At 34.0% G+C, this 72,089-nt stretch overlaps 2 protein-coding genes across 7 annotated transcripts in view; one reads left to right on the forward strand and one right to left on the reverse strand.

Annotated features, from left to right (window-relative positions):
- Positions 1-14,211: 14,211 nt before the first annotated feature.
- Positions 14,212-41,912, reverse strand: LOC117922910 (serine/threonine-protein kinase 38-like). Of its 5 annotated transcripts, XM_034841126.1 has the most exons (15): positions 41,827-41,912; positions 40,566-40,835; positions 38,723-38,897; positions 35,628-35,711; positions 34,752-34,993; positions 34,031-34,268; positions 22,275-22,354; positions 22,115-22,199; positions 20,290-20,421; positions 20,085-20,198; positions 17,155-17,202; positions 15,133-15,217; positions 14,850-14,906; positions 14,600-14,750; positions 14,212-14,431 (listed from the first exon to the last, which is right to left on the reverse strand). In XM_034841126.1, exons 2-14 carry the CDS (start codon positions 40,775-40,777, stop codon positions 14,608-14,610), a joined length of 1,695 nt encoding a protein of 564 aa, XP_034697017.1. In that variant the 5' UTR covers positions 40,778-40,835; positions 41,827-41,912; the 3' UTR covers positions 14,212-14,431; positions 14,600-14,607. The 5 variants fall into 5 exon arrangements, with proteins under 5 accessions (XP_034697017.1, XP_034697016.1, XP_034697020.1 ...); XM_034841125.1 differs by having other exon boundaries at positions 14,212-14,750; XM_034841128.1 differs by lacking the exons at positions 14,212-14,431; positions 14,600-14,750 and having other exon boundaries at positions 14,850-14,940.
- A 27,212-nt stretch (positions 41,913-69,124) lies between these two features.
- Positions 69,125-72,089, forward strand: part of LOC117923015 (pentatricopeptide repeat-containing protein At4g21300) — a 5,593-nt gene continuing 2,628 nt past the window's right edge. Inside the window, exons 1-2 of one of the 2 annotated variants that reach the window (XM_034841278.1) lie at positions 69,125-71,893; positions 71,980-72,089. The exon at positions 71,980-72,089 is cut by the window's right edge and continues 98 nt beyond it. In XM_034841278.1, the coding sequence (XP_034697169.1) occupies positions 69,208-71,769 (2,562 nt within the window). In that variant the 5' untranslated portion in view covers positions 69,125-69,207 and the 3' untranslated portion in view covers positions 71,770-71,893; positions 71,980-72,089. The remainder of the gene's footprint in view (positions 71,894-71,979) is intronic. The other variant, XM_034841277.1, reaches the window with a different exon arrangement.

Consider the following 72,089-nt stretch of genomic DNA (forward strand, 5'->3'; position numbering starts at 1 on the left):
ATACTTTACAAGAAAAATAATATCAAGGTCAAAAGATATAAGGATCAATTTTAAAAACAAGTAAACAACCCTTTGGTTAGAAATCAGGATAGTGCAATGGGTGTAAAAGGGGATGTTAGCTTTTTTCCTATAATGTGTGGCCATATATAATTATATTTGTGTAAATATTATTTAAGGGTATCAATTGATAGGTAGGTGAATTAATTAATTGGGCATCCAAGAGTCTTATGAATGGAAGACTCAAATTATAAATGGGGAGTTAGAAAATTTAATTTATATGAATGTGGTGTTACAACTTTTGTAACCCCATCATTATGAAATTTATTTTGTACATTATGTTTATGAGTAATGGAGGAAAATGGAAAAGTATAACCTATGCAATTATAGAGATTCATTCAAGTTAATAACGCACCATTACCCATTAATTTGTACATAATGGGTGTAAATAATGAGTATAACTCCCATATAGTCTTTGATGAGAAGACTAAGAGATGTACAACTTTTTATAGGTTAAGGTCCCAAGCCACACTCTCATTCTTATGTCCTTTTTTTGTTTTATTTTTAACAACATACACCACACAAGTGACCCATCCACTATATGAGAGTAGTGAGTTGAAGACCTTGACAATCCAATTCACAAGGTGACTCAATCTCACTTCAAAAGTGTTATTGGTATCATGGATCAAGGTAAGAATATGATCACAAATCAGGTGGCCAATTGTCTCAATGCTCTCTTATCCTTGGTCGTGGCGACCTCAGGATATGCGCCAAGTCTCAGAAACTGGTATATGTCATGGCACCAAGGTAAGCCATCATCAAAATCTGCCTCATCAATCAAACAACAATAAACAAGAACCGATCTCGACTCAATCTGTAAAAGGCGAACAACGGTATCAGTGAGATATCAATCATGGAAGCTAGAGTAGCTAAGGCATCAACGAACTGGTTCTGCGCTCTAGGCAGATGTGTGTATCTCAAATCATCAAATCTCCCAACCAGTAGCTCCAAGTATGCATGGTAAGGCCTAAGCTTAACATCTCTAGTCTTCCACTCACCCTGAATCTGTCTCAATACCAAATTAGAGTCACCAAACACTTCCATATGTCTGATCCTCAGCTCAAGAGTTGTCTCTAATCCCAAGATGCAAGCCTCATACTAAACAATATTGTTCGTGGTAGGATGTCGATCCGAGAATGTCAAACAAACAAATCTAGGAATGTGGTCACCATGAGGGGATATCAACAAGACACCTATCCCATATCCAGAATGGTTGGCCACACCATCAAAGTACATGCGCCAACCTAACAGACTATTCACAGTAGCAACATCCTTATCTGGGAAATCATCATCAATAGTTCTACCATCTGAAACCGGTAGTGAGGCTAAGTGATCTACAACAATGCTCCCTCTAATAGACTTCTGAGTGACAAAATAAATGTTAAACTCAATCAGAAGTACCAACCATCTCATGAGGTGATGGACCAAAGCAAGCCTATCAAACAAATATCTCAGGGAATCTAGACAGGATATCAAGTGCACTGGATACTCGGTCATGTAATGTCTCAGTCGGCGAGTGGCCCAAACCAATGCCAAACAGTAGCGCTCAATCATGACATATCTCGTCTCATAATCTAGCATCCTCTTACTCAGATAATAAATGGTTCGGTCCTTGCCAAAATCATTGAACTGAGCTAACATGCATCTCAATGCTACGTCTCAGACTGACAAGTATAGGAGTAAGGGATGACCTAGCATAGGAGGCACCAAGACTGGAGGTGACAACAAGTACTCTCTAATCCTCTCAAATGCGCGTTGGCACTGATCATCCCAAACAGTAGGTCGACTCTTCCTCAAGAGTCGACAAATGGGCTCGCAAATATCCGTTAATCTAGTAATGAATCTACTGATGTACTGAAGTCTACCCAAAAAGCCTCTAATCTCTCTCTCGGTCCTCGGTGCAGGCATGTCAAGGATGGCTCTGATCTTATCCGGATCTGCCTCTATGCCTCTTTCACTGACCATGTACCCTAATAGCTTCCCAGAAGTCACTCCAAAAGTGCACTTCTTGGGATTCAGTCTCAATCTAAACTGCCTGATCCTCTTAAAAAATCTCTCCAAAGTCACTAAGTGATCAGCTCTATATCGGGATTTCACTTTCATGTCTTCTACATAAACCTCGACATCCCGATGCATCATGTCATGGAAAATGGTGGTCGCTGATCTCTGATAGGTAGTTCCTGCATTCTTCAATCTAAACGACATCACTCTGTAGTAGTAAGTACCCCACTCAATAATGAATGACGTGGATCTCTGATAGGTAGTTCCTGCATTCTTCAATCTAAACGACATCACTCTGTAGTAGTAAGTACCCCACTCAATAATGAATGACGTCTTCTCCATGTCCTCTAGAGCCATCAGAATCTGACTGTTCTCGAAAAATTCGTCCATAAAGGACAACATCGAATGACTTGTCGTACTGTCAACTAACATGTCAATGTTTGGGAGAGGAAAATCATCCTTAGGACTAGCCTTGTTGAGATCTTAGAAATCAACACAAACTATCACCTTGTCGTCCTTCTTGGGAACAGGGACGACATTGGCCAACCACTCAGGATACTCGACCACTGATAAAAATCTCACACTAAGCTACTTCTGAATCTCCACTTTCACCTGCAAAATCCAGTGATGATGCAATCACCTCAACTTCTGCATAACCGGTCTGACATGAAGTAGAAGTGGCAAGTGATGCTAAACTATGGATGGATCAAAGCCCAGCATGTCTTCGTAGGACCATGCAAAAACATCCAAATACTATCTGAGCAAAGGGGCGAGGCCATTCCTCTCATCTGTAGACAAATCCAATCCAATCATCAACTCCCTCGGCTGGTCTGTTGTACCAAAATCAACAATCTCAGCGTCTTCTATGGCAGGTGAAACTCTCTAATCAATAGGATCCGAATCAGAAGCAGAAGATGAGTTATTAGTTGAATCGTGCTGTATAATCTCATCATCTATATCAAATATCTGTGATGTGGGTGAAGAGGGTGCAGATAAAGTGATATCACAAGAGATAGGCAGATACTCGAAAATGCTCAAATCCCTAAATGAAGAGTCATGAACATCGTCAGAACGGGAGACAAATCCTGATAAAACATCAAATAAAAGAGGTGGGTCTACAAAGTCAGACGCTCTCTCAATTGGGCCAATAGGGCCATCAAACAAATCATCAACAGCTAAAACATACTTTGTAGACTCCGGAGCAGAAGCAATCAGGATCTCCTTAGCAATCTCGATGATGGACACCCCAAATAGATCAAATGGTGAAGCGAGTTCAGACTGAACTATCTCCTCAATCTGACTCATACTCATAACAAGCATATCGTCAACGTATTCGTCACGTGGCACAACTCTGTCCACTATGTCTCCGATCTCGATAAATGTCCTATGCTCGTCGATCTCATCCACGAAATAGAGCGTCATAAGGCTCATATGATCTGGAGAGGATGGGGCGATCAACGTAGATGTCGAAGTGTCTTGAGCTCCATCACTCAACTGTAGCTGATGGACGAGGTGTTGTAGCTCGGCCTCTTGAGTGGTGCTGAGTCTTCCAATGATCCCGTCCAAATGAGTCTGTGGCTCTGACGCTCTCACAAAGTAGTCCGTCAAACTCATGGTGTATAGACAAACAGGATAATCAAACAGTGTATGAGTCAATCGAACCCTCACCCGCTCCTTGCGCAATCGCGCCATATATCTATAATCGGCCTTAGTGGGGATGAACCCGAGTTCAAACAGTACATCATAATCTAGGATAGTTATGAACTCACTATGCCAGTGTTGACGTCGCCCCAATCCCATGTCAGGAAGATAAGACATACTCCTCATCATATCGAGCACCACCATGCTATCGTGTTGGTCAAACGACACAACCATAAAGTCTCGGCAAAAATCCTTCATCTCCAAGGTCTGCACCTCATTGAATGTGAATCCAGTCAGAAGTAAGTCATCATCACTATGACTAATCTGAAGCACTGGCTCAACAGAAATGAACATATCTCCCACAGACTGCATTGTGACAATCTGGCCATCGTGAATAAACTTCACCTTCTGATGAAGGGAAGAAGGAATGGCCCCAGCACTATGGATCCAAGGTTGGCCCAAAAGCAGGTTAAAGGATGTAAGAATCCTCAAAACCTGGAACATAGTGACAAATGTGGTCGGACCTATCAGCAGCTCGATCTCCAGAGTGCCCATAACCTTCCTCTGAGTGCTATCATAAGCTCGAACTGTCTGAGTGGAGTGACCGATGGCAGTGGCCAGGGGACAGACGTTCAGGGTCAAGCCATTGTCCAAAATGACAGATGGGACTCGGTGGCCTGAATATCCAATGGAGATATACAGTGGAAGTGTGTGGTCTGAACCCTCCGGTGGCAAATCGTCGTCAGAGAATACTATGCATGTGGCTCTGCCAGTCGTCACCATATGGATCAACCCCTCATGAGTGGTGGTAGTCTCGACTCTGATCTAGCTCAGGACTCAAATCAATGCATCTCGGTGAGTATTAGAAGATGTCAGCAAGCTCCAAATAGAAATACGAACCTGTGTGCTCTGTAACTGTCTCAGGATCTCATCATCCTTTCTTCTGATCTCCTCATGGATGAATGTCCCCTCTAAGGGTCTAGCGGCTGCAGTGGGCTGTTGTCGTACCACCTGACCCCCGTGGATGACATACTGTACATCGGAAGTGTGAATATCATCAACATATGGAGTCTGAACCTCAACAACATCCGAAATCAAAACATACGGAGTTTGAACATTGTAATGTGGGAAGGTCAATGGCTCAATAGTGGTCGTCTATACTGATGCTGCCTCAGGGACCAATATGAATGGTGTGGACATCCGAGAGCCCAAAGTCACTCTGCCTATCTCGTGAACCCCATCTGATACTATGGGCTCTGGCTCTGACTCATCCCAGCTCAACATGTGGATGTGATAGTCAAGCTCAACGAAGTCAATGGAGTATGTGCCATCGACTGGAGGAGGAACCGCGTGTGTAGTGTGGGCTGATAATGGGTTTATGGTTACACTCGGCTGACCCAAGTGAACTAAACCCTGATCAATCAGATCCTGAATGGCATGTCTCAAAGCAGTGCAGCGATTTGTCTCATGTCTCGGCCCCTAATGATACGCACAGTGTAGATCCATCTTGAACTAAGGCGAAATAGGCTAAGGTGGTAGTCTAGGAGTGAGAGCCATCAATAATCCGACCTCTGAGAGTTTCCAAAGAGCCTGGCTCAATGGCATACCCAACTATGAAAACTGCCTCTAAGTCCTCAAAGCAAAAAAAACAGAGGTCTACTAAGATCTAGGTATAGGATAGGATGTTGTAGGTTTCGCGGCAAACTGTGTTGCATAGCATGGCGGCCCTGTGGTAGAATATGAAATAGGAGGCCTCTCTTAGCCCTGTGCAGCGTGATAAGGCAGTGCTAACATAGAAGGCGTGTAGGCTTGATCATATGACTGATGAGGTGCTCGTGGCCTATATTGCACACGAGGTGATGGTGGGTAGTAGAGTCCAAGAGTCTACCCAACTGTCTTATATCGTCTAGGAGGTCTCAAACCTACCGAGCTGATAGCACTCACATCTCCTGGTCTCTATCCTCGTAAGGGCTTCTTCCCATTCGTATCAGAAGGAGAAGACTCATACCATAATCCTCTAGGTATGCCCTCATCTATACCATATAAGGCCTGTACCAAATATCTAAAATCCGTATGAGGAAATCCCATCAAGTGCCTAGCAAATCGAGGTTACAAGCTCCTCATAATCATGCTGATCTGATCCCTCTTAAATGGTCTATCAATAACCTGGAAAATCTTCTCCCTCCAACGGGAGATAAATGAGGTGACCGACTCCTCTAGCCTCTAACTCTCTCCTCGAGACGTCAATGACAGTATTAAATGCGAACTGTCTCAAAAACTCCTGGGTCAAATCATCTCAAGCCCGACGACATGATACGTCCAATGAAGCAAACCATCGTTGTGCCACACCACTCAGGGACATAGGGAAAAGCATAATCATCTGGGCCTCATCCAGTCCATGGGCCCTCATGATCATATTATAAAGCCTCAAGAGGATGCGAGGACAACCAATGTCTGTGTATCTCTCAATATCAGGCATCCTAAACTTGGCTGGTAAACTAGCCACTGGTACTCCATCAAAATCCTCCCAAGTAACAGCTCTATCTAAAGTCCTCAACCGCCTCAACCTCTACTCAAGCCTATCCATATGAGCATGTGGGTCCTCTAAGGTCGGGGTAGGCACGGTGATAGGAGGCGGGGCAACCTCGGTCTAACTAGGCAGAGTGAAAGGTATGGCCTGTGGTACTAACTGACTGAGTGGAAGGGGTGGTGGCGCTGTAAGGTCGTACTGGGCGCCCTTCTAAGGCGAGACCTACTACCCATCTATCCTCTGGCCAAAGCTAGCTATAGCCTCTTGAATCGAAGCCATTGCCGCAACAAACTCCCAACGGTAACTATCTGTGGGTCCATATATCTCTTATCTGATCTTTGGACTAACTAGTTTGATGCTCTGATCAATTTGCCCCCAACTCTGATCCAAGAAGCCGAACCCAGATCAAAGGTATCAATACTCCTACAATAGTGGAAATACCAGATAAGATATGGGGTAAGGGAATCTTCATAAGGAATGTCTATCAAATATGCCGAAAGGTAACCCGGAAGCAATCAAACCGATATCCAATCCTGAGCATATGTATAAGAGACCACTACGAAGGTAACTAAACCTATCACTACCGAATTGGCTCTGAAGGCCCACAGATGCACCCATGTGTTAGGAAAGGAAATCCTGATTGAAAGATCTAAGGTTCAACCTACAGGGTCAAGGTGGCTCTAAAGAGAAAATGGGTGGACTTTAAAGGATCCCTAGCAGAAGCGATCATACCCTCCGGTGGTACACAACCCTCTGCACGACTCCGAAGAGACGGGACGCTTCTATGCAAGGTGGTCATCGCTTCCACACATGCACTACCTCAACATCCCAAGGGGTTTCCTATGGTGAAATCTCTCAAAACTCTCAACACTCAATGGTCAACTAGAGTGCACAGTGAGTAGTGTGGGTGCATCCGAAAACCCTATGGAGCTAAAACAAAAGAGGAACCACACTGGTCACATAAATATCCATGAAACCTAGCTCTGGGCTATACAAGTCTTTAACGATCGGACTCCAATCAGCATCAATGTGTCGGTTTCTTCCAGAATGCTCCCAAACATCGATATAGCTCATCGCCAGACCCTACTTCTAAACTTTAGCTCAGTCAGAGAAACAAGCACACATGAGGCCTCACACTTGCAAAAATGAGAGCCGAGATGAAATAAATGACCGAAAACCAGAGGATTGGAGGTAGGGGGATAGATGTGCGGCCCACACAGACAAACGACATGCAATCATGCAAGAGAAGGGCGATCATGCAACAGGCAATCAAGCGAAGCGTAGATATATCACACATGTCCACCCGCAAGCTAAGCGAGAATATGACAATCAAGGCGAATAGTGATAAAGACAACATGCTCAAAGATGATCAAGATAATATACAAGCAAAATAATTAACACATCAAGTCAAAAGATATACAACAATGAGTTTATACATGTGAGGTGAGTAGAACAATCATGGCAAGATCGAAGTCACTATGCTAAGACAGGTAAGATAATCAATCAATACAATTAGCATGTCAATGTCCCAAACAAATATAGCAATGAAGCACAGAAGAAATTGCTACATCAGAATCCTCAATCAAGATAATCAATCATCATAATCAGCATGTCAACATCTCAAATGAATACAATAATCAAGTATGCATCCAATGATATCGAGAGTTCTCAATGTGCAATCAAGAGATAAGTACCCATTGATAGACCAATCAAATGCCACATTTGCTCCATTTTAAGTTCGAGTTTGACCCTCTAGAGATCCCCAACAGAGTCACCATTTTGTGGACCTAGTATTTCGCTCAATGCGTTCCCACTCGATAGCGTAACTCGTTTTTTTTTTTTTTTTTTTTTGGTGAAAATTTGATTTTCAGAAAAAGACTTGGTGTCACCACTTATTTTTGTTTTATTTTTAAAGGGTAAACAAAATAAGAAAGAAAACCCTAAATGTGACTCCTTATTTGGAAAAGATGGTTTAAGAAAAACCAAATTGGGGTTTGAGGGTCAGGTTACTTATTGGGAAGGTACGATAAAGACCATATCACTCCTCTAAGTCCCTAATCTACTAATGAGATGAAGCAAGCATGACAATTGGTAAGGAAATAAGTGGATACCAAAATGAAATAATCAAATAATAAAGCGAATCATGCATCAAAATGAGCAAAGTGTGGGTGAGATCATACCTTAGCAACAAATAATAGTGCGCTATCATGAAAACAATGTTAGCTCAAGTATAAAATTATCGCATACATGTCAAAGATCAGAACAAAAATCAAACAATATTCATTAGGCATAGCAATTAACAATCAGAAGAGAAATCTTATATTTAGGGCCCCAACCAAAGCCCAATTGATCTTGCATGAATTAATCTCACAAATTCCATTATTTTGAAATTATGAAAATTGTCTTCATGCTTATTAAAAATAGTGAAAAATGAGAAAAATATTAAAAATCGAAGAAAATCACAAGATGCATGCCTGAATGAAAAAAAAAATGGCAACACGTTTGTTAAAAATTAGGTTTTGGTGAATCAGGATCTTAATGAAGAAAAGAAAGAGAAAGAAAGAAGAAAATAATAATAATAATAATAATAATAATGGCAAATAAATAAATAAACAAATAAAATAAAGTCGAATAATAAAATAAATAAATATATGAAAGATGAATAAATAAAATAATTAAATTAGGTGAATAAACAAATTAAATGAATAAATTTAAAAGATTTAAAACCATCTGAAAGACAAATTTTTGGAAATGAAGTTTTGAAACTAATTTGAAAATTGAAGTCTTAAGAATTAAATTAGAAAATTGGAATTCTAGAAAAATAATTTGAAACTGGAAGTCAAGAAAATTGGAACTTAGAAAAATTATTTGGGAATGAGATCTCTTGAAATAAAATCTGAAAATTGGAATTTTGGAAAATTATTTGAGAATGGAAATTTCTAAAAGAATATATTTGAAAATTGAAGTTTTGGAAAATTATTTGAAAATTAAAGTTTGGCAAATTAAATTATGAAAATTGGAATCTTGGAAATTATTTGAAGATGAAAATTTTAAAATAAAATAATAATAATAATAATAATAAACAAATGTGAAAATTGGAATTTTAGAAATTGACAATTAAATTAGGAAATTGGAATTTTGAAGAATTATTTAAAGATGGAATTTTAAAAATAAATAAATAAATAGAATAATAATAATGAAAATAATAATGATTAAATAAATAAATGTGAAAATTGGAATTTTGAAAATTGGAAATTAAATTTGGAAATCGGGATTTTGAAGAATTATTTAAAGATAAAATTTTAAAATAAATAAATAGAATAAATAGAATAATAATAATAACGAAAATAACAATGATTAAATAAATAAATGTGAAAATTGGAATTTTGAAAATTGAGAATTAAATTTGGAAATCGGAATTTTGAAGAATTATTTAAAGATGAATTTTTTTTTTAAAATAAATAAATAAATAGAATAATAATAATAATAACGAAAATAATAATGATTAAATAAATAAATGTGAAAATTGGAATTTTGGAAATTGGGAATCAAATTTGGAAATCGGAATTTTGAAGAATTATTTAAAGATGGAATTTTAAAAATAAATAAATAAATAGAATAGAATAGAATAGAATAATAATAACAAAAATAATAATGATTAAATAAATAAATGTGAAAATTGGAATTTTGGAAATTGGAAATTAAATTAGGAAATTGGAATTTTGAAGAATTATTTAAAGATGAAATTTTAAAAATAAATGAATAAAACAATAATAATGAAAATAATAATCATTAAATAAATAAATATGAAAATTGGAATTTTGAAAATTGGAAATTAAATTTGGAAATCGGAATTTTAAAGAATTATTTATAGATATAATTTTAAAATAAATAAATAAATAAATATAATAATAATAATGAAGATAACAATGATTAAATAAATAAACATGGAAATTGGAATTTTGGAAATTGAGAATTAAATTTGGAAGTCAAAATTTTGAATAATTATTTAAAGATGGAAGCTTTTTAAAAAAAAAAAAACAAATTAAATTTGAGAATTGGGATTTCAAAAAATTATTTGAAAATTAAATTTAAGGTAAGGGAATTTTGAAGTATTGTTTGAGAATGGAATTTTTGAAAATTAGATTTGAAAGGAATTGGAGTTTTGAAAACTTATTTGAAGGTGACATTTAAAAAAATTAAATTTGGAATATTGGGATTTTCGGAAAATTAAATTCAAAAATTTGAATCTTGGAAAATTAAATTTAAAATTAGAACCTTAGAAAATTATTTCGAAAACTAAAGTTTGGTAAACTAAATTTAAAATCAGATTTTAGAATATTATTTCGAAAGTGGAATTTAAATAAATGAATAAATAAATAAATTTGGAACTTTGCAAAATTATTGAAAAATGAAATTTGGGACCAAAAAAAACCTAAAAGATGAAAAAATTGTGGAGTCAAAACAAGATTTCTTTGAAAACCAATTTTTTAAAAGCAGGCATGGAGATGGATGGGGAAAAAGGCACATGAACTTTATGAGTGGCCCACCATCAATTCGTTACCACCAACATAAGCCAACTGCCACCAATTTTCTACCACCTCCACTAGAATCACTATCACCATCAAATGCAAACCCTATGAATTAGTCTCCACTAGTGACCACCAAACATCTAACTTCCATCAATGCCCATTTTAGTTTCTTCGAGAATTGGCTACACGTTTCCAAATTCAACAATTACAATTGATTAAAGTCAAAAGAGAAATCAAATGCAGCCTCATTAAGTTCAATTTAGGACTGAATCATTAGAAACCAACTCCATCTTTATTGGCAAGGCTGACTCTGACTACTAGGTAGCCAAGATGCAATCCTAATGTACGTCCAACCCAGAAGGTTATTCTCAGGAAGCGAAAGCCACTGATCAAAAAGCTCCTCGGAGAACCTAGGGTTCGACTTGAGAGCAAAAGGCGACACCTCCGGCGGCTGCAACAATTCGGCGTCCAAAGATACCACATCGCCAACTATCTCCATATTCATCGTAGCCAAATTGAATCTCTCATCCACATAACAAAATCAAAATAATCCTAGATCACAAAAAAGACAACAAACAAGCGTCAATCACCCAAAGCAACCTAGATGAACCACAATGCTATTGCTCAATGCATTGAATCAAGAACATCGAAAATAAGAAATTTGAGGAGAAAAGGTTCAGATTTGAAGCTGACAAAGTGGAAGAAACCCCAAATCTTCATGGAAACAGGGGATGGTTTATCGCTTGTTGGTACAGAGAATCAAAAAAAAAAAAAGAATGAAAAGAAAATAAAAGAAAGATGGATGAGATTTAATCGGGAATTCGGCAAAAAAAAATTGTAGAAATTTGAGAGAGAGATGTACATCTGAATCAGATTGAAGCCGAAAGACATAGGAGAACAAAACAATTTGGAATTTACAATCAATCCCAAATCAGCAAGGAGTCATAGAATTTCTTGTAATCGTATCCAAACAACAAATAATGCTGAGAGAATTGACTAAAAATGAGAGTAAAACAGTTTAAAAGAAATTAAGGATATGGAGAGTACAGAAACCTCACCTGGAGAGCCTCCTCCCAATCCATGCTACCTTTGCTTCGAGTGAGCTGTCTTTTTTTTCTATTAAAAAAAAAAAAAATCCCCACAGAGTTCCCTGGTTCTCCCCTCTCAACCTCTCTTGCTCATCTTTTTCCTTTTCATTCAGCTGCCATAAAAACCCTGCACCCACTCTCCATATTTTCCTCCCAAAAAAATCTCACTCTACTGTTGTCTCCCTGTTTCTTTTCAAGCTATCACCCAAAACCGGCTCCTAGCAAACATCCGACTCCCTCTCTGGTTATCTTTCTCTCTGGTTTGCCCCTCAAGCTCCCCTTCTCTCGATGTTCCCCTCACGTCCCTTCCTTCCAAACCCAAAATCTCCTTACTAGTTTTCCTTTCAAGTCATCCTGTCTGGCCGCCACAACCAGCTCATCCAATCCCATCTCATGGCCGCCCAAAGCAACCCACTTCCAAGGTGGTTAGAAGAAGAAGAAAAAGAAAAATCCTTTTTTCTTTTTTTTTGTCTCCCCGGGGTCTACAATAATATTTATAATTTATATTATTCTATATAATAATATTTATTTCCTTTTTATATTTTTGACAAAAAAAAATTAAATTATATTATATCATTTACTTTTTCATTTTTTTTTAGAAATATATATATATATATATATATATATATATTTGGCTATCTTAAAATTTTGTCTTATTTAATATTTAAATTTTCATATAAATAGATAGAAAAAAATATATTGGAAATGAATTTAAAATTATCAAACATGCTCAACCTGACTAACTCAAATTCAAATTAATAAATTTAAATTTAATATGATCAATCCGAGACTAACCTAAATAACCAAACTTAAAGAAATGAAGTTAGATTGGGTTTAAATTAAATATCTCGGATTTGGAAACCCCCATCAAAGTAGAATTCCCATCCAGAACGTCCTGTTTGTTATTGGAGTGGAGCCCCAGTCTGGGAAAGGGGAAGGCCCATCTATTTCAGAAGGTCTGCATATTCATTTCAAAAAATAATGTCATAGTAGTAGCCTGCTTAACAACCAACCTCCTTCATGCTCTTTCCAAATGCCCCTTTAATAGCTTCTTTGACGGAATTAGACAAAACAGAAAGCGGTAGGCAAAGTCCACGTTGTTAAAAAAAATAAAAAAATAAAAAGATTCCTGCGACTACATAGCTGGATCTACTGGTTCACTAGGTTTGGCTATGGTACGAGAATGGGACAAAAAATTGACAGGACCCCTTGAAAGACCCAGAATCCGGTGTAAGGCTCGTGCTTCTATTTCTATGGAAAGCATAAAGGCCATTACAGGTCAATCAAGTTACGCAAGAAATTGTGACGAAAGCAAGGCTACTCCCATAGCTTCACGCAAATGCTATTGAAAGTCAAGTTCAGTAACCTAAGTATCTTAAAATCTTCTTTTGTTAGGGAAGATCTTGACCAGATGAGCCAACATATACAGCGAAGCACCTTTTAAGAAAAGTCCAAATTCAAGCAGAGGGACAGAAACAACTTCTTGGATCGTTCATAGGTCAACGGTACACATGTTTTTAGCTTTGTTGAGCTTCAAAGCATATTTCTTCTCCCTCTGAATTCAATCCCAAAACTGTGGCTCCTGACTCCAAAGGGTCGTGCGGTATATATCGACTATCGGGTTTGAAAGTCTCTCTTCCTCCTACTACCATTGGAATTGTGCTCATGTCTGCCCATTCAAAGAGCAACAATCAAAGGTCTCAAAGGATCCTATGAATGATTTTTTGCTCTTGCTTTATTGAGGACTTCCACTGGACAGTGTTGTCACTTCAACTTGGTGCCTAGTGTGCTCTTCCGTGGAAAGGTGAAAAAAGCAAGGAGAGAGAGTTAACCCTAATGCCCGTGATAATAGGAACGAAAGAGATAGAGAATCACATTTACTTGACTCGTTCACACAAGCAAGATACAAATGGGGTCCATTGAAAGCAAGTCAGGAAGAGGACTAAACGGGAAAAACGGGTTGTGGAGCTTAGTTCAGCTTCCTAGTCTTCATGGCATGAAGAGCTCAGATTCACCAAAAGAATAAAAAAACCATAGCTCCGAGGCTTCGCAAACAAAGAAAATGGGATCCCACTGCTCACTTCGCTGGTCTTCTTGGTAGAGTAAGTGATCCAGGCCTTTGAACCTAAAGAACATTTTAGCCTTATTTCATCCACAAAGACTAGAAATATTCTCTATCATTAACAACCAAAATCACAAGATGAGCCTTGGACCTAATTGCGGACACTACCATCCCACAGGCTACGTTCCTGCATCAACCCCTACTCACCATGAGATAAGATAATTGTGCAAGTCTAACCATGAACACCTCGGGTGTGTCGATATTTACTCCAACCATAAATGTAAGACAGAATGATCTCCATTGGAGCAACCAATATTGCAACAAGATGCATGTTTTATCTTATATTTTATGAGGACCAACTACACAATCACTTTAAATGAGATGTTATCAACCACAAGTGTGTTACATCAACTGCATAACAAGAAAACAAACAATAAATTACATGTAGAAAACTAAGCTGCAATACTTCTTCACTTACCTTCTAAAATCAAGGTGATTATACGGGGGATCATCATTTGTGCTATTGACACAACAACAAAGAAGAGACTATGAGACAGTGAGTTCTTATATTGCAGAACATAAAGAATATAGAAACCCAAAAACCCATTTTACTGCCTGGCTTTACATTTGAAAAAATTGCTTTCCTATTGTTTGCTTTGACTATGGACAATTTACTTGTGAAGCCCACCTTGTCTTTCATCTTTGCATAGGTCTTTGTGGGTATTTCGGCGGTCTGTTAGATTGAGGTGATTGCTCAGGGCTTTCAGAGACCTCCACTTGAGTAGGCAAAAGGTTAATAAAGCTTCCCTGAACAGGCTGATCAGGAGGATCAGGGGTATCTATGGAAATAGGTAGAAACAAGTAGAGGTGTCAGTGAATGAGAATTCATATGCTGAAAATAAATCGAAAGAAAATGAAAACAACAATCAGAAAAATACCAAACAGTGTCTTGATAGATGGCCTCCTCGGTTTATTCGTCTTTTTCTTTAACTCAGCTGCACTCATACATATTCAACAGTCGGTAAATCTCTAAGAAAAAATTTCAAACATCTGGTGCATATAAGGGTAGAGATAATCCCAGAGTCACAAATGTGCATGACATGGCCATGTAAAAGGGAAACTTCGTAATAAAATATAGAATTATGGGTCTATCATAGAAAAGTTTGGGTTTTTGAATCATAACAAGCTACTGATTACAAATTTTTATAGGTCAATACTAACCAATGCCAGGCACATGATGCTCGTTGACAATTTCAAAATTCTTGTATGTATAACCAACGAAATTTACATCCTTGGATGGAAGCATCTGCAATGAAATAAGGAATCAAAGAATTCTCAAATTCTAGATACAGACTACTAGAAATAAAAGATGAGCTAAGTAGCAAAAACTCACCAAAAGGCTGTATGTCAAGAAAATTTTCAAAACACAAACACAAGGAAACAAACACTCATGGGATGAAAAGATGGTGCAATTTTAAACACAGGAAAGACAAGGGCAAACATGCCTAGACAAGGCAAGACACCTATTACTAATCAAAATCGATTAGAACAAGGATGAAACAAAGATCAAATTTAAAAAATCTGGGCTTTTATTGACAGTTATACCAACAACAAATCAAATTTAAAATACTCAACTTTGGAAATATGTTTCATTTCAGAAAAGACTATAGAGAGGGAACTCAAAAATTCAACATAACCATTTGCATATTTGTAAAACTATATAATCATGCTCTTTGAAATCTTCTATTTTAGCAAAACTCAAATTTCTGTCAATCCATCTTACTTGTCCATGCAACATTGCACTTAGAGATACAAAAAAATAGGAACCCAATATATATAAACATATATATATATTAAACAGCGAAGTCATGGCTAAATGTTCACAATTTACATATCCTAAAAAAAAAAAAGGATTTATAAATTTTATAAATCTTAACAGGAAAGCTTGGAACCAGCGTTGAACTTCTCAGATTTTATATAAGTCCAGCCATCCTGTTAAAATATTTGCATGTTTTAAACAATTTCATTGTTCCAATATCTTGACTCTTGAAAAAGAAACTTAGTGTAGCTTTAAGCTATAAAAAATGTCGATGCCTAATTTGAATCAAATAAGCACAAAGTTAATTACCAGGAAATAAAAAAGATCGCCATGATGTACAAAGACCACTGATCAACAACGATGGACGATATCCAATACATATATCAGATATAAAATTAAATGGATCCTGTACTTTGCATACTTCCCACATTTATACAAAACTAAACAGGCATCTATTATGCCACACCTACTGCTTGTTACTAAACCTTCAATGCATCTATAAAATCATACAAATGGACTGTTGAACTTTGAAGACAATGAGTGAACTATCAATTGACCCTGCCACAATCATGCAGTATTTTCTAAAACAGCCATAAGTAAAAGTGTATCAAGATACGATCCCCATAAAATTATGATTAGAGGAACACACCATATGTCGAGTAGTAAAACAGCATTCTAGGTTTTTCATGTGGAAAACTCTTACCTTATGAGAAATCAGAATTTTTTGGCCTTTTTCCTTCACCTCTTCTATAAAAAAGCCAGTGATTTCACATCATAGTTTATGATCTTTCAATTTATATATTTTTTTAATAGATAATTAATTTCTGAATATTCAGGACTTAAATTCCTAATGTATCAGGACTTTCTTATCTTCTATCCTCTTCCATAATACACTACGTTTCCACAACCCACCAGGATTTTATCTCCATGATGTCTTGTGGTTCAAGTCATCCCTTATTGAGCCTGCCACAAAACATAGTAGTAATTCCCTGTCCATAGAAAGGGATATACACAAGCAAATCCCAAAACCCTGAAATTAAAACCAACAAAGATTTCTGAGCTTCCATTCACTCAACACTCTTACAGTCATGTACCCTTTTTGTACAAACTTACTGTTTAGCATACAGAATTTTGTATCTGTTCTCTTCTCCCTCTTTTTTATTTTGTTTGCACTTTCAATTTCCTTTTACAGGATTTTATTTTTCCTTTCCCATCTTGTTTGATAATGGCTTAATATTTTTGTCCTACAAAGATAAGTACACACATTCCATGTGACATCCTTTATTTTTGAACAAAAACAAAGTGTTCATTTCAACATATTGCAATTAAATGGCAATGTCTAAAATCCCCAGCCACCAATGATGAGAAACAAGATTGAAACCAATTCATAAATGCAAAAGATTAATACAAGGTCTGAAACTTACCTTCTTCCAGGGACCTGACCTTGATGACGATTGAGCTGTAGTCCCCAACTGTGCACACAGTAGCAAAAGGTATATCATCATAATTCATAAATGCAAAAATGATAACAACAAAAGATGTCAAAGAGAATTGAAACATGCATTCTGCCAATACCCAAGTGTTGAAGAAGTTAGGAAAGTAAAATATATACAGACAAGGCATATCTTTATGTATAAACTTCAAGTGAGAGCATCTTTTCACAGCCTTTTGAACTAGATGCATACTATCTAACCCCATAAACTACAGGGAAAATGCCAGCTAACTCTTCGCAACAATCAGACTTTTTATAAAATACAAAGGAATTCAACCAGACATTAGAAAAGGTGGGGGAGTAATACCAAGAAGATAAATCATTTAATTTCTGTGGTCAGATAACCTTCAGTATGATAGTTCAAGAAATCATATCACAAAAAATAGACTGCATGCACACATAGAGATATGCACTTTTGGTGGACCTGTGGAATATATACTTTAAAGCTCAGAGGCAAGAAAGAGCCATTGATGAAATCAACTTATCAACAATGAACCCATACCCAACATCCTTAACTTTTGTTGAATGAAAATATAACTGTTCAGAAGTAGAATCAGTTTTGGACAGCTCCAAGAAGAATTATACATCTCATTTAATACACATTCAAGCCGCAACTTTGGACATCAAAATAGATACAGACTTTATGAATTACTTTTGATACAAACACTGATAAAGAAAAATAAGTAAAAATGAAAGACTGCAAAAGAATAGTAAAACTAACTGCACAACTGAAAGAGGTAACAAAACAATGTATAGACAAAAAATCTCTACAAAACTCAGTGTGGTAGAAAACAAAAACAAAAAAAAAGAAAAAAAAAAAAACAAAGACAAAACATGCAAATGTATAAATAAAATTAAAAAAACAGACAATAAAATAAAATAACCCTACAAAGGAAACCGGGTATTCTCCTTGTTTTGCTGAAACATCTGGAGCATGATTAGCTAAGCATGGATCCAAGAAAAAGAGCATCTTTAGTCTATAGAAGCATTAATAATTTGGAGGAGTCATATCTTCATGGACCTCTTTCCCTTTTAGACACTCAAAAGATAACAATATCAGAATCCCCCTTGAACAAGAGGTTAGAAAACCCAGAGCCTTAGCTGGATCAAAAGCTCTCGAGCACATTTAGGTAATTTCATTAAAGGATCTTATGGCTTAAAAAAGTGCTCAAAACCAAGGGAATGTTACTTCACATTTAAGCCCTTTTTTAAGCTGAATGAGGTTTCTATCATCTCATATTGAATGAAACTTTCACAATACTAGTATTGCCATTTTTATTTTTATTTTTTTGATCAGAAACAAAAAAATGTATTAATAGAAAAACAAAAGAAGGATGAGAGGTCCTCCTCATGAAAAACAAACCTGATCAAAAGTAACTAAGCAAACCTCCACAAAACAAAGAAGGTTATACAAAAAGAACAAAAAGGCCTATACAAGTAAACCAACAGCAGCCCCTATAACCCAACCTTAACGTCTACAAATCGAGAGCCAACTAAGCTGAATTACACTCAAAGGGTAGGGTTTAAAAAAGTCTGTACAGTAAGCCCAAAAAGAAACAAAAAAATAAAGTGAATCCCACAATGTAGCTTCAACTTGAGCTTCTAGGTAAAGTAGTATATATGTAAATATAAAGTGCTATACCATTGTGAGGCCAAAAAGTGAGAATTTGTCTTAATGGTCAATCCCTCTCTAGCAAGTTCAAAGAAAGCTCTCAACACTATGCCATTATGATTTCTAATCACTCCAACTCTTAGCAGCCCTACATTACCCAATGAACACCCATAATGCAAAGAGGCATTAAACCTCAAGGCTTACAACACCAAGCATTCACAAATCCTAACACCTAGTCTTCTGCTTTTGAACACTGGCTACAACCTGGTCATTTTCTTCATTGATGAAACTGCCAACTTAGAACTTAGTCCAAATAGTGCAGTTGTTTAAAATAATGGATTCCAAATTGTGCAGTTGTTTAAAATAATGCATCACATGAATGCTAGCAACAATCTCAACAAGACCGCAAATTTTCTGATGAATAGCATCATCCAATGAAATTGACTGCAGCATATCTAGTCCAGAAACAAATATTTGGAGGTCCCAAGAGCTGTCTACATGACAATCTATCCTTACATATTTCAATTGACACATGAACAAGTTAAAAAATAATTACTATATTGAACAAGATATACACAAATCAAGCGACGTAAATGTCAACACACAGTCTACTGAACAATGAAGAAGTCAAACAACCACAAACATGACTGGATATCCAAGAATTCAAAATGCGAGTCACTTTCTAAAGAACCAGAAAAAAAATGGTTAACAGCTAGACTTATTGAGTAAATCGTGCAACCTATCTAACACACAATCTTCAACAAAAGGTTGTGAAAATAGGAAACAAGTATATGAACACTTGTTCCATTCATAAACTCAAAGGATTCACTAACTCAAATACTTTATTTTGTGTGCTATGGATGTAAAATTGATGTAAAATCACAAACATACACAACTTTCATAGTTAAATTGGAATAGATAATCAACGCATATGGTGAAGCACACTGTCACTTAAAATATATCAGGGGGAAAAGAATGCACATAGGGAACCATCAGCAAGCATGTTGGAAAGAACAAAGCCACGTTACAACAATGCTTCTGAGTTTTCTCATCTAAACTGCTAACAACATAACCTGTGACATGTCATAGGGTTGAATATTTCTCTAAATTTTAAAAAGAACAAAAACAAATATTCAAACTAACAGACATGGGTTCTGATATTCACCTTTATGTGATTAAAAACATCAAATAGGCACCAGACAATACCTCTTAGATATATTAATAAATTATAGAAAACCCACCATTCTTACCTCTTCAAATTTCTCAAAGTTCTGTGTGTCTAACTCATCATTAACCTCTGGTACAAAAGCAGCTTCCATCTGATATAAGCTTTCCCATTGGATACCTTTAAACCATGGGTGTGCCTGATATAAAAACCAGCCACTAAATTTTAACAAAGATGCATTACCAATATAATGGATCAATAGAAACTTGAGAAAGTTGAAGTATGCTGACTTTGATTTCATGTGCTCCTTTAGTCCCTAGCCTGTGTGCCACATTGCACAGGAGTCTGCTTATGAGATCTTTAGCCTCTGCAGAAAGCTTCGCCTCTTCAGGGAATTTCAAGTGTGTTCTCCAATTTACTATCTGCACAGCATTAGCTGAACAATTGTTTGATCAGGATATACAAACACAATGCCATCATCAATAACTTTATGAACCATACCAAAAGGAAAAATGCATGCTAACACTATATTAAGTACTTAACTATGATCATAACCAATAGCACAGATGGGGTGGTTTCAAGGTTAAAACATATGACTAAAGAAAGCAACACTTGAAATGCACATGCACACAAACACACGTATGAAAGATCTTGGTCTCAAGAACAAGGGTCAGGTATTTAACAGGGAAAAATTAATATGATTAATGCAGAATAGGTTCCCAAAAAGAGAAATTGGTACACCTAGTTTCACATTCTAAGCATGCAGGCTTAACTGGTTCCTAGGTGCTGACTTTGATAGCTTCCTGTTGGAACTTCAGAATTCCTCCACACAGATTCCCCTTCAAAGAGGGACAGGAATACCAAAGCAAGTTTAGCCTCAACTTTGGATGGTAGCAGGTGAACATCACCAACCCTCCACAAGATATGCATCACCCCCTCGTTACCAATTAGCAAAATACATCCTGCTTACATACCTTTTCCCATACTGCCTATTTAGAACCACAAAGTCTTATTAGTCATTGCTACCAACTTTCACATTTTCTTTCAGTGTCAGTAGTAAAAAACTTCTTGATTGCACAAACCCAATCAAGAAATTTTTCAAATTCTAGAATATCAAGCCTGATGGAACCCAAAATAAGATAAGAACATTTCCAACCACAGCTCCTCTTGGGAAATTCAATCGACAAAAGGGCTATCATCAAAAGACTTATGGCTTTATCTATGCTCACTACAAGCATATTAGCATTCAAGCATCACACTTAGAAGGCAAACCATCTATTTGGTGGTGGATGCTTTTTTATTCATTATAAGAGGATGTAACTTTACTTTTTAAAAATGTTTTTATCTGAATCATAATAAATACTTTCAATATTTTCAATGGATTAATCAATTGGTAGGATGCCTATTGAATTTGTGATCTTTCCACTTTTTTATCCTACATTACGAGCTTTTTCAGTTTTCCAATAAGAAAAGCAAACTAGGTTTGATTATGAAGTTTTAGCAGGCCAGGCACATACAAAAATGAAGTACAATCTTGTTGGAGCACCATTTGGTTTGTATCAGATTTTATCCTTTTCATTAATCAGAGTATGCCCTAATCAATTGCTTCATTATCATGAAACTTTAGAGTAAACGTTCCCTCTCATTGGACACTGTTTTTTAGATTCTCTAGATAGATAACTTTTAATCCTGTCAGTATGCAATAGGAGTAAAAGTTTTCTTCCTAAGCTAATTCTTTTTCTATTTACCAATTAACCTATATTCTGGATGGTTTTTATTGCACAATCACCCCTCTGAGAAACATGCATCATGCTCAAGTTGCTCCCACATTTATTTGCAACCTCATCTCAAGTCTGAGTCCAAGGAGCACCCTTGTTATGCAGATTAAAAGATATGGTTATGCTTTTATACAATTTAAAAATTCTTACTAAGCAGTTAATCAATAGATAAAGAAAAAATAATGGTTGATTTTAAACAAAGACACCCCTCACATATTTCATACTATTTTGTTTCAGTCATAGTGATAAACCTCTCGTGTGATATTTTTCCCAGATTTTCAAAAATAAAATAAAATAAAATGATAAAAAATTGGAATAACAAAGTCAACACATATACCTTTCTGCATGTTGACATTGGTTCCTCAGAATAAAAAGGTGGATATCCCACAAGCATCTCATACATAATTGCCCCAAGAGACCACCTGTAAGCAATGTCTAGTTGCAAATTTAAAATGATTACAAGATTTAAAGCATCTAATAAGGTCAAATTAACTAACCAATCACACTCCATTCCATATCCTTTCTTCAGCAGTACTTCTGGGGCAATGTAGTCGGGAGTCCCAACTGTTGAATAAGCCTAGATAGCATATGACAGAACTATAAATACAAAACAGACTCAAAATATATCCAATACCTGAGATTTTTTATTCAAATAAAAGAAGTGTAGTCCAGAGTGGCAAAAAGCATGCACCTAAACCATTTTCTGCTGAATCATAGTCATTACACAGCAATCACCGAAACACAGTCATTGAAACAAGTAAACTCAACTTGAGCTTAAGTTTGTAATATAAAATGTTCACAAAAGATCACATACATACATGCATCAGAGCAAAAGCACGGAATGATCACCAAAATAAACCAAAACTGATTTTGGGAAAAGGTAATAGGGAAAGTAAAACCCAGTGACATTCACCTCTACTATCATCATGTTTATATCAGGTAATAGGGGAAAAAAAAAAAGGTAGGGAAAATTATATGTTGGGGCCTTTTTTGAAAATATTGAATAAATGAAGCTCCCACTTTTCACTTTTACCTATCACGTACCTTATTTTAAAACTAATCTCTCCCACATGCCCTTGAACAATAACTTTGCTTTTATAATAAAAGAATCTTTCTCACCTACTTTACAAACCCATCCACCTTGCTACATGCACTCATTTTCTTTTTCTTTCTTTTTTCTTTTCACCTTCTATAAAAAAATTTCTCCAGTTATCAATTTTTTAAAGAAATATTAATATTGTATTTTTTTTCCACTAAAAATAACTAATAACATTTTTAAAATTTTTAAAATTTTAACAATGAATTCTAATATTTATAAATTCATGGAAATGTTTATTTATTTTAAATAAATCTTAAATATAAGAAATAAATACAAAACAAATTCATAATAATTTTTTAAATAAATAATATATTGATAAATTTTATAAATAATAACATTAATAATAAAAACACAAATTATGTTTTTTTGGTTAAAAATAATAATATTTGAATAGAAATTATAAAATATAAATAATGATATTTTAATAAATCGATAAATTACTTTTTCTTAAAAATAAATAATAATCTTTTAAAACATGATAATAGTTAATAATATTTTATTTCAAATGAATTATAAAACAAATACAATTTACTTATTTCTATATATGTGAATAAACTAAATTTTTTCATCACTCGTATACATTTACTTGCCAATTACTGTCAAGAAATCTAAACAAAATTGCTTAGAATTCTTATAATAATTAACAAAATTTCCGAGTTCCAAATTATTTTCAAAAATTACTAACTAGTGAAGGAATCTAACACATTAAGCCTCATTCAATTCTAGGTCCATTTGTGTAATAAGAAAATTCAAAAAAGTATAGTTATATGCAAAGGAAAATTTGATAGAATTATTTTAGACTAGTTATTTGACTTAATTTTTTAGCTTCAAATTATTTTTCAAAATTAATTCGATAATGAATTCAACGCATCAAGTTTCATATTATTTGGAGTTCTTTTACTTAGTGAGAAAATTTGAAGAAGTTAGCAAACTCATTGAGGGGGCTTGAAGTCTTTGCTCAATAGCCAAAGTAGTACATGTCTACACATAGGGTAGTACATGCATAAACAAATAGTACACACTTCTTTGCCCAACTTCCACTGTATTTCCCATAACCTCCTCAAATTTGTTTACTAAGCAAACGAACTCCAAATCAAATAGGACTTAATGTGTTAAATTCGTTAACAAGTCGATGAATTTTTAAAAATAATTTGGAACTCAAAAATTAGGTGAATTAACACTAGAATTTCCTTGGCCAAAATTGGACCAAAATGACTATCAGTTCATATATATATATATAGGTAAATTTTTTGTCCTCATTGGGACTTGAACCTAGAACCTTCCACAAACCCTTCCCAACCCTTTAACACTTGAGTCAAGCCTCAAGGGCAGGACCAAAATGACTATTGGTTTCTCTTCTACACATAACCATACTTCTTTAACTTTTTCATTAGGCAAACAAACTCCAAATCAAACAAGATTTAATGTATTGAATTTGTTAACAAACCTAAAAAATTTTAGAAATAATTTGGAATTAAAAATTTAAGCCAATAATTCCAAAATTTCCTACAATAAAACTAGTAAAAAATGATTATGCTAGTTTCTCCTCTACACATAACCATAACTTTAGGAATTTTATTTATAGGCAAACATATTCCTAATCAAACGAGACTTGTGCATGGATAATTTAACAAGCCTAATAATTTTTAGAATGATTTAAAACCCAAAAATTATTATTATGAGAATTTTTCAAACCAAACTAGTTTTTTTTTTTTTTTTTGATAAGTAAGCACAGAATATATTGATAAGAGGCCAAAAAGCCACACGTATACAGGGGGTATACAAATTAGCTAAGCCTCACCACCAAAAAACAACAAAAAACCCACCATCCCTTAATTGGAGGCTATCCACTCCAACGAGCCTATAAGAGACATCGACCTCTCTCCACTATACATTCTCGCCCAACACCATAAATTACAGACAAAAGAATTTTTAAGTTTCTGAATATCTATCATCCCTCCCCTAAAAGCAAGCCTATTTCTTTCCTTCCAAAGGGTCCAAAAAATGTACAACGGTATAGACTTCCATATCTTTTTCCTTTTTTTCCCTACAAAAGGGCCCCTCCAGCTTAACAAGACCTCCTTTACAGTTTCTGGAAAGACCCACTGAACACCAACCAAAGCACATATCATATCCCATAGGACTTTTGCCACTATACAATGTATGAGGATGTGATTTACAGTCTCCTCTTCGCAACCACACAAGAAGCACCGATTAGGGAGGTGCCACCCTCTTTTCTGAAGCCTATCAAGCGTAAGCACCTTACCCCAAGTAGCCTCCCAAGCAAAAAACAGAATTTTTGTTGGGACTTTATCCACCCAAATGTTGTTCTTCGGGAAATTATTAGCCACGGTATTTACCACCAAGTTGTATGCTTCTTTTACTTTAAACTGTCCGTTTCTCCCCCCTTTCCAAAAAACAGCATCCTCTTCTAAAGTAGGCTTGAACCCCCTCAAAAAATGGAGCATATTACCTACCATTTCCAGCTCCCAATCATTGAAACCCCTCACAAATCTTAAATCCCAATCACCATGGCCCACATTCTGATCCCACAATTCTTCTACTGTGCCATTCCTATTAGCAGCCATCTCATAAAGGTGAGGAAACCTTTGGGACAGCACTGTACAACCGCACCAAGAGTCATTCCAAAAGCTGATTTTGGAACCATTCCCCATATTAAACGCCATGTTTTCCCAACACCAATCTTTTTCCTTCATAATTTCCTTCCAAACCCCTACTCCAAACGCCCCATTAGCCTTTTTGGTCACCCAACCAAGACCCTCTTGCCCGTATTTCGCCAAAAGCACTTGCTTCCACAGATTTTCCTTTTCACAAGCAAACCTCCAAATCCATTTTCCCAACAAAGCCTTGTTTAGCGGGGTTAGCTTCCTTAGACCAAGCCCCCCCTTTTCCTTCTCCGTACACACAACCTCCCACTTAACAAGGTGCACTTTCCTTTCCAAGTTTCCTCCTCCCCAAAGAAAATCCCTTTGCACTTTTTCAAGCCTTCTCGCAACCGACTTTGGCATACGGAAAAGAGACATTTGATACAATGGTATACTAGCCATTGTGCTCTTAATAAGAATGAGTCTCCCGCCTTTGGAGATATATTGACGCTTCCAATGCGCAAGTCTTCTTCTCATCTTCTCTTCCACCCCATCCCACACGGCAACGCTCTTGTTAGGAGCCCCCAAAGGCAACCCTAGATACACCGAAGGCAAAGAGCCCACCTTGCAGCCCAATTCCGCAGCCATCTCCTCCATCTCTTCCACCTCTCCAACCGGGAATATTTCACTTTTATCCAGATTTATCCTTAATCCTGAGGCGGCTTCAAACCAAAATAGAATCCAACCCAAATAAGTTAGGAACTCCTTCTTGGCTTCACAAAAAACTATAGTATCATCCGCAAAAAGTAGATGGGAAACATGCACAGGCTGCCCTCCTCCTCCTTGGATCCTACATCCCGACAAAAACCCCCCTTCAACAGCCCTCCTAATCAGATTGCTCAACACCTCCATCCCCATCACAAAAAGGTAAGGGGAAAGGGGATCTCCTTGCCTCAACCCCTTAGAACTAGGAAAGAACCCAGCCGACACACCATTCACCAACACCGAAAACTTGGCTGTGGATATGCAACTCCACATCCAACCCATCCACTTTGGACCGAACCCCATCTTTCTCATGACTTTCATCAAAAATTGCCAATTTAAACTGTCGTAGGCTTTCTCTATGTCCAGCTTACAGATAAGACCTCTCTCTCCCCTTTTTTGCCATGCATCAATTACTTCATTTGCAATTAAGGAGGCATCAAGGATCTGCCTCCCCATTACAAAAGCATTCTGATCAGTTGATACCACTCTCCCTATCACTTTTTTGAGTCTATTGGCTAACACCTTGGCCAAGAGTTTGTACAGCCCCCCCAAGAGACTGATTGGCCTAAAATCCGCAAGATCCTCTGCCCCCCCCCCCCCCCTTCTTGGGAATCAGAACCAGAAACGAATTGTTAATGCTCTTGATGAAGGCCCCTTGCTCATAGAACTCTTTGAAAAATTCCAGCACCTCCTCTTTAACCAGGCCCCAGCATCTTGCCAAAAAGCCATAGTAAAGCCGTCCGGTCCCGGGGCTTTGTCCCCATTCATCTCCAACAGGGCACTATGGATTTCCACCTCTGAGAAGGGGTACTCCAAGTTCTCTGCCTCTTGCTGATTTAGATGCTCTAACTGTAGCATTTCAATATCCGCCTTCCAATCTGAGTTTTCCATAAGTAAATGTTGGAAAGCATTAACAACCCCTTCTCTCACATCCTTCTCCTCAGTCATCCATACCCCATTTATCTTAATTCTGTCCATATGATTGAATCTACGATGGGCAGCCACCATGCGATGGAAGTAGCCTGTATTTTTGTCCCCTTCCCTTAGCCATAACTCTCTGGAATGCTGCCTCCAGTGAGTTTCCTCCAATGAGACCCACTTAGCAAAACTGTCCTTTGCTTCCTTTTTTGATATTGTTTCCTCCTCTGATAGTCTTCTCTCACATTCCACCTTGTCCCAATGATCCACTAATTGAAGGGCAGCAGCTTTATTATCCTCCAATCTCCCAAACACTTCCCTATTCCACACTTTAAGCTTTTGCTTCACTGCTTTCATTTTTGTAGCCAGCCTATAACTGGCACTGCCTCTCACCTCCACTCCCAGCCACCAGCTATGGATTAACTCTTGAAACCCTTCAACATTAAGCCACATGTTCTCGAATCTGAACGGAGAAGGCCCTCTTCTCACAGTTCCACCCTCCAGCACCACCGGAAAATGGTCCGAAACAGGCCTAGACAACCTTTTTTGAGTCACACTACTGAATTGATCTAGCCAACTAGAAGAAACCAAGAATCTATCCAACCTGGCCCAATACAGATTATTAGGCCCCCCACTCCACGTATAATCTCCTCCTTGCATCGGGAGATCGATCAGCCCTAGCTCATCTATAACCTGAGCAAATTTCCTCATTGCTGCAGAAATTCTCCCTTGTCTATTCCTCTCATTTTGAGAAAGAATAACGTTAAAGTCCCCCCCTACACACCAGGGTTCTTCCCATAATCCTCTAATTGCCCCTAACTCATCCCACATACAGTCCCTTTCATTTTTGGTAAACGGACCATACACCCCCGTGAACACCCAGACAACTCCATCTTCCACCTTCCTAAAACGACAAGAGATAGAGAATTGTCCCTCCTCCCACTCCAACAGCTCCAGCAGCCTTTTATCCCAACAGACCAGAATGCCTCCTACCGAACCACACGCATCCAATGCCCTCCAATCCAAGAATCTCCCCACTCCTATACTTCTAACCACCCACTCAGTCATCAATTGAATTTTCGTTTCCTGTAAACAGAATAAATCTACTTTCTGACTTTTCACAACGGCTTTAATTAATTTCCTTTTAGAGCTATCATTAGCTCCCCTCACATTCCAACACATAATTTTAAGCTTCATTTACTTCTACAATTTGACACCCTCTGTCCTGTGAAGGACTACTCTGCTTGCTCCCTCCCTCATAATTTATTGAGCATTCCAGCCTTTTCAACTCCCTTTCAAATTTTGTCTTCTCTAAAACACCTCTACTGTATATCTTTTCTCTTCTTTTTCTAATTTTTGCCAGGAAATTCAAGATCTCCTTCTCCAGCCCTTCTGTCGAGAAGCCCAAAAACTGGCTAAATTTGGCCAGATTGCAATCCTCCCATCCATTCTCCCTTTCCTCTCTAGCTTCTTGAGTCACAGCCAACTGTGATCCTCTCTCCCACTCCTTGTCGTTATTATTCACAATGTTGACTTCGATCCAATCCCAGCTCCCACCTCCATTATCAACAGATTTACACCTACTCAGCGGGGTATCATTTTGAATCTCCTCACAAGCAACCCCAGGATGATCGTAAAACTCCCCCTCCGGAGCCCGATCAAAAGGAAGAGAGGAAGAAGAAGAATACCCCGAGGCCCTACCCCCCCTTTGAATCTGAATAGACCCATACCTCGATTCCTCTTCAATTAAAGCCCGATCAGTCATTGAATGATACGGTGCCATTTGCTGCTTCCCTCCGTCTTCCATCTCCCTTACTTTGACAAAATCATCTTCTCTATTTCTTCCCTCACTGTACTCGTCCCGCGCCCATAGAGAAGCTCTCTCTAACTTACCATTTCTGCTCTCAGGCTGGGACGGGCTTAAATAATCCCCCACCAGACCATTATTTCCAGCCATATCTGGGTTTGCATCAGCCCACCAACCTGGCTTAGAATAGGATGGCCCAATCCCAGGCCCATCCTTCTCAATCACCACCCCTTTTAGCTTTAGCCCTTTTAGATGGCTCACTATCATTTTTTCCCCTCCTTGGGCCTTAGGAGATAGCGGACCCTCATCAGGCCCAGCCCCATCAGACGCCACCCCATGCCGATTTGGAAGAGGGCTGGACCCATTGGACTCCTTCCTGCCCACATACGGGCCTGACTGAAGAAGCCCATCCTCCTGACCCAGATCCGCAGGAGACGGGGCTCCAGACCCTGCTCTGGCCCGCTTGCCAGTCCTATCCCCACCCACTCCTCTGACTTGCCCATCAATCGCGTCAGCAGGCAGCAGCAGCGTCTCGGGCCTTGCACTGTCCAACTCACCAACGCGCGGGGTAGCGCGTGCCGCAGCTTCACCCCTGACCTCCTGGCTGTGTTTTCCTTTCATACGGCTGCCCGGCATCACCTTCCTCATCTCCGGCCTCACTTCCCACCAGAGAATAAGGGAATAACACACCTCCACCACTATATCTAATCTGCTCGGCAAGCTTCCATTCCTTCTCTTGACACGGATGCGAGCCCATTCCAGTTCCGCCATCTTCTCCGTCTTGGAATCCATGGCTACGAAACCTCCACACTCGTCCCCCACTTTCCGCAAGATGGACGGAACCCATAATGAAACTGGAAGCCCTAGGATCTTTACCCATACTTCCTTCCTGCTCCCACCTTCATCCTCACATCCACACCTAGGACTCCATCGTTCCAGCCCTAACTGGACACCTCCCACCCGCCTGCTTCCAGAGGATAGAACACGATCGGCTTCCCCCTCAAACTGGAACTCCAAGAGAATCCTGCCCTTTTCCATCCTTGCCAGCCCTAGCTTGCCCTGCAACCCCCAGGACCTCGCCATCACCCATCCTAGTCTCTCCATGTCCATTCCATTCTCTGAGTTAGAATTCCAGCTACCTACAAGGCAATGTTCCAGTTTACGCAGATTCCCCCTGATCTCTTCTTCTCTGACTTCCACTCTTATCACTTCCCCCTCCCTGCCATTCGCCCCCTTTACCATATCTGCAAACGACTGCCCCATACTTGCTTTCAACATGCCCCTTTCCTCCTGCTTGTTCTCCTTTTTGCCATTGCTTCCTACCACCTTCTTTAACATCTCCGCCATGAGGTTCCACCCCCCTCTCTCGCCTCTCCCTTTTGGAATAAAGATATTGAAACTTCTCTTTTCCTGTTCAACCACCCCTAATTTAATGAAAGCCCCTGCTTTGTTCTCATCCCGCACCATGGAATAGGCTCTCCCATTCTCCCTCCAACCTCTTTCCCATTTTCCTTTATCCTCTGCCTTAATACACTGGTTCAGGCTGTCCAGTAGTATTTCTACACTCAACAGCCCCAAACGAACCCATGAAGAAACCCCTCCCTTGCTTTCCTCAATAACGATTTGGGTTTTGCCCTGTTTCTCCTCCACCCCGATCTCAAAAATCTTTGACTCCACCCCAAAACTCCCCTCTTTCCTTCTTCTCCTTCTTCGCTTTCCTTCGCGAAAACCTCCCTCATCGCCCTCGCTCTCTCGCTCGCTCTCTCGCTCCATTCCCGAATCTTTTTTTTTCAAACCAAACTAGTTGGTAATACCCTATCTATGATTGATGAGTAAATCTATATGCGTAATGAAAAAAAGTGGTTTTTTTACATATTTATTAAAATTTGTTATGCTTGTTTTATAATTCATTTTAAACAAAAAATTCTTAATCATCATGAGTTTCTAAAATACTATTATTTATTTTTATAAAAAAAAAATACAATTTATGACCTTATTAAAACCATATTTTATAATCTACTAAAATATGATTAATTCTAACAAAAATTCCATGATTCATGTTATTTTTATTATTATTACCATTTATATTATTCATTTAAAAAATTATGTCTTTATTCTTTACAAATTTGTGTTAAAATATTCATAAATTTTTAAAATGTTATTCATTTTTTACCAAAGAAGAATTAATATTCATCATTAAAAAATTGACAATTAGGGGAAAAAATTATGAAAGGTAGAAAAAAGTGAAATTCAGTGCATTAAGGTGGGTGCATTAAAGTAGAGGGATTCATAAAGTAAATGAGAACTACACTTTTAGAACAAAGAGCAAATTATGGTTAAAGGGCATGTGGAAGGGATTATTTTTAAGTAAGGTACTTGATAGGTAAGGGTGAAAAGGGGGGGGGGGGGGGGGGGGGTTGCATTCATTCATTATTTTTGCAGGTTGTCGAAGCATAATTTTCCCAAAATAAAAAATATCTATCCAAACCTCTCCATTCTCTTTAAGTTGCAAAAAATGAACAAATCAGTCTGCTATCAATGGAATCAGGATGGGGAGAGAATTTTTATTTTGAGGGAAAGGCAAGGCACCAAGGAGAAGTATAATCTAGGATGAAAATACAGATAGGACTATGGAAAGCCATATGAATTGTCTTTTGGGTGGTCTCTTATCATTCTCTGTTAAGAGCCATGAAGCTCTCCTCACAATAGTTCTCTCAAGGATTTACGATTGTTCTTTGAGGGAGCATAATAATTTATGGTGATGAAAGATACTTACTCTTTCAGTGTTGATGTTTATACTTGGATGGGGAGAATGCCATTCACTATATTTATTCCAGGTACAAACAGCAATCAACTGAGTAATGACTGTGTGATACATGTAAAGTCAGATTAGACACTTGTCCTAATGTGACTCCCCTCAGAAAACCAAGGCAAAAGGTGGTCTGCCCAGCAACTAGTTCAATCAACCTTATCTTCCAAAAATTCCTATTTATTTGTTTCTATTTTGAACCCAATCATGGTAACAAGTAGCAAACCAGCACATCATCTGTTTGCTTTCAACATTGAAGAATTTGAGTCATTTATGTTGATTATTCTTGTTTTGGAAGGTTTTTCGTCTCCTCAAAAATTTTCAAGAATCTATTACTATGGCCCCTAGGGATCGGACTTTGAATAATAAAATTTATAGGGGATTTAGTAGGCTTTTAAACATTGAAGGTTTTCTCACATTGATGGGCAAACATTTTGCAAAACCAGCCATGGTTTTCTCTATTTTTAAACCAAGAGGACTCCACTTTCATAACCCTAACCTGTTTTTATCTTCAGTTTAGCCCCCAAACACCCCCAAAACCTTAGGCCAGCTGCTGTAGAAATTTCAGCAACCTCATTTTTATTTTTTATTTTTTCCCTTTTTGTCCTCATTAGGACTTGAACCTGGAACCTCCCACAAACCAACCTCAAGCCTTTACCACTTGAACCAGGTCTCAAGGGCATCTTCAAAGTTCATCCCATTCTGCCATAAATTCCATTAATAAACCCTAAAACCATGATGGTTCCAACCTCATAAGGCTTAAAACCATAAAATTTCCCTACCAAGGCCCACCAATAAAGTCAGCATTATATATATAACCATGATGGTTCCAACCTCACAAGAAACCATAAAATTTCCCTACCATGGCCCACCAATAATGTCACCATACATGCATGCATACATACATACATACATACATACATACATACATACATATATATATATATTCAAAGTCCATTCCAAGAGTAGAATCTGCAGTTTCTGAATAAAATGGGGAGCAACAAATTCCTACATCATGTTCCCAAGAGATGCTACTTCTCAAGATATATATATATTCAAAGTCCATTCCAAGAGTAGAATCTGCAGTTTCTGAATAAAATGGGGAGCAACAAATTCCTACATCATGTTCCCAAGAGATGCTACTTCTCAAGACTAGTATAATCTAACCCAATCTCCTAATTCCATGAACAGAACACGGCCTATATGCATCACTATCTACTCTGGACCAGACAGACATTAACTCGTTAAGGAGCCAAATCACTGATTTAAACTGTTTGATTGAACAATCAGACCATCATATCATAAAAATCCAATATATCATCTTAAAAGGAAATAGGCACTAGAAAGAAAAAAAAAAAATTATATACACACTCCTTGTACATGTTAAGTATTTCAAATATTTGATTATTTGTGGTTATATTTATATTTGTAGTTATATAACGGGAGAAAGTGTGAAGGGCTGCCCACCCACCCCCCCCTTCCCCCTTATGCTTATGGTGGACTATTTGGAATGAAAGAAATAGAAGAGTTTTCAATGACATCGAGCGGTCCAACCAAGCAATTAAATCTATTTTTATGTATACTTTAGTAAATTGGGCTAAGGTGTATATAGAGGATCATGCGTTGTCTTTGATAGATTTTGTAGATTGGCTGTTTGTCAAGTAAGGGGCGGGGTTCTTTTTGTCTCCTTATTTCCTAGCTTTTTTGGGGCTTTGTTTGTATACTTCTAGTGTAATTGTTTCGCCATCTTTTAGGCGGTTTTGATACCTATCAAAAAACAATTATGTGATTGAAAGGCTTTTTATGTTTTTTGCTTAAGTAAACGAGAATACAAAATGGCAACAAACTTCACACAGCCTGATGTAGCTTATTGATTGGAATTCCTAGAGCATCTCGCCGAGGACCCTTTCTCAGCAAAACATGTCAAAATCAGCAAGTTTAACCACGTTTAATACTACTCCAGTCCATTGCATGAGCAAAACTAAGTTCATTTCTATTCAGGTTCTCCTGTTTGGTTATGACAATTATGCTTGAATGAATGCTCAAGGGAAGTGACAGTTAGGTAGGCAGCTTTTTTACCAACATGGCAGGCAATCATCTCCAGGTTGCTTGCTTTTTTATAAGGCATGTCTAACCCATAATCAGAATGCCAAAAATTCCAACATCTTTCAATTTAACATTTCAATGATTTTGTTTGCATCTTTGGTTCAAAGGATGAATAAATTCCAGAAGAGATAAGAGAAACATACCAACATTCTTCTGTTCTTTTGCCAGTGTAATAATTGTTCCTGCTGAGTCCGCCTTGGTGCAGAAGGCACGTTAGAATGTTTGTCACTGTCTAATGTAGGTTTGATATTTTTTCCCACTCCATAGTCATTCTCACTAAGATTGGGAAAACTACTACAGTCCAAGGGTTTGCACAACCCAAAATCTGAAAGTTTCATATGGCCATAACGATCAAGCAATAAATTGTCAGGCTTGATATCCCTGTGAAGGAAAACAAATTCATTTACCAAGGACTTTAAGGTATATGCATGCATGCTAAAGATGTATACAAGTCAAAAATAAGTAAAATAAAATAAAAGAGGTATGCATAAATGGTATGCATGCCCCAGGGTGGAATCAAGCATTAGATTACAACTAGATTTGTTACAGAATAAATGTAAATGGATATCTCATCTCAACTACCTGTAACATGCAAGGCCAGACAAGACATATATTGAATCAATTTGATACCATGAGGAAATCTAAATAAAAAGGTCACTACATTAGAAATATAGGGTTAACTGAAGTGATTATTTTCCAAAGCAGGATAGCAAGGTTAGACTCATTGATAGATGGATAACATCCACAAGGTATGTACCACATGCCAACCATGCTGTAGGAATATCACCATAGTAGTCTAACAGCTCTAACCAATTGGTAACACGTATCTCATAAACAAAGGGGACAAAAAGATGTGAAGTAAACCTGTGGATGTAGTTGTGCTTGTGAATAGACTCAATGGCAAGGACTGTCTGCCCAACATAAAACCTTGCCTCATCCTCAGTCAAGGTATCCTTGCGCATTAGTAACGTCATCATGTCACCCCCCGGAAGATATTCCATAATAAGATATAAAAATTCTTGATCTTGAAAGGAGCAATAAAGCTTGACAATGCAAGCACTGTCAACCTCAGCAAGAAGATTCCGTTCAGCTTTAACATGTTCCACCTTCAAAAAAGAAGAAAAGAAATACAAAAACAGTAGTGATCAGAGCTAATAAGATAAGTGTATGTTTGATTTAGGCTTAAGTAGATGAAACCCAAAGTTCTTTAGCCATATGTTGATGAAATCTCTAATTGTTTTCAGCATGGCTTTTCTGTATGCGTTTCCTTTTTATATCAAATGTCTCCCGATAGACTTGTAATGGTCTTTTCTTTATCAAGTATCTAATAAAAAATTTAAATATTTTTGTTTTCAATACAAAATCTTTTCAACAAAGCCTATGCAATGCAATGGTGGGACTTTTATCTTTTGTACAGCCAGTTCCAAGCACAAAAAAAAGGAAGGGGAAGAGGGGGGGGGGGGGGGGGGGGGGTGGGGGGGGGGAGAGGATTGCATAAGTCCACCGCTAGTATAACCTTTACCACTATGAAGCCTAGATGTTTTCAACAAATGTTAATACATTCACAAACAAAAATGTGTCCCTCGACAGAGCAATATGGCAAAACAGAATTCATGTAGCTGACCAGCAACAGTATGGGTAAAGCTTTGTTGAGTATAATTCAGTAAATCACTTGTTATTTATTTATAGATCATATTTATTTACAAAGGAAAAAAGCAGCACAAATGACCCAGAAGGTACCTGGCCCCTCCGAAGCATCTCTGATTTCTTGAGCTTTTTCATGGCATACACATGGCCAGTAGTTTTTTCTCTGCAAAGTCTCACCTGCATGGTTACAGCAAATACATTCACATTAAAGTCCCTATAACTAAGAGTTTAACAGCTATTGAATACGCCATTTGTATTTCTACTAATAACTACAAATAAGAGAAGTAAAAAGAATTGGATACAGAATAAGGAGAGGGGAAAGCAAAGATTAAGATGGGTGGAACTACTAGGAATAGATTCAACAATCTCTAGACTTAAACTGAATACAAAGATTTTGAATAGATGAAATGGTAAGCCAGGAATCATGTAGCCCACTTGAGAAAGATAAATAGTGGGTTGAATGAGAGTGATATTATATACAGATATAACACAGTTATTTGTACGTATGTATATTCTAAAATTGAATAAGATGACCGAACATGAAACTAGACACAATGATGCCTAATAGATCAACAGTAACAGAGATGTAAAGGGGCAAGGCCAAGACATATAAGAAACTGGACTATGTAGAATTAATCTAACAAAAAGAATGTTCAGGAAATGGTAATATTGATGAGTAAGCATGTTCTAGACTTTGTATTACAGCTAGCATACTTTTCATGATACAAAAAAAAATAAATTCTCTTAATATTGTCAAAGGGGTGGAATGAAGATGCATGTTTAGATCATCCAACCAGCAGATATTGATTTATTGGCTAGAAAGGATTTTCCACATACTATCCTTTTAGGGGACATGTTGACAGCAGGTTTCATGGAATTCTTGTTGTTTAATGTTTAATTATTTCCTGTTATATATACATGGGAAATTAAAGAAACCTTAAAAATTACTGAAACCTTGACAAAATTATAACCACCTCCTCTAAGGTGTCTGACATTTACACTAACAGCCCATTTGGTGTCAAATATCATGAAGCCCTCCCCTCAAGTTTTGATCAAATAAAGCAACCACTCTTCCCTTACCACTTTGTTTACAGAGTCAGCATTTTTGCAAACATCAACCAAAATTCTTTCTAAAAATTCCAGGTTTACCATTTAACTCCAAATGAAACTCATTTCAACTGGCAACCAAACAAGAATAAAAAAAAAGCAACCAAACAAATTACATTAACCCCAAATCATAAATTAACTCTAAATTAACCTTAAACCATAAATTTTCTCCTTCCTCCTCAAAACTCTATACAAACCCTAACCCAGAACCTCAGGATCTGCACATTCTTCTTCCTAAATACATATCTTCCTCATACTTTTATTTTTTAATTATTTTCCAAAATCCACAGTAGCTCATGCACAAACCATAGTCATGTGCATGCCCATGGCACACACAACCAAGGCATAAAGCTATTTCTTTTCAAACAAATAGAAATGAGAATATTAAACATATCCCCCATTATTTTTTATTACAACCCTTGAAATTTCACCCTAATTTTCTCACCCGAACCTTCCTCAAGAAAATTTTTTGCATCGAAGCCCTCATTGTTTGTCTAATTTGTTTTGATTCCTAGCAAAAACCTCAAGCAATGCCTAACCCAATCTTCAATTTCGGGGGAAATTCAAGACACTGTGAACCTATTTGTTGTAGCTTGGGCATGGGAAAGGTTTATTGGGAAAGTTCCAAGCCGTTGTCTTCTTCTCCACCCAATGAAGCATCCTCAAGTACATATATTCAACAAAAACTACTCACAAACTCCTCCAATCCGATTTGAGCGCCCCATTTTATTTGTAACCCCCTAGAATCTGATCAGAAGACTTTCAATTCATGAGAAATTTTAGTAAAAAAGAATTAAATCCACCTCAATCTGTTTGTGATTAGAAATTTTGGATTGTTTCAAGGGATTGTGACATTCAATTCACTCCCTGTTTGGCTTCTAAGAAAATACTTGATCATTCAATGTACTTATATTAAATTGCTAAGAAAAAATCTGAATATGACTACTAGTGGATTTAATTTACCCCCATTTGTATGTTGATAAATTTAATAAATGAAGGCATTTATGATTTTGGTGATTAGGGCTAATAGGATGAAAAAGAATGAGGAAGATGAAGGAATTACTCCATATTTGGTTACTAAGAAATTTAACAAATAAATAATTTTATAATTTTAGGGATTAGGACTAAAATGGGGCTAATTGTGCTCTTTCATTTGTTTGGCAACAGAGATAGGTTGTTGTATTGCAGAAAAAACACTATTTTGCTTTTAAAAAGTAAAGGGGCATTTAGATATTTCGCCCACATGTTTAACATTGTTAACTGACAAACATCAATAGGAGAGGTCAATTATATATCTTACAAGGTGTCAGCGTAATTATCAGAATTGCAGGTAGTATTAGTGTTGATAGTGGGTCAACATAATAGGGATGAAATTTCAAACCAAGGAAACAAAAGCTTTTGCATCAAAGGTAAATGTCATAATCTAATGATGTAAGTAAAGTCTTTTATTTTAGTGAACCTTACCACAAAAAATGAGGAAAACTACACTAGTCCTCATGAAAGAAGAAAAAAAATATATAAAGATCCATGAGAAAGGTAATAGTTCAAAAGAATCAATTAACCTGTTAAGTATATAGTGTAAAGAATAACACAACAAAAACTCCATTACAATCTTGAGAATAGATTAGACAAATGTCAGATCATTTCGGATATCAAGAAAATGTACAAAAGATTGTAGAAAAAATAACTCCTTAAAAATAGTATAAAATTAAAAAATAAAATAAAATCCCCAAAATGCATCACTCCTATAATGATCAAAAGTTCAAGATTACCAATGCTTATCTTATGTTGGTTTGTGTACATTTTTGGTTCACTACCTAATAGCTTAAGCTTTTGGGATAGATTGGTAGCTCAAAATTGAGGTCTCAAGTTCAAGTTCCCTATCCATTTATCTATAATCCCCAATTAATGATTTGTGCACCCAACAAAGAAACAAGCAACAAATTAAGTATTTAAAACAACCAGAACAAAAAGTATACTGCACAACAACCCCAAAATTAGACTAGACAAATCTCATCTCAACTGAGAATGTTAAGAAAAGGTGCATAACATAAAATAGTACAAGGTAAGTAGATAAAAACCTCTCCAAAGGCACCTCTTCCTATAATGGTCAAAAGTTCAAAGTCATCAACACCCATCTTATGTCTTTGGATACGCATATACTCTGTCTCCTTTCTCTCAAAATATTTCAGAAGATTGATTTGCTCTTCCTCAGATACATCAGCATCAGCAAGTTTCCTCTCCAAGACCCAGCGTCTGCATTTAGTCAACAAAAAAAGAAATTCAATAAATTTTTAGCACTCTAAGAGAGAAAGAATGGAAATGCTGGAAACATTCAGTGGAACTGAAATTTTGAAAATAAAGAACTAAATAAATATTCTGATAGTAACAAACTAAAGGCTAAAGACACCTACAGTCAGCCAAACCTGATGGAAAAATTAAGAGATCTCTTAAAATTCAATTAAAAATGAAAAGGAACTTTGTGGTTTTGGACATACTCACAAGAGATTTAACCAGTTATAGAAGGAACCTAGCATTCTTAACTTGAACAAGAATGCTTTTGTATAGATGGACAATTACCAACCATAGGCATGAATTCATAGCAGGCATAAAATCATATATGCATCTACACAAACATAATAAAGATTTAAACTCAATAAATGCAAATTCAATGGTGGAGTTAGAGACAACCAAGGAGTGAAGTTGAGAACATCTATGAAAAATTATTGAGCAATTGCATAATGTGTAAGTCCAACTGCTCAAATCCTCCCAAATAATAAAAAATAGAATAAAAAAACAAAAATAAAATTGAAACCTAAAAATCATTACTAAAACAAGAACATAACATAACTGCAAGACAAAATGTGCAGTGTCAGCCAGACAGCTAGCAGAACAAACTTGGCCTGCCAATGGCCCATAGTTCTGAACAGTGATACCAAATAAGGAAAATGAAATTAGTAGTCCCTTAAGAAAACCCTGAAATGGGTTTATAAAACATAAAATGATGAAACAATAAATCAAAATCCATATTATTCACCAAACCTAATCCCAGCCTATGTCATAAGTCAGTGACTCGCCAGTTTGGTCTCCTACTTGGTCTCCAAACTCTAATGATTATGTATATAGCAGATCCCCCTTTTTGGGGGACTGGAGCCCATTTTAAAGCTTCCTTCACAAGTAACCCTTCCTGTATTCCTAGCAGTACATGCAGTGCTCTTACTCATAATGATAAAGGTTCAAAATGGAATTTAGTAGTCCCTCTAGCCATATAATAGAGGTGCTTCCTGAAGCATAATCCACCTTGCCAGTCAAATGATTTGGAAACCTTTCAGGTATCATTAAGATTCAAAGTTTCAATAAAGACAATTTTTTTATTTTCTTTTTTTACTTTCTCTGCAAAACTAATAATTCTCACATTTACTTTGCTCAACATTCTTTTCTATCTTGCATAAAACTCCCTCCCTCCCTCTCTCTCCCTCTCTCCCTCTGTCTCTCTTTAGCAAGATTCAAAGTTTCGATGATTCAGAGTTTTGATGACAATTTTTTATCCACCTCTTTCATAACAATGTGTAAAGGCAACAACATGGTTTTACCATCTGTGAACTAAGGATTCTCAATTTTGTACTGCTCATTGCTCTTTTTTATCTTGCATACAACTCTCTCACACACACATGTTCACTCTCAAGCCTCTTCAGGTATTAGACAATTTCTGATCTACATTTTGCATTACAACACAAAAGCTTTTTGGAAATATAAAGTGAAAATGGGAGCATTTGATAACTGTACCTACAAAAGGAACAACATGGTCTTTCTTAGGATATTAGCATTGACAGATAAGCACACAATGGTAATCATTTGGCCAAACTTATAAAATAATCAAATGCAGAGAAATGATCCCAAGGATTTAAAATTTCTCTAAATTACCTCTCCTTTCTGTCTTGCAGATTTTTCATTTGTGCTTTGTAATGATTCTCGATATAATGCTTTGCGGCAGCAACCTTCTCTTTTGTGGAATTTGAAGGAGCCTCATCCACTGGAGGCTTATACAAATCCTTCATATTGTCTGTCTCTTTGTTAGAACTCATTTTATCCTTTTTAGGATGAAATTTTTTAAACCAGCTCCTTGCAGAATCCATTATTAAGTGATCAGAATAGTGCAATTCTAATCACAACTCGACAAACTTCACCGCAGTTCTATAAGAGACAAAACCATTATATCTTCATTAGTTCCATATCTATTCATCAGACACCCACAACCATATTAATCATTTGGTATGACATTGTCCAAAATCAAAAAGAAAAAGAACAATCATACTCAAATGACCTAATCAAATTGGAATGAGTAAAATACTCATTTATATTTTGAAACAACACCACCCATTCTGAACTCATAAAGAAAATGTCAGCGCATTGAACAATGAAGCCTTATCTCACATACTCAGTCTGACTGAGTATTTCATAAAACATTAAAATTAATAAAATAAAAATAAATTCAAAAAATAAAAATAAAAACGCCCACAGAGCAAAATTAAATTTTTTAACATGATGTAAGATTTTACTTTCAAATCCGTTTGGTTGCCCAGAAACCAGAGAAAAATAAAAGATGAGAAAAATTCAAACCTCATATATTACATAGTTTAGCTTAAAAAAGTTAACTAAATTTCAATCTATTAAAAATACTTTAGCTTGAATGCTTCATTTTAGTAACAAGTAGAAAGGAAGGAACAAAAGAAAGGTAAAACTTCACATCCATTTTCCTTCTATATTCCGCAGTTTTTCTCGGCAAACAATCACAGAAAAATCCAGAAATTAAAACAAGTTGCAATTCAACACCAAAGCTAGGAATTTGAAAGCAATCCCAAATGAAAAAATAAAAAGACTTACAAATAAAAATAAATATAAATAAAAATAAATAAAAATAAAAAACTCTTAAAAGAAAAATTCCCCAAATTAAACAACAAAAGTTTGAGATAAGAGAATTTTCAACTGAAATTCAACTCCAAAATTGCCACTCTTCTACTAAAACATACCTATTTTCCCAAAAAAAAAAAAAAAGATTGTTGAAATCACAAGAATAAACATAAATTTCAAGAACACTTTCCTCTTTTATGCCAATAATTTCGTTTAAAAAACAAGAGTCGGAAAAATGAGAAGCAGAAAAGAAAAGAAAATGCATAAGAAGTACCTAATTGCAGAGATCGTAGAGAGAGAGACAACTGTAGTTCGTCAATTGCGGTCTACACTCTCAGCAATCATGCCAGCTTCCCCCGACCAAAAAATACAAAAGAATAAATATTTATTATTCATTATCTATGTAAATAAATAGATGTTCTAATTACCAAAGTGCCCCTCCCTTGTTGCACACCAGTGGAAGTTTCGGTGATGTTGACGGGCGCTGCCGGTAGCCCGTAAAGCAAGTGAATGGCGGGAAAGGCGATTACCGCCACGTGGCGGTGGCCGGCGGAGAACGTGAAAGCACGACTGAATGGTTTGTTTGCCACGTGGGATGGCCACAAAGAAGAGCAAAAATGCGCCTAACGCGTTATCCAGAGATAGGGTTTCGATAACCCTGGTTAGAAACCGTGTTGCTGATTCAACCATGGTTAAGGAATTTTGTTGCCACAAATGTGGGGCGGGCTGCTTTTCTTGCACGAGCAGTCTTTTAGAAAAAAAAAAAATTATATACCCCCTCCAAAAATATTCTTAAAACTATCACATTTTATTTTAATATTTTTTTTTATTCATTCTTTGTCACAATTAAAATTTCTAATATTTTACAAAAATAACATTTTTTAAATAATATTTCTTTTAAAAAAAATCATTCACAACTGAGTTTGAATAACTTTAGGCCTACTTCATAATTGAAATAAAAAAAAATATGTTTTATAACTAAAAACTGTTTTCTATTTTTTATTTTTAAAAATATATGATATTTTCATAAAATATCTTTTAACTATTTTTTATTATTTTTATTTATTTTTTAGGATTGTTTTCAAAAAATAATTATATAAATATGTAAAATTATTAAAAATAAAACATTGCTCACATAATTATATAAATATGTGAAATTATTAAAAATAAATATGTGAAAATATTAAAAATATGTTAAAAATATTTTAAGTTCTTTGACATATTTTTATTTTACAAAATATTAAAAAATAAATTTCAAAAATTATTCTTAAAAATTGTGTAAACTGTTTTTTAGAATTGTTTTCAAAAAGTTATTAAATATTCACTTTGTTTTCTTAGTATAAAAAATAATTATAAATTAAGAATTTTATAATAATAAAAGATAAATATTTACAAAATCAAAGGTTTACTTATGTGTTTAGTGGACAGCAATCCGTGGGATATTATTCGTGCTTGTCGAGGAGATCAAATCCAATCAGAAACGACGTGCCGCATAAGTACACAAATCTCACACTAGCTCCTGCAGCACTGATTGGTTGACTCTCCTAGATCTACGGAGAAGATGCACCCTCTCGACTGGCCCACTTATCCTCATCGAGATTTCTTCATTGAGCAGAGTGATTTTGACAAAAATGCCATTTTTAAAAAATATATATATCTATTTAAATATGATAGATATTGAATCAATAACTAACATTTTTCTTGAATTAACCTATGTTCTAAAAAAAATTTAATATATAAAAAAAAAATTGTATTTTTTTTAGAATAAATTTAAATTTAGGTAGTTTTTGTAACAATTTTTAGAAAAATGAAAAATATATAGAATATGTTAAAAACTTTTAAGTTATATATAAATATGCATTAGGTCGATATATAATTAAAATGTTTTCCATATTTAAGTTTTTAATTAGAATTTTATTTTTAAAAAATCTTCATACAAATTGTGCACAAAAATTATTTTTGGAGAACCATTTTTTAAAAGTATAAGTTGTTTTTAAAAATAACTTTTTATTTGGATTTTATAAAAAATCTAGAATTTGAATTTATATAATAGTAATTAAATTATTTTATTAAAAATTAAAATAGTTTTATGTTTACAAATAAGTTTTAAAAAATAAATATATAAATAGTGATAAAATCATAATTTATATATTTTTTTTTTAAATAATGATACTATTTTACCTTGTATTATAAAAATTCGGATATTAACATCTTCTTAAAAACATAATTGATTTTATTTATTAAAAATAAATTATATAGTGATTAATATATTTTCTTTAAAATGAATTTAAATCAAACAATTTTTGTTATGTAAATAAGTTAAGTTTTTCATTATATGTAGATATTTAGTATTTAATTATATATAAAATACTTTAGACTAATTCTCATAAAATGGACGAGTTTTCAAATGATCATTGTAGGAATGGCAATTTCGCGGGTTTTTCGGGTCACCCGCCCCGCCCCGCCCTGCCCCGATTAGAACGGGTATGGGAGCATAGAAATTGGGGATGGAACGGGTTCAGGTTTTTAAAAAAAAACCCGAATCGGGTTCGGGGCGGGATCGGGTTTAGTAACAATATGCCCCGCCCCGCCTCGAATATGAAATTACAAGTTTACCCCCACCTATAAATATTTGCTTCCTATCCTTTCTGGTCTTCCTCTCCCGTTTTAGGTTTTTTTTTTCTCGTTTTAGGGTTCTCGTTCTTGTGGTTGTTGATGAGAACACAAGTGATAATGGAGACGAAGTTGTCCTGAATCACCTGAGACGACCTCATCATACTAGATTGCCTCAACCCCTTTCTGTACCAGTTTCCAGTGTGAAGAAATGGCTTCCGCAAATCCCTCCCATCCTCGTTCTCGTCCCTGAAACTCATCCTTAATCTGCAATCAGCAACTCAAGTGTTCGTCAAAATGCTCAAAGATGGTGTGTTTTGGACAATTGGAGTACTCAATGCAGAAATCCATCGGATAATCCATCCGAAACTACCATTTTCTCCATGGGAATCATTTTAGGTATTTTTTTTTTGAATTTTAATTTTTTGGTTTGGGGTGTTTTTTTGTGCAAAAGATGAGAGATTTGAATGTTGATTTGTTTGGTTTGAGGTGTTTTTTTTTTGTCAATTTCTAGGCAAAAGATGAGAAATTTGTTGGTGATATTTGGGATTGTCCAGATTTGTAATCTGGTGGCAACAAGGTGGTCTTTTTGCTAATTTATTTTCCTCATTTCAGTAGTCTGTAACTCATTGTTTTCGCCTGTTTTTGGGCAACCCGTGTCAGAACGGCCGAGGATGGGATTTTGATTATTATTTCAAAACAGGGATGAGATTACATACCCCGTCCCGCCCCAAGTTTGGGACGGGGATGAGATTTGTTTTGAATAAACGAGACGGGGTTGGGATGAGGGCGACCCGTCCCGAACCCGCCCCGTTGACATTCCTAGATCATTGGAATTGAAGTTAACTCTTTGAGGAAAGATATAAGGAAAAATTTTAGGAATTTCATAATTGAACTCTGGCTCAATGAAAGCAATTTCTAAGGTTTTGGGTTTTTTGATATATTGACTAGTTGGAAAAAAAGTAAGAGAAGGTAAAGTTGAAATAGTGTTAGGGCTGGATTGACTCTAAACATGAATATTTTTTTAGATTGATTTAGAAGCTTGAATGAAACTTTTGGAAGGTTGAAAAAGAGGAAAATCTGGACTTAGGACTTGAAAGGAATTTGACATTTGTATTGGAAAAGAATGATGAATATTTGGAAAATTTGAAATCATTGCACATGAAACTTTGGTTTTCTTGGATGATGAAGGAAATTGGGGTCTAACGGGAGTACCCATTAGGATGGAAGAGGATCTTTACCCTACAAAAACTCCCAAGTAAGGAAGTCAGGAAGGGAATTCAACTCTCATTTGATAAATTCAATTTCAAAATCAAAATTTAAAAGTAAAGTTTGCCATCTTGCAAAAATTTATTTTGAAACTAAATTTTTTACATCATTTTGTAAAATATTTTGCAGCTTTACAATCAATTTTTAAAAGAATTTTTTTTATTATCAAATCACTTTGAAATTTTGAGATACATACAATTATAGATAAAACTTCTTTTTTGACAGTTGAATAATTTATTTGAGCGTCCAACCAGATCCCTGAATGATATCTAACTATATGCACTTAATTGTTATATTTTTGTTTCAATATGCCTCCATAACTTAAATTAGATGCATCTGATTCTACAATAAGCAATGCATTGGGATGAGGGATGTTAATGCATGGTAAATGTTTGACTATTTGTTTAATTTCTTTGACTAAATTAGTATAATGCTCACTCCATGCAAATTCATTTTTTTAAGTCTTTTGTATAAAGGTTCACAAATGATTCTCAAATCTTTGAAATAATCAGAAACATAATTTAAACAACCTAAAAATCTTTGCAATTGTTTTTTTTATCTTTTATTTCATCAGAAAATTTATCAACAAATTCTATTGACCTTTGAATCGATTTTGTTTTTCCTTGAAAAATTTAATGTCCTAAAAATCTAATCTTTGTTTGAAATAATTTCATTTTTGGAGCAGAACATGTCATTCCATTTGCTTTAATTACATTGAAAAACTTCTTTAAATGAACAAAATGTTTTTCTAATGAATCAGAAAAATATTAAAACATCATCAATGTATACAATTATGAATTGAAAATGAGGGTAAAATATCATTCATAATATTTTGAAATTCATAAGGGGCATTTTTGAGACGAAAAGGCATGACATTCCATTCATAATGACTAAAAGGGACTGTAAAAACAGTTTTGTATCTATCTTCTTCTTTAATTTGAACTTACCAAAATCCTGTTTTCATATCAAATTTTGAATAAATTACAACACTATGAAGTCTTTTGAGTAAATCTTGCTTATTAGGAATAGGGTATCTTATCCATTGTAATATTTTATTTAAAGGTTTATAATTAATAGCTAATCTAGGTGCACCTCTTTCTAATTCAGCAGCATTTTAAACATAAAAAGCAACACAACTCCAAGGGGATTTTGAGGGTCTGATTAATTTTTTCTTTATTAATGAATCAATTTCTTGTTCATAGTATTCTAAAAGTTTTTCATTTATTTGAATAGGTCTTACTTTAGTGGGAATTTTAGACTCATCAAAATTTTGAATGTAAGGTAAACTTATCTCATGTTTCTTTCGGGACCAAAAAACATTTGGAAGATCAGAACAAATTTCTTTTTGAAAAAGATCTTGAATTTCTTTTATTCTCTTTTGAACTTTATCTTCTAAAAGTTGCTCTTCTACTTTTTTATATTGAATTTCTTTTGATAGAAAATTTATATGAGCTTGTTTTCTTTGAATTGAATTTATCCTTTTATTTATTGAATCACTTTGGACTTGATGTATTTCCTTTTTAGTTAATGGATATATAAAAGGGAAAAATATGGTGTTTTCTAATATTGTAGTTTTGATACTTTCATCATTTACTTGAAAAGGGTAAAGTAATGTGATAAAAGGAGTTCCTAAGATTAAAGGTTCAATCATATTTTGTACTAACACAAATTGGGTTCTAAAACAATAATTATTTTGACATATATGAACATTTTGAAGTTTGTATTCTATATCTAATTTTCCTTTATTTGCAGCAAAAAGTTCTTGTCCTGTTTTTTTTATAATATTGAGTAGGAATTAATCCTTCTTAAATACAATTCATATCAGCTCCTAAATCTATTAATGCTACCATTTCTACTTCAAAATCTTCAATTATGACTTTTACATTTGTATATCATATTTGAAAATCTATTTTTGATATTATATTTATAAATGATTCTATAGGGGTTTGTTTGTCAGATATTATTATTCTTAGATCTTGATTATCAGATGTTTTAGCAAAAATTTCTTGTTTGTATTGTATTATATTTCTTATTTGTTTATTTTCTTGTTTTATTTATTCATTTTCTTATTGATCTATTTGTTTTTTTATTTCTTGTATTTCTTCTTTCAAATCTTCAATAGTTATAGGCTTTTGAATCTTTTTAAATCTATTAAAAATTTCATCCATTGAGTATTGTGTAGGTTTAATTTCTTGAGTTTTATTTGAATTTTCCATGAGAACTAAGTTTTTTAAGTTTTGTAAATAATTTCTTTGTGTTTCCTCATCTTTTATTTTATCTATAACATCAAAAAATACTTCCTTATCTACTTTTGAAGATATTACATTTATTGTTTCAATTATTTTATTTTTTCTTTCTTTTCTATTTTTTGTACTTCATTAATTTCACTTTGTGTTTTTTCTGTCTTTGATGTTGATGTTTCTTCCACCTCTCCCAGGGCAGAAGAAAACAAAATTTGATTAAATTTTGTTTCACTTGACTCTTCTCTTGATTTTTCACTTGACTCTTGTTGATCTAATAATTTTTTATTATGTGGTGAATTTTCTATTGTTTTTCTTGAGGTTAATGTTGCAATTCTTTTAAGGAGTTTCATAAATTTAAAAAAACAAATGAAAAAAAGAATTGTGATCCTAACTTGTTGAATATATTTTTCATATTGTTTTCTTAAAGTGTTTCTAACTTGATGAGGAAATTGTTGAAAATAATTTATTTTTGCATTATTTTGAAGAGAAAAATAATTTGATTTAATCCATTCTACATCAGGAACAAAAGGATTTCTTTTAATATATCTTCTTCTAATGATATTTATGTTTAAAGGAGGTTTATCATGATGAGAGAAAATATTTGACTTAGACTCTTCTTAAAAAAAAAAGGAATTTTTGAAACAAAACTTGACATATTTGACAAAGTTTTGAGTTGATTTTCAATTTGATTCATTTCTTCATCTAATTTTGAATTATTAAATTTTATGTGATGACTAAATAATTACTGTCTAATTCTGTCTAATTTATTGCAAAAATTTAAACATAAAAACACAAAGATTTAAGAGAAACCTCAAAATCAACTTTTTCTTCAAAATTTTCTTCAACTTTATCATCATCATCATCATCATCTGCTAAGCCTCTAAATCAACCCTTTATTATTCCAATAAATGCTGCAAAATCAAATATACAACTAGATACACCAACAGAAACAGTGTTAAAAGAAATACAACTTAAATTAGATAAACTTAATATTAATGGTATTAATCAAAATAAGAATCAAATTCAAACTATAACAAAATGAAAATCAGAAATCAATAAAATAGAATAACAATTCAAAATGTCTTCAAATTGAACAGTTAAAACCCCCTCAACAATCAATGCAATATCTAATAATTTTGTAAGTAGAAAAAATTATTATTCAAAACCTTTTTTTCATGACGTTTAATTAGAAGAAAGAAATTATCAATTAGCTGCTAGTTTTGATGGTAGTAGTTTTTATGAATGGAATATAGATGTAATGAGTGAACATTAAATAATTAATTTACTTCATGAAATGATGATGACTTCTAATGCTTATAGAATCAAGACTAGTGATTCTAACTTCCATGCTATTAGTGCCTTAGTCGTAGGATTCGCTAGTTTGCTTAAAGGTTGGTGGGATCATTATTTGAGTCAAAATGATAGAGAATACATATTAAATGCAAAAAAGACAATAATCAAAGAAGAAGGAACATCAGTCCAAACTTATGAAGAAGATGTTGTCAATACATTAATATTTGCAATAACAAAACATTTTATAGGAGATCCAATCTACTTTTAAGAAATAACTTTAGATGTCCAAAACTTCAAGATTTCAAGTGATATAAAGATATGTTTTTAGTTAAAGTTATATCAAGATATGATTGTGGAAGTCATTATTGGAAAGAAAAATTTATATTCGGTTTACCAACTTTATTTGCTGAAAAAGTTAGACAAAGAATAAGAAATATCCATAATGGAAGAATTCCTTATGAGTCATTAACATATGGAGGATTAATTACTTTCATCAATAATGAAGGTTTAGCTCTTTGCACATATCTCAAATTAAAGAGTCAAATGAAAAAAGAAAAACAAGATAGTAAGAAAGAAATAGGAAAATTTTGTTCATATTATGGTTATGATACAATAGTAGCCCCTTCAAAGAGAAAAAATAAAAAAAGTAATATAAAAGGTAAAAAACCTCCAACAGAGTTAAAATTCCAAAAGAGATTTGTAAAATTTAATCATAATAAATCAAAATCTTCAAATAAATCAAATCTAAAAAGGAAAACACCAACATGTTATAAATATGGAAAGATAGGTCATTACTCAAAAGATTGTCAATTAGAAAATAAGATCAATTCATTAGAAATAAGTGATAAACTCAAAAATTTAATGATAGGACTAATAATTGATAAAGAAAATGAAGATTCGAGTGAAGACTATGAATCAGAAGAAGTTAATCAAATATTGATAACATAAAAAATATCAAGTGAAGAGTCAAGTCAAGAAGAAGAAGAATTAGATGATAAAAAAGATTGTGATGGTTTTTGTGCATGTTCTTATAAATCAATAAATTTGATTTCAAAAAATTCAAAAACTCCTTTAAATATTATTATTCACAATCATGTGCCCCTCATAAATTCAATATAATTTCAATTTTGGTATATTAAAGATAAACTCATTAGATATCTTATTTATGCTTCAAAAGGTATACTAAATTTTGAATTTTCTCTACATATGGAGCAAGAGCGGATTAAGTTTGGGAAATTCACTCTTCCAGTGTTTCCTAAAAGTAATATGTTATTTGGATTTATAAAGATATAGAAGGTTTAAATGGATCACAAAAATGCATTTTAGACAACCTTTGGAATGCAAAAAGTGATATTCAAAAGTTAGAAGCTTTAAATGCTTTGTCTTTTCATTTTAAACAGTTAAATGATAACTTAGATAGTTTTCCCAACCCTTCAAGTTCTGATATGCATTGCATCCCAATGGATACAGATCTTGAAAGTTTCAATTGCAGGAAAAGTGCAGAAGAATCTAAAGTTACATTTTTAAAATCCTTTCAAAATGAATTTTCAAAACTTTCTTATGAAAGCCTAGAATTTCAAAATTCAAGATTTTCATTTTTCAAGCAAAAGAATTTGAATCTTTCTCAAGACCTTAAATAGATAATAAGTCAAAAGGCTCAAGCTTTAAGGGAAGCTAAAAAAAAAACATATAATGCAATTTCTTGCTGATTGTAGCACTTTTAGAGTTGCTATTCAAGGGATGAGTTTCATTTGGATTACTCATTATGGCAACACCAATAATGACCAAAGCTTGATCCCACATGTAGGGAAATCCCACTAGAAAGGCATGACTATAAGTGTGCTCTTACTTATAGTATTAGCAAAGCCAACATTGACTTAGACAGTTACAGGTCGTTAGTTATCAAGTTCAACAATGAGTCAATAGAGCTAACCTCTGCTCTCCTCATGGATTATGGATTGTTTTATCAACTAATTTTCTCCCATCCTGATCAAACCGATGGATTTGGAAAAAAATTAGCAGTTTATGTTTTAAATGCTTTCATCCGGGACTTCAAATCAATTGAACTCATTATTGAAAGTAAGTCTCCTGAATGGTCGAATGATGGAGGAGTTTATCTTGCTCAATACCTTATCCTTCTCAAAGCCAATCATAGAAAACATTAATTTTTTGGTACAGAGATCCCTTGGCCCTGTACTAAAGTCAACCTCAAAAAACAAATCAGACATTGGAAGTCAAGAATGATTGCAAGAAACCTTAGATTCTGAGATTTATAGTTTTTCTAACTATAATCTCATCGCTAAAGACAATATTCAAAAGATTATCTCTGCAAATGATTTTCCAGAAGTCCCTCTTTTGTTCCAAACTCAATTTTCTTATCTTGTTGATAAGTACAAAAAGGATTACATCATTAAAAAGGAAGGTCAACAAGTTTTTGAGAAATATCTCTTAGAAATGCTTAGTTAAGAGATATCAAGAATCTTTTGTACATTTGTATCTTTGTACATTTGTCTCCTTATAATTATCTAGTAAAAAAAAATTGTGAAGAAGTATGTAAAGAAGAAATTGTGAAGTACGCATATAAAACGCAAGAAAAAAAACACTATTCAAATAGTAGTGAATAGTGTTAAATAGATTGATACTATTTCAATAGTAATTTTTGTCTTCCAATGTAATTCTCAAAAGGCAACGTGGAGAAAGAGAATTCATTCTCTTCTCATCTCCTGATTCCTCTCTGACACAAGAAAAGAAAACTCACCTCAGTAAACTTCAAAGAATGCAACCAGCTGTCCCAGATTTGATTGCAGATTTCAACACCTTTCAAGCACACGAATTTCATGAAGCCTCAAGTCCGAAATCTCCTCTATAAATAGAGATACAACCTTCATCACAAGGCAGAGCTCAAGAGTGTCAACATAGAGTGTTCTAAAATTCTCTCTCTAGCTTTTGTAATCTCCTCTTTAAAAAAATCTAGTCCTTTGTATTCATCTCTTTATAAATATCTAGATTTGACATAATATTTATGATAGTAATTGATCGATTTTTGAATTCTAGATTATTTTTAAAAATTATTAAACTCATTAATAAATTCAACGCATTAAGAGTGTGTTTGGTAGTATTTTTATTTGAAATATTTTGAGTAAAAGTATTTTTTTTAGAAGTGTTTTGAGAAGAATCACCTATCAAGAGTTTCTCAAAAAAAAAAAAAAAAAACATTACAAGTGATTTTTCAATATTATAAGTAATTTTTCAATATTATAAATAAATTTTCAAAATTTTAAAAGTATTTCCTAAATTTTGTCAAATACCTATTTTTTTTCAAAAACACTTTCTAGGCTAAAAGTGTTTTTCAAAAGCACTACCAAACGAACTCTAAGGGCTTGTTTAGTTAGTGTTTTTGAAAACCATTTTCTATTCTTAAGAACAAAAAAAAAAAAACAAGTTTGGAAAGTGGGACACTCATTCTTCTCATTGTTCTCTATATTTTCAAAGTGCCTCTTTTCAAAGAACAAAAAAAAGTTGTTTCCTTATTTTGTATACTATTTAGAGTAGAAAAAAACACATCCCTACTCTCCGTGTTTTCAATCATTTGTTTTCCCTATTCTTACCTATGATTTTTGCTCCAACACGTCTACAATTGAGTGTCTCCACCAACACGAGACGAATGTCAACTTTATCTGCACCAACACATCTTTGGTTTCCATTATTTCTAAATATTTTGAAGTTGTTTTTGCTAGCTCTAGTAAAATCAAGATGGCTTTGCTAGATCTGAGAAAATAATTGGAAAAAAAGTTAGATCTAGGCAAAAGGAAAACATGCTAGAGGTTTTTCAATAAATTTATGTATTCTCATCTCATTCTACTACTATTTATAGAACATAATTTGATTATTTTTTTTTGGATTTTCTAGTAATGTTGGGATTTTCTATATATTTATGATTTTTATGAATCACAATCATGAATGAGCACAAATAGCTTTACTATCCTTGGATTCAATAAAAAAAATGAGAGAAAGAAGGAGACCCCCTGGTCCTCCATTTCCAAGACCCACATTACGTGGGTCGTAGAAATGAGTTTGTGTAGTGGTAAGGATGGGTTTTGGCTTGATGTTAATGCGTAAAAAAGAATAAGAGGTGAAAAGATCAGTGAATGAATGAATGGTACTATTGAGTATGGTACCTGAAGGCTATGAAAAAAAAGACGACAATATGACCATAGATGATGGGAATGAGTAGATGTTGAATGTTATGGTGGTCTGGTTTAGATAAGAGGACTTAAGAGTAATATATGGAAGTATATAGTTGAAGCACACTTGTGGACTTGCATTTTTCACATGCTCCCTACTCGATTGGCGAGACTTGTTTTTAAGGTGAAAAACTATATTTTATAAAATAAAAAAAAGTTATTTTTAATTTTTTAAAAGGGAAAATAAAATAAAAAACTAAAACTCTAAGAAAAATGACTCCTTAAACCTTTGGAAAAACATGTCTTTGAAAAGCCCGAGTCTAGGTCCAAGAATCAGGTTACCTATTAGGAAGGTACTTTAAAAAGGTAGCACCCCTCTAAGCCCTAAAAAAAATAGGTCTCTACTGACTAGGTTGAGAAAAACATGTCAATTAATCAATAAATTAAGAATACTAAAGAAAGCAAATGTGATAAAGTCTAAGGGAAAACAACATGTTATTCATCGTAATAAATGCACCAAAGAAATTAATCACAAGAGAAAGGACGATAGGAGTGTACTTGAGTTACTTCTTACGCTCTATCACAAGACATCAAAGTTAGTTTGACAATATAATACAACATATCCCATGCATCCTATCTCATTCAAGTAATTAAGCATTAATCAAAACATACAAGGCAAAAACATATATTAGAATATCCACACTCAAAGTTTGCATATTACATAATTAAAGGGATAAAAGGCGTGAGAGACATACCTGGGAGCATGCACAATTTACAATACACTTGCATATAGCTAGAGAGGGTTAGTTCACAAGTAATAACAAATAATAATGATAATAACTCCTAATATACATGACATATATACAACTCAAATGAAATGGTATGAATCTAAAGAAACAACAACTATCACGTAGGATATGTATACAAGTTCATTCTTAAAATTAAATTAATGCTCAAGATAACTATAGGTATCAAATTTAGTAACTAAGACAAAAATATGCACCAATGGAGCAGAACAGTTGCATTCAATTGGAAAATCCAAAAAAAAAAAAAAAAAATCTAAAAACATTATTTTGTCATGGAAAAAAAAACATCCTCATTATGTCTACATTAGAGAATAAAATCCAATACTAAGTCAAGATATGCCAAACAACACTAAGATTAAATAATAAAACAAGCATTGTACAGGAACTTCAACATGCATTTAAAATAAAAAGGTTCACAAAATAAATCATAAAAATTATCTAGAATGTGAATTTAATTACAAAAATTTTCAGGGAACCTCTCCTATATATCTAGATTATCACCCAAAAAGCCAAACAATTTAATAAAGCTCTAGTGGATTCCAATTTACAAAAACATCCCAAAAGGTCCAGACTAGGGTAGAATTCAATAGCATGCATAAATTGATTTTTTAAACTAACATAGAAGTGCTAGAAAATCATAAAAAAAAAATAAAAAGCATGCAATATTTTAGAATGTCTATTTTACAAAAAAAGTAAAGATAAGGTCAAAAGGCACACAGATAAATTTTAAAAATAATCTAACAACCCCTCTATTCAAAATTAGGGCTGTGTAGTGAGTGCGGAAATGGAAAATTATATCTTTCAATTAGAAAAACTATTTTCAATATTTTATATGTCTAAAATCAATTTTAAGAAGCTTAGAATAAATTAAAATATCAAATAAAATTTAAAAGGTCATCTAGTAATTTAGTTTTGAAAAAACATTTCAGGTATCCAGAACCTCGTTAAAACAAAACCCTTAAAAGACTCATTTGTATCTTTCATCTCAAAATTTCTTTTTAACTCAAAAAAGTTCTAAATTTATTTTCAAGATGTCTATAATATTATAAAATCATTGAAAAAATTTTAGAAACATCATAAATAGATCAAATCAAATTTTCTTTTTAGAGACACAGTAAATTTAACAAGCTAACGATAAAAGGTTTTTGAAAAAATGATTTTATATAAGGGTTCCACCAATTCCCCAATTCATACACATAAATCTAGCCTATGGATTCCAATCTATTTGGGACTATAGATTTGGATTCATGTTTAACTCAAAACCAATTTTTTATTGAAAATAAAAGGATGCAAACTAAATGAGATATAGTTGCAAATTTTTGTTTTTAAAAAAAATGAGATTTTGACTCGGATTTTAAATGAATTTTTGGAATAGATTTTCGAAGGGATCTCTTGAGAAAAGTATTTTCTTTTAAAATGAAAGAAACCAAATTTAAAATAACAAAATATAAGAAACAAAATTCCAAGCAAAACAAAAGAACACGAGATCACAAAGTAAAATTTTTGACAACCAAGCAAACTAAAGTGGTGACAATAAGGACCAATCATCATTATTTCCCGATGGCCTCTGAAAATTAAATTTGACAAGAAAACTACTAAAGCAATAAACTATTAATATTTAGATCAAACAAACTAATGAGATATTCATCATGAATTAACAACTAGAATTCAAGAAACACTTAAATTGAGAATAACAAACAAGAACTAGTAGAAGATCAACTAAACACACAAACACATCTAAACTAAAAAAATAAATTAAAATTGAACTAAATTAAAATTAAAAACATAAACTTTATCTAACATGATTAATTAAACTATTAGATTAAGATCACCAACACATCTAAACTAAAAAAATAAATTAAACATAAACTAATTCAGGATTAAAGACATGAACTTTATCTAACAAGGATTATTTATACTAACGAACTAAAAATCACAAATACATCTAAATTAAAAGATAGATTTAAACTAAACTAATTCAGGATTAAACACATGAACTTTATCTAATACGATTATTTATACTAATGAATTAAAAATCACAAACACTTCTAAACTAACAAATAGATTAAAAATAAACTAATTCGTAATTAAAACATGAACTTTATTATATAGAATCACTTGTACTAACGAACTAAAATTCTAAAACTATGGACTAAATAAGATGGATTAAAAATAAAAACTCTAACTTTTTCAAACAAGTATTAGGGGATCAAAACTAAAGAATAAAAAACTCTTAACTTTCAACCAAATTAAAAAAAAATCAAAACTAATAAATCAAAATTTCAACTTTCAACCTAATTAGAAATCAGAACTACTAAATCCAAAACCTCAACCTCCAATCATAAATAAAAATCAAAACTAATATATCAAAATCTCTACTTTCAAACAAAACTAATAAATTCCCATTTGTCGCCTCGTAGAGAAGGCTCATCTATGCATGCGTGGTGTTGGAAGCTTTATGGCAGTTGTCGAGAGGTGCAAGTTGTGCATGGACTATGTAGGCGTGTTCTCTCCAAAAGAAAAACTTTCCCCAAGATGGTGCATACAACCCATGGAAAAACCCACCCATATCATGCGTCCGTATGTTTTTTTCGGGCTATGTGTGATCCTTTTTGGATCAAAATCTACTGTGTAATGGAGTTCCAAAGTGGTAGCCATGGAGATTCTAAGTGATTGCAACGCCTCGTGGATAGTTCCCTCCTTTGATGAATTCATGCTGCCACTCAATGTCCCATTGCTCCTCAATTAAAAAAAATCCACTTTTTCCTGTATGCATGCTATCATGGTTTTGGAGTTAGGAATCTTTCCAAGTGCCTAACAACCTTTCCTTTCTTCATGTGTGGTTGTCCGTCCTTTTTTATGGTAGCCCACTTCCTTCCATATGGCATGAAATCACGCAAAATTAATTCATGTAAAACTTAAATGTCAACAACCACTTGAAATTTCCATTAATGCTTTGAATATTTAAATTCACTAAGTCTCATATGGCATGAAGTCACATGGAATTAATTCATATAAAACTTAAACATCAACAACCACTTGTGAAACCACTATCTCATGAAGTCTCCATTGAATTTTCATTCACAAGCCACATTACTCGACCATTAAGATCGCCATTATTTCCATTTGAAAATTCATCCACCAAAGATCAATTACAAGGCTACCAAATTCTATAATTAAATCATCAAATTCATTTTTCAAAAACTCGTATGCACGACCACTATCTCATGAACTTCATTTGAATATTCAATGTCGAACTGCAAAAATAAAATCAAAAGGTAGAATTAGAAATCATGAAATTTTAAAAATAAAAATGAAAGAAATCAATCATATGCATATATAAGAAAATCAAAATATTAATTCATGGAATTTAAAAAAAATAAATTAAAATTATTTTCTAATAAATAAATAAAACCAAGAAAAAAAATAGAAATATAAGTATCAAACATACACAATCAAGAAAAAGTTAAAACATTATTCTAATGCAAAAAATAACAATAAAAGTCCAAATATCAAACCCATATAACCAAAGATAAATAATATCAACTCTTGCAATTAAAAAAGAAGAAGCCAAAACTGACCTGATCCTAAAATCAATCAATCAAAAATCAAGAAAACAACGCTAGGAACACAACTGGCATGTAGCATATCGTCCTTTCTTCTTGGAATTATTAATAATAATATCAACTCTTGCAATTAAAAAAAAAAATGCCAAAACTGACCTAATCCTACAATCAATCAATAAAAAATAAACAACGCTAGGAACACAACTAGCATGTAGCATATCCTCATTTCTTCTTGGATGGTTCCTACAAAACAAATTTAGACTACTTTAAGTATCTATACCTTTTTGGGTCCTTTAGTATTAGTCTTTCTATTTTTATTTATTTTTTAATCCAATTGAAGTTATAATAGATGTAACATTTGAAGATTTTCTCAAAGGTCAATTACTAATAGTATGACATTTTTTTTTCACAAACATCACAAATGATATAAGGTGAAGAACTAAAAGTTTCATTTGCAAAATAATTCTTTAATTTTTTTTATTATTATTATTGAAAGCTTATAATCTAGTTTTTTTTTTTAAAATCAAAAATGTATTTTTGGCTAGTAAGAATCATATCAAACACCTTTTTTACACTTTAAATTTTTCTAGAGAGGATGTCAACCACTCAATTTTTCTTTTTCAAAAGAAACTTTAGTTTCTTCCACACTTTCAAAACTTTCTTTGAATTCATTGAAATATTTTGAAGAGATGATTTTTTTTTTTTTGAAAGAGACATTATTAAGAACAAGTTTTTTTGTTTTGTTTTTTTTTTTTTTTTTAAAAAGACCAAGCTATAACTCTTTAAAAGCACATTGAAGATCATTACTAGTTAAAGAGTTATTCTCTTCCTCATAGTCACTTCATCATCATATTCCTTTTTGGTTTATTCTTTGATATCATCCCATGCAACCACCATTGTTTCCTTCTTAATTTCCTTTGTTGGCTTCATTTCTTAAGGGAAGACAATCAAGCTTAATATGACCCAGTCTCTAGCATTTGTGGCAAATGAGGTCCTATTTTCCTTTATCTCCATTTGGTGACTTTTTTTTATTAAAGTTTTCTTCCCTTGATCTTCTTATGTGTAGCATATTTTTATCAACTTCTTGTCTAAAAAACAAAGTCTTCATTCTTCCTTTCCTTTTCTTTATAATCAATTATTAAATGCAATATCATTTTTCTTCTTTTCTTCAACTCCTTGATGATTTCTCATTGTAATCTCATGAGTCATAAGTGATCTAATGAGTTCTTTAAGAAGGAGCTTAGTGAAATCCATAACTTGTTAGATTGTCATCACCTTTGTCTCCCATTGCTTTGGAAGAGACCTTAGGATCTTCATGTCTTTATCTATTTTAATGTAAGTTTTTCCTAAAACTTGAAGTTCATTGATGATGTTCATAAACCAAGTGAACATCTCATCAATTGATTCAAAATTCTTTATAGAAAATAATTCATAATCATTCACATGGATGTTAATTTTAAAGTCTTTTAGTTGATCAGTTCATTCATATGTAATTTCTAAGAGTCTTGATATATCTTTTGCTAATTCATATTGGCAAACCCCATTGCACCTATTTTGATCAATAATACAATAAAGATAATGTATAATTTTAGCATTTAATTGTGCTTTTCTTTTATCTTGCTCATTCCACTCTTGGCTTTAGGAATAGATATCCCATTTTCAATTTTAGTAGGAATATTGAGACTGGTTTAAATGACTTCCCATCAATTACAATCAATTAATTTTAAAAACAAAGTCATCCTTGTTTTCTAATAAGAATAACTATTTATGGGAAAAAATAAGGGTCTACTTATAAAAAACCCTTTATGAGTGATAAGATTAACGGATTATCTATTCTTTTAAGATGATTAAATCTCATTCTAGAAGCCAAGCTCTACGACAAAGAGAAACGATAGTCATTCGAGACTATTGAAGATTATTGCAGGTATAGAAGATTATTACAACTGTGAAGAATTGTTGTAACTGTGTATACAATTGTAATATATAATTATGTATGTGCACAATTGTGTGAATATCCAGATGTATAGATTTGTGTATATAATCCTTGATTTGTAGGAATCTTTAATAGGATAATTTCCAATTCTTTCCTTATTCTTTCCTTTTTGTTGCAATATATATTTCTAGGATTGTATACTTTTAAAATATGAATAAAAAATATAAATTTTCTTCACATGGTATCAAAGGTGAATTAGGCTCTTTGGGATTTTTTTCTTTTCAACCTTCATTGCTAAGTTGTAATACTCTTTTTCTTATGTTTTTTAACCCTAGTTTAATAACCTTCATTGTCATTTTAAAGGCATTCTGTTATATTTTCTTTGAAATTATTTCTAAATTCTACTCACCATTTTTGAGATTGTTGACAACACCAATATTGGCTTAAGTGATTGACAACGTGAATCCTCTATCAATGGGAGATTTGTAGAACATTCAGGTAGGCTATAAATTGAATGGAAAAAATATTTTGAAGTGCTCTTAGTTTAATTGTTCAAAATCTTTCTAAAATGAAATAGCAAATTGAGTCACCTACTTGGTATTAGATCCAAATAAGGGAATCTTAGATTTGAGGCTTGGGACGAAGAAGACTCCATGGTCATGTCTTGGCTATGGAATTCAATGTTTCCAGAAATTAACGACACTTGAATGTTTCTACCCACCACCAAAGATATGTAAGAAGTAGTTCGACATACATATTCTAAGGTTGGGATGTTGCACAAGTCTACAAGATTAGAATTAAGACCATTGCCACAAAACAAAGAGGACGCTCCATCATCGAATATGACGATTAGTTGAAGAATCTATGGCAAGAAATGGATCATTATCCATTTATTAAGATGAATTACAATGATGATGCAACCATACTAAAAGACTTCATTAAAAAAAAAAATTAGATTTATGATTTTCTTACAAGTCTAAACATTTAATTTGATCAGGTGAGGAAACTATTACAACACCATGTGAAGATGGGGATCCAAACAATACTCCAAATGAAAAGGATATGCAACCTTTTTGTTATTCCTTAATGGAGTAAAGGATGGCATGCATTAAATCAGTATTTCTATCATTTGACGTTATCACTTAGGGTAATATGTACTTTTAAACCTAGTATTTAATGAAAAGTATGAATTCGAAACCAGAGTCAAGTTGATTGATAGAAGGCACTATCCTCTAGATTTATAATTTAATTGATAACAAGTGGTAAAATGATTGGTCAAACGGGAAACCGATTCATTTATATCATGTCCAAAAATTAGTTGCACATGTAGATATAATTAAAGGAAAATATGGTTAAAGTTTGGCAATTAGGTGGTTATGAATTAACTACATGAAAGTAATTGATTTGATGTAATTCATACGAAAAAAAGGTAAATGTAGTGATATAACTCAAAATAGGTAAATCATAATTCGATAATTTGGAATTTTAGTTTCCATCATTTCCAATCCTTTTAATTGTACCTAATGGCTCAATCACCAATCTTAATTGGTTGAAAATTTTCCGCTACCACTTATAGTCATTTATTGGACGGTAGTCGTACGAAGAAATTGCATGATTGCAATCAACAAGTCAACCAGTTGTGATTTGGCCTCAACCGGTTGAGAATTCTTCTATGTCGGTCGTCTCCATTACTTAGTCGGTTGACATTGTATCCAATAACTTCTCAATCAGTTGAGAAATTTCATCAACTAGTCATTTGAGCTCCTCAATTGATAGACACTGAATCCAATATTGGTTGAACTGGTTGTGAAATTTCCTCAGCCGGTCGAGATAAATCCTTTGTCGATAGACATTGCATCCATAAAGTCATTATCCGGTTAAGGAATGTTCTCTACCGGTTGTCAAAATTCCATGGCCAGTAGCCATTGCACTCAACTTAACCGGTCGACCGGTTCTTATCGGCTTTAGCTCATTCCTCAACTGGTCAACACTACCTTTACAAGTCCTTGCTATAATTCACACTTGTTGAATGCTAAATATTAATCGGTTAACCTATACTCCCACTGGTACTCACTATATACTTTTTGAGTATATATATATATATATATATATATTTGAAAAGCAACCCAAACTATATAGGGACAAAAAAAACATCTAAATACCTAACAGATCGTAGAAAATCATACATGTTGAAAATGAATGATGCTATATATTACAATTTCATTTTGCCGACCATATTGAAAGAAGAGTATAACATATTCAAATAAAACTGACTTGATCATGAACCATGTATGCTCATCCAAGGTCACAACTTCCCAATCAACATGACCATATATGGAGATGGAAATGATAAATATTAGAAAAACAACAAATATCATAATAGTAATTTTTTCATTGCTCGTGTGGATGTCTTTGTACAAACAATAGCCAAAATGGTTTGTTTTTCTATGTTTCCCTTGTGTAAAACTAAATCACTTGCTATTTCTCGACGTATTTTAACAGAATTATATAAGTTGGAGGCCTTCATGGAATCACCATTTTCGAATGTCTACATATGTTTAATGACATGCACTCCACAGCCCCACCTAAGAAAAATATAAGAAAAACAAAACAACTTATTGAATGGATGTATAATTATAGCTCAGATAAACAATATTAATGTGAGTTATGTATTCAAACTAACCCATTATCTTGGGTCAGAATCAAAGGAGCCCAATCAATGGAGAATTGGAAGACATCTTTCCCTATGTCATACAGTTTGAAGAACGTTTGACAAAATTCAACCTAATTTATTTTGAAAATGTTAATAATTGTGGAAGAGGAAAAAAAACAAATTAAAAGGAAAACAAATAGTTGAAATGATACCATTGTTTTGACACTCTCAAACCGGAACTCATCCCAACTTCTTGATCACAATGAATCCAAAATTTGGATATGAGAGTTTTTAATCGCAATGAATTCAAAATTCCAATGACCAGGGCAATCGTCATGCATTGGAATAAATAGTTGTAAAGTTAAAAACACAATATCTATGAGTTGGGGCACAAAATATCTAGTCTATTGTAGACGAAAACTATATCTACTCTCAATTTGATATATGCAATCAAACATTACAAATAATTACTAACCTTTTCGCAATCATCCAATTCGCTAATGTACTTACTCACGATGGATGTTTTTCTATAAAAAAAAGGATGAGAAATCCCACACAAAATCATTTGCTAATAATACAACATAATACGAACATTAGTATATTGTACTTAATATGTAAGTAAACAACAAGAGAAATCTGAGCTTACTGAAAATGTTGTGGGAAGATAGCATCTGATACTTTGTATGCCTATGAATTGTTTCTCAAAATAATTTAGCTTTGATGCTTCTAGATTTATTACATGTTGTTAAACAATAACTTCAATAAATTTATTTAATTAATAAAGCATGCATTTGATATAAATAAAGTAGGTACTTACAACATCCAACAAATTTTGTCTAGGACGTAAGCACTCAAAATCTCCACGAACTCCATGTTCATGATCAAAGTCAACAAGAAGCTCACTAAAATAATAATATGTTAAAACATTCTTGACTGAATTAGAAAAATATGAAGACTAAAATTGTAACAATGCATCTATGAATAATCAAGACACTACAAACCTTTTTGACAATGCTTTATTGAAAACATAATCAACAAGAAGAGATTGAAGTACATTGAATGATTGAGCATCCACCACGTCTTCACGAATGGACATGGAGATTGACTAAATCGAAAACAAGACATAATTATTAGCTATATATGTTGAGTATAAAAAATAAGAACATGATATTAAACTATTTGTATTATATCTTTGATACTTGACGTTTTCCCATCTTCCTTAAATTGTGTACAAACGGGGAGACCTTGAATTTACTTGGTTTCCACTCACTTGATGTACGTGTTTTTATGACATGCTCGAGAAAACCACATAGTGCTCGTAATGGTTCCTAATATGGAAAATGCCACCAATATACATCTATTTACTATGTAATGGTTAAGTAGTTGTAAAGAAAATAATTTTTTCTTTTATATGATACATACCTTTCCATAGTCTCTTCTAGTTTTTTTTTATTGGAAGAGGTAAAATATCTACATTTTCATTAGGAATGATATGCACTTCAATTGATGTAGCACATGCATCTTCATTCTTTCCATTCAAGTCCTTAGTGCATAACTTGTCAATTGACAAAGTGTGAACATGATGTTCATTTCCTTTCTTATTGTCCTCATCTTCCAAACTTTTCTCGCATGAGAGAATGTTATTCTTCATTCCCTCCTCATGCATTCTCAAAGGTTTTTCGCTTAACCTAAGGAAGAGACCTTTCAATGTAATATATTTCTCCTCAAATTCAATAAAAACTTTTTCACAGCTACTACTACTTGCACCATGAGAAAAATCAATTAGATGTGTCTTTCATTGTTGAAAGGTTTTATCCATCTCCATTAAACTCCCACCATCAACCTAGTGATATATAGGAACTTGATTAATAATATCATAATACAAGGGTTCACTTCTAATATTGATACTCACGATGAATATTGTAAAACTTACTTGTTTAATAACATATTTGTTTGGATTGATTTCAAATTTCTCATCATCTTCATTCTCCCCTTCCATTGTCATTGCATTTTCATCAATGCAATCCCTTATCTCATTTTGTATCACCCATATTTTGACATACAAGATATTCATCAAAATATAACACATATCATATTTAAAATCACTAAAAACTTAAACCAATATTAAACGACTTTCGAAACTATAACTTACATTGTCATTTGCATATCCATTGAGTTTTTTCAATCTTTGTTTCATATCCAGTATTTCATCATCTCTCCAAGCAGTAATCCGAGGAGAAGGTCGAGTATATAGCGATAGAAATTTCTCTTCGAACAATATATGTTCGTGGTAGAATAACTGCAATTATATTTTACATAGATATATAGTTAGTTCACAAATTTTATTATAACAAATTCGAAATTCACTATGATGTAAATTATGTACAAGGACATTACCATTAAAAACAATAAGCAACCAGAACCCCACTTTGTTGTTTACTCTTAAACTCTTCAATCCCATGTACAAGATAAGATAACACAAATTCAACCCAATTCATCTTCTTTATTGAATCGATGTTTTCCACAAGATGTAAGAAAGAATGTTTCACAAAAAGCTTCATTGTTGGGCACAATAATGCACCCAACACAAATAATACAAAATGAACTTTGAAATCGTTTCCACCTTCTTTATCCTCCCTAATTTGATTTTCTAACATCACTAATGGCAATTGCCCCTTTTTATCACAATATTTTTTTACATAAATCATTCTTATGGCTAATATCTTTGTTCATGTCAATCTTCAACCCTCTTGCCCTCAATCCCATAATAAATTCAATATCAATGGAGGATAATTTGATGCAAGTATTATACACCTCTAACATATAAGTGTTCAAATTGAAACTATTTATCAACCAAAAACATAACCCATGATCAATTTTCCTACATCGAAGTTGCAAGAGACTACCAAATCCTATTTCTTCTATGACTACTTTTTGCTTTGGTTCTATTTCTTCAATAACTCTAATCAGTCACTCAAGTGAGCATCAAGTTTGAAGATATAACTGAAAAGATACACAAACATCAAACATGTTTACATTAATATAATTTGCAACAAATACATAAGTAATGAAATTTTATATTCATTACAAAAAATTTATCTTTGGACCCACACCATTTTGAAGTAAATATTGTTTTGAACTTTCTTTTGGCTTTGTCATGAAATCTTCTTTTCCTACTTTTGAAAGTGCATTCCACTTTTTGCTCAATTTTTTCCTCAACTACATTAATTGGTCACTTACTTTAAATTCTAATTTTAAAATGTAATTATATTAGTCATAACAATATTACTTCTTACATCATCATTTATCTTCACTCCTTTATCCTTCTTTTTTATCATGACCAACATTACTGCAAAACAATTTCAAACAAATATAACTATAACAACCACAAAAAAATAAATAAAAAAACATATTTTTTTTTATATATTTCTATTTTCCCTTACTAGTAATGTATTCAAGCTCCGATAGGTCTCTTTGGATTTCTAACAACTTCAACACCATCGCGTTTGCTCCTAAAAATTAAATCAAAGCATTTAAGTCAATTTTTATAATATGATTTCATATATAATAAATCAAACATACTTTCACCACCACATTATCTCAACATAAGTTTTTTTCACATTTCAATAAATTTTATATTCATATCTTACTACAATCAATCAAATACCAAATAAAATACAAATATCATTACCACTACAAAATCCTCCATAAATCTCTCTACATTTTAAATGGTGACAAAATTAACATATAAATTTTTTTCAATGTTCAATTATGGATCTAACGACATTATTTTTCATTAATATGATCAATCCATAAATTTAATAAAAAAAAACATGAAATATAAGGGATACAATATTGTAAAACACATTATCAATTCTCATATTTTTTTTCTTAATATAGAACTCGACAAATAATTACGACACAACCGCTTTTTGATTAACAAAAAATTGTGTCCTTTTCAGCTGTCTTTATCTTAGTACTACACGTCGTCTTTTTCTTCTTCCAACTATATCTTCAATTTGGGTCTTCAAACCATAAAATTTAGAACCCAAAAACACCCCTTACACCTCTTAAACAAAATATAAAATATGAAGAAAATACAAGGGTTATGGAGAGGAGAGGGGGAGTAGGAATCTCACTCTTTACTTCAAAACCCGAAAAAAACCCTAAATATGAAAATTAAATATGGACATAAACAAATGGGGATAAGGAGAAAAGAGAGAACTCGGAAAGATGCCACCCGAAACAACTAGAATATCTCACTCGAAAACACCCAACAACATGAAAACATCCAACAAAACATGAAGACAACTGAAAACACCCAAAAATAACAGCCAATGGAGATGAGTGGAAAACACAAGTACCTAGATAAGAGTCGAGTATGGAGAAGAGAGGAAAATATGAGGAAACTTGGCAAAAGGAGAAGAAAACAGCTACCCGACTCGGCTATGAAGGATAAGTGGAGAAGATAGCAAATTAGGGGGGGGGAAGAGGAAAAAGGAGAGAGAACAAGAGGGGGAACAACTACTCGGTCCGGCTATGGAGAATGATTGGAGAAGAAAACAAATTAGGCGGGGGGAAAACGGGAAATGGGTGAGAGAATAGGATGTGGAACAACTACACGATCAACTATGAAGAATGAGTGGAGATGAGAGCACGAGATAAGGGTGAGAGAAGCTACACAACCGGCTATGGAGGAGAAGAGAGCAAATTAGGGAGGGGGGGGGGGGGGGGGGAAACGGGAAAAAATAGAGAGATGAGGAGAGAATAGGAGGGGGAGGTACCTAGTTTCAACTGGTTTTTTTTTTTTTTTTTCCTTTTCATTTGGATGGTTGAGATTTAACCTGTTTCATCCAACGACTAAAAAAAAAAAACCGAGGCATGCTACATCCGGAGGCATTGTAGAATTCTCCTAATAATAATAATAATAATAATAATAATGGAAAATGAGTATGAGGGGAAAGTGAGGGAATGAGAGAAAAGAGAAGGGGGTCGTCGACTGGTAGTGGCTCATTGGCGACCCTACCATCGACAGTGATGGTTGACGGGTTTTTGGGAAACAAAACAAAATAAAATAAAATAAAATGGGAAGAATAAAATGAGAGAAAATGGGGATGGAAGGATGTCTAAAAATGCGTCGGCGGGAATGGGTGTAGGGGTGGAGAACTGCAGGGAGAAGAAAAAAATGCAAGAGAAAATAGGGCGGGCCCTATGCAGGTGTTCGGAGTGGAGTGGAGTGTGTGTTGTGGGGGAGGAAGAAGATGGAGAAAAAAAAATGGGAAAGGAAAAAAATGGGTCTCGGCCTATGTGGGAGTTAGGGGAAGAAGAAAAAAGAAAAAAAATGGGAAAAAGAGATGGGCTGCCGGCTAGGAATGGGAGGAGAGAAAGAATGGAAAGGGAAAGAAATGGGAGTCGATCCTCCCTTAAAAAAAATGGGAAGAAGAAAAAAAATTGAAAAGAAAACAAAAAAGATAAATGAGAAGAGAGAGAAAGAGAGAAGAGAGGGTATGCATGTGGCCGATCAGTGTAGGCTTGGGGGAGGGAAAAAAATCAAGAAGAATGAGGAAGAAGAAATGAGGAAAAGAAATAAGAAAAGAAAAAAAAAATTCAAAAAAAAGGAAGAGATGAGATGGGGGGTGGCATTGGGAATGAGGGAAGGTAAGGGGGTAGGTGAGGGTAGGTGGAGGAGAGAGGAGAGAGAAAAATAAAAATAAAAATAAAAATAAAATACAATAAAACATAATAATAATAATAATAATAATAATAATAAAACAATATACAAATTTTTTATTTAAAAAAACAAAGAATTAAATGGTGAGTGAGTAAAAAATATCACATATAATCAAGATTTAAAATCTAAGGACAAAATTTGGCTCAAAATCAATGTAAAAATAAAATTTGGACAAATTTTGGGGTTTACAACTTATTATTATTATTTTTTACTTTTCATTTTATTTCTAAGAAAAGTGAAAACTAGTATTAGAGTATGTTTGAAAGTTGTTTTCAAAAATAGTTTTATGTTTCACATTATCATCAATTAAAAAAACAAAAAATAACTTTCTGTTATAAATTAGGGTGTTTCTTGAGAACAATTTTACTTGTTGTCAATTGTTAAAGGGTTATTTTAATAAATAATTAGACAAATATAAAGAATATTTGAAAATAAAATATTACATATAAATATTATGTTTTTAAAAATATTTAAAAAATACAAACTAGATTAAGAATATTTTAAGTCCTTAAACAAAATTTTGTTCCATAAAACATTATATAATAATTTTCAAATTCATTTTTCAAAAGCTATTTTTTAAAACTATTTTCAAAAATACTTTTCAAATAAAGCTTTAAAGCTTCATTTTCTTAAACTTAGAGCTTGTTTGGTAAGGTGATTTAAAAACAATTTTGTATTTTAAAAAATATAAACTATTTAAAAAAATTTCTAATATTGTTTCACCGTTGTTCTTTGGAAACAATTTTTAAAAATAAAGTGAAATAAAGAATAATTTTTAGATAACAAATATGAGTTGTTTTCATCCGTTTTTTAAAAACAAAAGGAAAACATGAGTATGTTTGACCATATTTTATAAAACTCATTTTTAAAAATTATTTTTAAATTAAAGGTTATATTTTTTTTTTATATAAAAAAAACAAGTTTAAGAAAACATGACCAAATAGACTTTTATTCTCCATTTCACATTGTTTTTGAAAATTGTTTTCAAGTAATAACTATCAAATAGTAGTATAAATTTTTAAAAATAGTTTTTTATCTTTAAAAATAAAAATAAAATTATTTTTAAATCTCACCGCTACATAAACTCTATTTTTAAAAATAGAGAACAATAAGTATATGGAAGCTTCAGCTATTTTTTTCTTTTCCATTTGTCCCCTAAAAATGCAAAGGGAGAAAGAGGGAGGAGGCAAGGGCTGGGCCTCGAGCTTAAATCACAGGGCAGGCCTGGTCCACGCCTTGGTCCAAATGACTTGATAACCTTCCCCGAGTGCAGTATAAAGGTTGTTTCCTTCAATTTTGAACAGACTGCCAAAAAACTTTTTTTTTTAAATTTCTCCCAACAAAGATGCTGTGTTTCACTCAAAATGCACCACAAAAATCTATCTTCAATCTATAAATGTTTCTTACCAAGTACCACATTTAAGCTCAAGTCCTTTCACACAAATTCCATAAACATTGGAAAGCCACTTCAGTTCTCTATACACAATGATGACTCTTTGGCACCCCAACTTGTATCAATCTTGCAAACCTGTACCGACCCTTCTGGTCTCTCACAAGGTCGCCAGGCCCATGCCCAGATGCTTGTCAACGGAATTGGCTACAATGGGATTCTCGGTACCAAGCTTTTGGGGATGTATGTGCTTTGTGGTGCCTTCTTGGATGCTAAGAACATATTTTATCAGCTTCGACTTTGGTGTTCTGAGCCTTGGAATTGGATGATTAGGGGTTTTACTATGATCGGTCAGTTTGATTTTGCCTTGTTGTTTTACTTTAAGATGTTGGGTTGTGGCACTTTGCCTGATAAATATACTTTTCCTTATGTGATTAAGGCTTGTGGTGGCTTGAATAGCGTGGCCTTGGGAAGGGTAGTTCATGATAAGATTCAGTTTATGGGTTTTGAGTTGGATGTGTTTGTGGGTAGTTCTTTGATAAAGTTTTATTCGGAGAATGGTTGCATTCATGATGCCCGTTATTTGTTTGATAGAATGCCGAGCAAAGACGGTGTTTTGTGGAATGTGATGCTTAATGGTTACGTGAAAAATGGGGACTGGGATAATGCTACAGGGGTGTTTATGGAAATGAGGAGAACTGAAACTAATCCTAATTCTGTAACATTTGCTTGTGTTCTGTCTGTCTGCGCTTCTGAGATAATGATTAATTTTGGTTCACAGCTTCATGGGCTTGTTGTCAGTTCTGGGTTGGAGATGGATTCTCCAGTAGCAAACACATTGTTAGCCATGTATGCAAAATGTGGGCACTTGTTTGACGCACGTAGGTTGTTTGATATGATGCCTAAAACTGATTTGGTGACTTGGAATGGGATGATTTCTGGGTATGTCCAGAATGGGTTTATGGATGAGGCTTCATGTTTGTTTCATGAGATGATTTCTGCTGGTATGAAACCAGACTCTATCACATTCTCAAGTTTCCTTCCATTGCTTTCTGAAGGGGCAACTCTCAGACAAGGTAAGGAAATTCATTGCTATATTATCAGGAATGGTGTGTCCTTGGATGTGTTTTTGAAGAGTGCACTTATTGATATATACTTTAAGTGCAGGGATGTGGAGATGGCACGCAAGATTTTCGACCAAAGAACCCCTGTAGATATTGTGGTGTGCACAGCTATGATTTCAGGTTATGTACTAAATGGGATGAATAACAATGCCTTGGAAATTTTCCGTTGGTTGCTTCAAGAGAGAATGAGAGCCAATTCGGTAACACTGGCAAGTGTCTTACCTGCTTGTGCTGGTCTGGCTGCCTTGACATTGGGGAAGGAATTGCATGGTCACATACTCAAGAATGGACATGGGGGAAGCTGCTATGTAGGAAGTGCAATAATGGACATGTATGCAAAATGTGGAAGATTGGACTTAGCTCATCAAACTTTTATTGGAATATCTGATAAAGATGCTGTCTGTTGGAATTCAATGATCACAAGCTGTTCCCAGAATGGCAAACCTGAAGAAGCTATTGATCTTTTCCGTCAAATGGGGATGGCAGGAACCAAGTATGACTGTGTGAGCATATCAGCTGCTCTTTCAGCTTGTGCAAATTTACCAGCACTCCATTATGGAAAGGAGATCCATGCTTTTATGATGAGAGGTGCGTTCAGATCTGACCTTTTTTCTGAGAGTGCATTAATAGACATGTATTCTAAATGCGGGAACTTGGACCTTGCTTGCCGTGTTTTTGACACGATGGAAGAGAAGAACGAAGTTTCATGGAATAGCATTATAGCTGCTTATGGGAACCATGGTCGCCTCAAGGACTCTCTTAATCTGTTCCATGGAATGTTGGGAGATGGAATTCAGCCTGACCATGTCACATTTCTTGCCATTATATCTGCTTGTGGCCATGCGGGGCAAGTTGATGAAGGAATTCACTACTTTCGTTGCATGACTGAAGAATTGGGTATAATGGCTAGGATGGAGCATTACGCATGCATGGTTGATTTATTTGGACGTGCTGGCCGTTTGAATGAAGCCTTCGGAATGATAAATAGCATGCCATTCAGTCCAGATGCTGGTGTATGGGGGACTTTACTTGGAGCTTGTAGACTTCATGGAAATGTTGAGCTTGCAGAAGTGGCATCAAGAAATCTATTTGATTTGGATCCACAAAATTCCGGATATTATGTATTACTATCAAATGTACATGCAAATGCTGGGCAATGGGAGAGTGTTCTTAAGATACGGAGCTTGATGAAGGAAAGAGGAGTGCAGAAGGTACCTGGTTACAGCTGGATAGATGTCAATAACACCACCCATATGTTTGTTGCTGCAGACAGAAGTCACCCACAGTCTTCTCAGATCTATCTTTTACTGAAGAATCTTTTCTTGGAGCTGAGAAAAGAGGGTTATGTTCCTCAACTCTACCTTCCAATGCACCCACAAACCATGGGGTTACAGTCATCAGAAAAAGGTTGATCATTGCTTTTGATGGTGGCAGCAACTGAAAAGGGCAACTACTGTTGCTAGTGAAGAACAGTAAGCAGTTGAGCTGCAGCTTTTGAAGTTGTTTATCTGCTGGCCTCCTTGGTTTTTTCAGTTGGTGAGTCACATCTTAGATTTTTTTCTAGCTTAAAGAAAATCTCCAAGCTTAACCTATGACAAGTTTTCATCTATTTTCTAATGTAGCAATGGAAGAAATATCATATTACCATTCATCAAAAATAAATTTCCAAGTATCTTGAAGATGCAGAATTGAATCCTCTTCGTTATCTTGCTAACTGAAGTAACAACAGATT

This window comes from Vitis riparia, chromosome 10, assembly GCF_004353265.1.
Source record: "Vitis riparia cultivar Riparia Gloire de Montpellier isolate 1030 chromosome 10, EGFV_Vit.rip_1.0, whole genome shotgun sequence".
Classification (NCBI taxonomy): domain Eukaryota; kingdom Viridiplantae; phylum Streptophyta; class Magnoliopsida; order Vitales; family Vitaceae; genus Vitis; species Vitis riparia.

What these genes read in the sequence shown, in the direction of transcription:
- LOC117922910 (XM_034841126.1), bottom strand. Translation starts at nt 40,777, where the DNA reads ATGGATTCTGCAAGGAGCTGGTTTAAAAAATTTCATCCTAAAAAGGAT. An exon ending in AAGCACAACTACATCCACAG is followed by an intron (nt 34,269 to 34,751) that starts GTTTACTTCACA and finishes TTTCCTTCACAG; the next exon opens with GGATATCAAGCCTGACAATT. An exon ending in TATGGAATGGAGTGTGATTG is followed by an intron (nt 22,200 to 22,274) that starts GTTAGTTAATTT and finishes CATTGCTTACAG; the next exon opens with GTGGTCTCTTGGGGCAATTA.